The following is a 72,089-nucleotide window of genomic DNA, read 5'->3' as shown; positions in this document are numbered from 1 at the left end:
AGAGAGCTCGTGGGGGTCAAGGCTTAACCTGCCACTATTGCCTTCAAGCACAGCAATTCAATCAGAGCTGCGCTCCTGCCTCTCCTTGCTGTTGAGGAAGACCCTCCTTTCCCAGCAAAAATAGCAAAGGAAGGGGAGGAAGCATGAAGAAGTAAAAAGCAGGACGAAAAGAAGCTAAGGCTTCCAGCTGCTGCATCAGAAGCTGGGTGAAGGGAAGGAAATAGCACCTGGGACAAACACTGCTGCTGCTGTGTTGCTCAGCAGGATTTCCACAGCGTGCTGCAGCACGTGGGGCATGGACGGACCTGGTTTCCCGTATCTCACTGCTTCCTGATGACCAGTCCAGAGCCAGGCCCGAGCACAGACTGATACAGCCTTGCTGAGGGCGCAGCACGGCCGTGGGATCCCAGCCCAGCCAGAGGACTGCCACAGCGTGTTGTGCTCCACGTTTAACCTCCGGGTGCAGGGCTGCAGCTGGGCACCAGAGCCTCCGGTGGGATGGGTGGGCGTGGGTCCTTCTGTCATCCCCAGCAAGTACACAGCCAGACCCATGAGCAGCCACCGACTTCACTGTGTTGCTCTGGGCGGGTAAGAGAGGGCAGCTTTGCTACTGCCCTTGAAGAGGAGTAGAGCAAGGCCCCACTAACTCACAGCTTATGCAGGTGTGAGAGCACCATTTACCTATTGCTCACTGACGTGTTTTGAGCTCTGTCTCCTTCCCACACTTGCTGTTCATCCAAGACAGTTTTCTTCCTAGTGTCCTTTAAGTGAATCAAAAAGCTTAATGTGAAATGGGCAAAACATGAGACATGGCCCTTCGCTAGCACTGTGTAAATGCTTACCGATATTAACAGTTCTGATTAGTATCTATTTAAAACATAAGGGCCATCTGACCCACAGGGGCTGATGACATTTACTCGGGCATCGATGCTTCAGCATCAGATCCTTTGCTTTCTATGACTGTTTTGTTTGTTAGCTCATGAGCTTTCAGGCCCAGTGATAAAACCTTCAAAGCTAAAATCAGCTAATATGGATGTGATCAACCTCACACAGTGTTCATGTACATCCTCCCTGCAGCCCTGCATCCCTCTTCCCCAGCCCCCCCCCCCCTCCGCTCCAAATCGTGAGAAGCAGCTGGAAAAGCTGTAACAAAACTCCCAGCTGCACCTTCACTCACAGCCTTGGGTTTAAACAAAAGGTCAATGTAGTTCTCAAGGGAGAAACTTTAGATTAAAATATAAACAAATGAGTGAAAAATGGTGCCACGCTTGGAGGGATTAGGGGATTCAATGAAAGATGAAACTTCAAAAAGTGGTTGAGCCTGTTTCTTAATCCTTGAATCTCAAAGGCACAGAAAAGTAACCTCTTCATTGTTACGCACCTGTGCATGCCTTTGCCACTGCCTGCAAAGGCAGCTCATGTATGCTTTACTGATCAGAAAGGTGGACATCTCTCAAACACAGAGCTGTACACACTTCCAGTTAAAAAAACTCTTGTGTCCCTGCTTGAGAAACACAAATTTTCTCTTACAAGCACAAAGTCTCTCTTATGCTTTTCTCTTGATGCTAATCTAAACTCATGTTTGTGCCCTGAGGTGCAAGAATCAGAAAGTGGAAATACTCATGATAGCCTTAGCTGGAAAATTTGATTATAAGAATTATTAATTCCTGCAAGACCCTATGCTCTCCTAGAGATTTGCAAATTAATGGGACTAACCAAGGAACTAGTTGGATTTCTACAAAATTTTTGTCATCTTCAGTGATACAACATAAAAGGACAAAATATTCACTAATCTTGATTGAAATTTGGCTGGAGGATACAGACAGGGAAAGAGCAATGGTTCTTCTGCCCAAATTTGGCTTTGTAGATAGTGGGTAAAATAGGTAGGCCTCTTTCCACTGGAAGACTTTCTTCTTTCTAAATACCATTAATATTGCACAGTGGTTTCTTGGCAGAAAATGTTTCAAAAGTCCTCTCAAATGATGGTCCGCTGGACGCTCAGTGGACTACGTAGGTCCTTTGGGACACAGTGAAGAGCAGCTCGAGGTGCAGCCCAGGGAGCACAGAAAGGAGCTAGCAACAAGGACACCTGTGGCTGACGTCTTGCTATGCATTTCTTTGGAGAAATGCACACATTTGACCTTTAGCTTCAATTTTATACTGAAAATAGGGGTAGCAGTAATTCGTGGAAGCACAGTGGGTGTCCATCACTATTTGAAAAGGTCACTTAAGCCTGTTTTAGTGTTTCATTATGTTGAATTTCTCCTTCAAATGACCTTGTAAGCTATCGGTGCAGCAGCCAGCTGAAACCAACTCTTAACTAGGTGGCTTCCAGAAAGAAATGAAAATTTCGGTGTCTGCTGTTTCTCAGGAACGCTGGGAATTAAGCTTAATGCTGCCAAAGCTGTTGGCTCCAAACAATGCATTTGACATTTCAGAAATTAAGCAAGAAGGATTAGCGGATAAATGGCACACTGTTGTGCGTGAAGAACAATCCTTAACCCTTCACACATCCCAAAAGAATACGGGCATGATCTGGATGGACAGTGAAGAGGCACTGGGGAGAGAGCGTTTGGCTTTCCTTTTGTCTTTACAAAGGATTCACATTTGAACTAAGAATTCCAGGGAACTTGGTGGAAAAACTGTAAATGTTAGGGCAGATGAGTGATGGAGGAATGATGAAGGACTGGGCGTGCTGAAAGGTTTTGTGTGCATGACAGGAAAAGGATCAGAGGAAGTGTTAACATGTGCTGAGTTCACATGCTCCAATTTGCAATGGGAAGTGGCTTTCAGGCCACTACTGCAAACAGAGAAACATTCTGGAAAGATTGTCACTGTAGTGCTGCTCAGGATTTTGCAAAAGCAGCAATGGATCCAATCCTTGCCTTAGCTCAGGAGTTCCTCATTAATTCCTCATTAATAAGGCACATCGGCATTGTAAGTGGAGCCTGGGAACTATGTTTCTTGTCAAAGAGGAGAGTTAGAGGACAAGCAAAGGAGCAGATTCTCTGGAGGACAGGTATAGAAGCGTAGGAGTGTAGAAATGAGGAGACATAGGAAAAGGTGATAGTACAGACAGCAAAATTTACCTAGAAATCCCGGGAATGGCTGACCCAGTCCATTCTTCTGTTTTGAGGCAGAACCACCATCTGAGAATTTTTTGTCCAACCTCTTAAAAACCACCAGTGGAGAAGGTTCCTCAGCTTCCCTAAATAGCCCATTACCATACTGTTTCAGACAGCATGGATCCAGGCTGGAAGGTGGCCAGAATACCAGGAACACCTTCACTCCTGAAGAAAGTGGTGTTCAAACTTTAACTATTATAAACAATACAAGTTTTCCATTCACACAAAAAATGAGACCAATGCAGCATCTTCTGTTGTCATGCTCTGGTACTGGGACAGAACTGTTCCACTTGCTGGGTCCACGCCTGCCAACAGCAATAACACTTCTGGTCATGTCCAGTTAGTTATCAGAGTTGACCTGGCCTTGTGTAAGAGCTCTGAAAGGATCACAATGCAAGACTATATGACTACAGCTCTGCAAAAATTGGACGGAAGATAGATTGACAGCTAGACTAAGATAAATTATCCTTGCTAAAAGGAAATTTAAATATCATCTTATTCTCAAGGATTAAGCTACAGTGATTTAAGGCTACATGAGAGCACTGAATTGGAGGTTTAACATGTTTTAGCATATACATATCATCTTCACACACTGAACTAATTCACATCCACTTTCCTGAATAGATAAATGAAGTCAAAGATAAGCCAGGAAGCCAGGGAGCTGAACTGGGAGCTAACAAGTATAATCTTAGTTTTTGCAACCTATGTTTTTCTTTTCATATGAACCTCAACTAGGATTACGACATGTTATACACCTCCTATTACCACTCATTAATTTTGCATTATGCTTGCTTACAGATCACTCCCAAACCAACTTCTAGCGAAGACGTTTAGAAGGCAAGTCCTTACTGCACATCCAATTCCTTTTACAACATTGAAATACTGTCAGGTCTTAACATGCTCAGGCTGTACCAAGGCCAAGTCAAAGAGTAATCAGTTGTCATGCTTTGAGAACGTTTGCTAGTAATATGCTTCTGTACATTTCTGTGAGGGAAGAGCCACAGGTGACATGCCATGGGAGGGCTGAGGCAGGGAGCAGTGGGGAGCTGCTGTCCCGCACGTGTGCGAAACACCTAGAAAATGAGGAAAGTGTCTTTGTTCACTTTTGCTGTTGGGGTTTGCAATGGTGTTTTCAAAGCTTCAGTTTTTCCTTTGGGATATCTCAGAGTCTGCATTAGAACAGCATTAGCTTATGACAAAGCTTATGAGAGTGGGATGCAGTTGTTACCAGATAGTGCTTTTGCAATGAGCTTTACAGCCACAAGGACTACTCATTCTTCTTGCTTCATTTTTTAGTCAGTAGTTCATGCTGTCTCTTTTTTTCATGTAAACCTGGGAACACTATCTTTTGGGAAGGAATCTCTATCATCTTACAGATTTTTAACGGGCATTTCAGTTTTCAAACAGGAACAGTCCTTTTATTTGTATATTGTGCCTGGAAGAAGTTTTTAGTGCTCAAGCTGACTGCAGCCCTCATTCACCTAAGCCCCTGATGAAGTAAATTTTAGAGTGTGATTCCCATTAAGATAACTCATATCCTTTAAGATACATGTGTGTTTAAGTATAGGAAAGTAGGTAGCATCTAAGTGCCTGTCATTGCAATATTATTCTTGAAATTAATACAATACCCATCCGTAACCTATATTTTTTATATGAGAATATGCTGGAAAACCTCAGCAGAAAGCAGGTTTGGATATTATAATTTGCTCACAAGTCCTGTTTAGAATTACCTATAAAACAAGGATAAAATATGGATGAGAACTATCAACGGCAAAGGCTCCTTTCTGCTCATTCAGGATGTTGTTAAGTGTTCTAGAGCTTCAGGAGTTTGAATACACTTCCATTAAAATTCTGTCCACAATTTATATATATGCCAATACTTGTAAGTACTTCACAAAATGGGACTCTGATCTGAAACTTGTTATGCATCTTAATCAGTCAGCTATAAATGGTATCAATTGGCTATCTGCAGTAGCCTTACATGAGATACATAGACTCATTTTGCAACCATCCCTCTTATTAGCTCATTAGGAAAAGAACAAAAAGAAACAAACAGAAGAATAGCAGTGTGATCAAGGAATTATGTCTTGTGGCACTGAGAAAACTCAAACTCACTTCAGACAGACAATTTTCAATACAGCACATCGTTAGAAAGTAGTCTGTATTCATCTAGACCATAACATTGTTACATACAAATCTCACAGTCTTTGTAGTTTTAAACCAAAATTTAGTTGTCTTTACCTTATGAAACCTTTTTGACTGCAGGGTGGAAAAAGTTGGTTGCTTTTTTGAAATCTACTTCCATTAAAAAAACAAAATACAGAAAAAAAAAAAAGAGAAAGACTCTGAAAGGACACATGCATGTCTGGAATCCACAACGATGTGTAAAGGAGCAAGATTACTGTATTAAAGGTACTCGGGCAGGCATGGCTCCCAGGCTGAAACAAGGAGTAGGCTGGACTGATAAAATAGATTCAGCCCTCGAGTCAAATTCTTACTTCTTTAGCATTTGCTCCAGGTCCGAGTTCACTATTCACCCTGGAAATTTCTCTTTGGAATATGCAGTTACTTCTTGGCAGATGTAGTGGAGGCTATGTGGGCAAGCGTAGGGGCCATGTATGTTGCCTTCCCAAGCAAGTAGGAGCTGTCAGTGAGGAATGTAGCTCATGGTCTAACCCCCCTCTTTATGGCTCCTTGCTGAGAAGCAAGATCCAAGTCCCTAGGCAGAGGTTAGGAGATCTTTTTTTCAGATACTAATCATTGCATTTTCTGATGAGTACTCGCACGCAGTGCTGGTGAGGAATCCGCCAGGGCAGCACTTTTTCCACCAGAAAATTCCCTGTTGTCAAAAATTGAAATATTTTGTGAAAATATATGAGCTTCAAGAGAATGTTACTTAAAATAGCATTGGTCAAATTAGTCAGTGAGGAATTTTGATTCAGTCAAGCTACGTGGCAACAGCAGGATGGATACACAGTTTCTTACAACAAAAGATGCCCAAGATTATACTTAAGAGAACACTCCATCCATTGAATTGTGATTTGCCAGTTAAAAAGAAAAAACAGAGGTCTTACTTTGTGAAAGAGTACCTGAGTGCAAAACATTCCTGCAATGAATTAGAGATTTTAAAAGAATGCAGATGTTAGTTGTCAGACCGGTGAAAACACACACACAGCTGTTTGTTTCCTTGTGCAATTGCTAAAATTGTGTAAGTGGCTCCCGGCATGGTAAACAGCGAAGGGGAGACAGTGAGATAAGACAGCTTGGACAAACGTGTATTTATTTGTCAGTGGCATTTTGGTAACTGTAAGGACAAATAGATTTGATACTGTATATCCAGTGCTGGACATTGTTAACAGTTATCAGCAAATTCAATAGTGAGTAGCAGCAGCAGTCCTTTTATCAAAGATAAGCATCAAAAACTCTGTATTTGACTACATATCTTCTATGTGACATTCAATTATTCCTGAAAGAGCATTGTTCTAGTTTTGGCTGGGATAGAGTTAATTTTCTTCCCCGCAGCTCGTATGGGGCTGTGTTTTGGGTTTGTGCTGCAAACAGCGCTGATACCAGAGGGCTGGTTTCGTTACTGCGGAGCCGTGCTTACACAGAGCCAAGGCCTGTCCTGCTCCTCACCCCACCCCACCAGGAGCTGGGAGGGGACACAGCCGGGACAGCTGACCCCGACTGACCCCAGGGGGGTCCCAGCCCATATGGCGTCATGCTCAGCACATAGAGCTGGGGGAGAAGGAGGAAGAGGGGGATGTTGGGAGCGATGGCGTTTGTCTTCCCAAGTCACCGTTAGGTGTGATGGAGCCCGGCTGTGCTGGGGATGGCTGAGCACCTGCCTGCCCCTGGCAAGGGCTGAATGGATTCCTTGGTTTGCTTTGCCTGCCTGCACAGCTTTAGCTTTACCTATTAAACTGTCTTTATCTCAACCCACGAGCTTTCTCATTTCTACCCTTCGATTCCCTCCCCCATCCCACCAGTGGGGAGTGGGCGAGCAGCTGTGCGGGGCTCAGTTGCCAGCTGGGGTTAAACCACCACAAGCATTAATCCTCTCCCTGCAACTGCTGTGCAAGGGCTATAGGATCCATTGCTTACATCTATTCTCTCCCTGATACCTTTTATCTTATTTTTTTAGCAAAGCGAACAAAATAAAATAGCTTGGAAGAAACCACTTTACACAAAGCTGACACTCATCTCCCACTAAATTACACAATACCACACTCGACTTTTGAGATGTCCCATTAGTGCAGGACAGCTAAATGCTCTTAAAATCCAAAGGCAGAGAAGAAACTGTGACCCCATTTGAGGAAACAACTTAAAGACCCAGCACAGTCTGCTGCAAATGTAATTCTCAAAGCTGCTGATTTTGGAGTTTCTGTTCAGGTGTCCCTTGGATCTTCTCTACTGAAGAAACATTAAATGATGATTGCTGACTCAATATTAAACTCTGAAACTACTCCTAGATGTTTTCTCTTTTCCAAATTACAGAATCATTGGAATTGACCTGAATTGTAGGTCATCAGCTTAATTCTGCTCAATGTTGCGCTTAATTCTTCTGAAATCTAATGAATTACTTGTGTATCAAATAGGCGCAGATGCTTGGCATCTTTATGTTGCTCCGTGGTTGTTGCAGAAGTACTCTGAAATCACTAGTCTGAGACCCATTCACTGCAAAACAATCAGATGAGCTAATGGCTCACATTTGGCTTCTTGTCTTTGCAGTCTTGTTTCCTAAGAAAGCTTGTGCATGTGTAAGTTCACGCGCATCTTTCCTTTCTGCCTCCTTGTATCTTTTGAAGCTATTGGCCAATTTTAACTATATTTGACACATGAGTTGCAGTCCCAGGGACATCACAGGTTCAATGGAAATGTTCAGGTGAGGAAAAAGGGGAGACCCTTTACGTCCCTCAGTAAAAAACAACATCTAGGAAGTTCTGCAACACCTACTAGACCGCAGAGAATCCAGACGAGACACACCTGGTTAACAATCCTGCTGTGGGAATCTTTTGGGCACAGCCCACACGGGTTTTAAGAACTGTTCCAGAAGACCCATATTCACAGGCAACCAGGATTTCTTGGTCTCACTGATTATAGTGCTGCTCCATCTGACTTTCCCCTTTTCAGGAAATTCAGTGCTTTAACAAATGAAGATGGGGGACGACTCTGACTGGAGAGAGGAAGAATGCTTAAAAATGTATGAAGACAGAGGCTCAAGGATGCATTTTTCAGAGGAAACACGGAATGTGTATGGGTTGGTCTAGAATTGCAACAGGTTGAATCTAGATAATTTGGATTTTTAGAATTCAAGTAAAACCCTGATTTTTTTTTAAGGCATGTCATACCTGGGTCTGATTCTGCTTGGGAATTTAAATCACCTTATACTCAAAATTTCCCCAGACTCACAGACCTATTTTTATCTTACGTGATGAGTTGCACAGATTACATACATCAAGTGAGACGGATCTGATCTTCTGTGAAGAGTAAGTCAGGGGTTCCCAGAGTTGTGCAAAGTGAGTTAGAGGCAATAGTAACTCCTTCATTCTTTGCAGCGTGATGATTAAAAAGAAAGATGAGGAGAATCACTGCTTTTAATTTTGGCTCGTTGTCCACCAGATGGTGCTCCTTCCCTTGTCCTGAGGTGGTGGTGGTTCAATCCCTATCAGTTAATACCCAGCCATACCAGCCCCTGTGCACCTCTTTATCTGTCTCTGCCCTCACTGTGCCCCTGGATGCATGGCACTGGGTGACCACCTGTGGCCAGCCCCACTTTCACAGGTCTGACCTGCAGCTGTGCATAACTGCTTTACAGAATGTTTGAAGTCTGGTTCTTCAAAACCTTATGCTTCATTGCAAAACTCTGATATTACAACTGAGTCCAATCCCATTGCATCAATACACCCCAATGCTTTGTTACCACCATACATACTCACCTTTATGGCACTGTCTGAGACAAGGAAACCAAGAAATGAGGTATCCCCTGTGCAATTCCATGCACCAGCATGACTGTTAGAGGTCACGATGTATTAATCAAGCATGGGATTATGACCTGAGATGGAATGTGTTAGCTCTTTGGAAATCGTGTATTGGTTTCTCCAGACTGGCTCTGTATTACTGTAAACAAGTGGATGACATGCCAAATTAAAAACAAAGGCTGAGTCAAGCAGGAAACAAATCTGATTTTACAGCGTCTACATCCTGTGATTTCCAGAGCACTTGCTGCACTTGCCTTGACACTGGGCTGTCGGCTCCCTGCTGAGGGCAAGCTCTGATCTTGCATCGACCAGAGCCAAGTCACTTTGGCTCACCCAGAGCAGCTCACCAAAGAGCTCTTGTACTTTTATCTAGTACTAGGAAGACAGCCAGCAAAGGATGTTGTAAAGGCTTCATTATCACTAGTAAAAGCTCTGAAAGTATAAAAAGTTAACACAGTGTCCCATGACATGTTCCCTGTCATTTTAGATGTATGGAGTGACACCGCTCAGAACAGTAAAGGCACTGATCCACAAATAACATTCCTGGGACCTGACAAGCCTCCAGCCACTGGCTGCTTAGGGCGGGCTACAGAGCCAGCTGCAACCCTGTCCTTAGCTCCCAGCATCCTCACAGCTCTCCATAGCCCTCACCTCTGCCTTTTCCACGGATCTCTTCCACTAAGCATATATTTTGCTGTAAGGTTTTCCTTTATTTCTTTCTCCCTCTCTATGTATTTGGCCTTCTGTCAGGTGTGTTGTCCCCCCCACCCCAATTAGTGTATTATTGGTGGTGTTGAAGAGATACACCTGCCAGATGGCTCAATGATTAACCCAGTGTCAGGAAGGGATGGGTGGGGGTTCCAACATCTGATATAAATAGGTGGTGGGCAGTAGGAATTGCTTTTCTGTAGGACTTCTGCACTTTGCTCTGATGATGTAACTGGGCTAGGAAGGAGCTAGGTAAGTTCTAGAGCTAGGCCTCTTTATAGGAAGATCTTAAAGTATTTTATGAGACTGAGAATTATCACTCCCCTGGTCACCTCTTCATGAAATAAGACAGATACTTGCCCGAGGTGCACAGTGAGTCAGTGTGGGCTTTAGCTTGTTATGTTATAATGCATTTTGGGGGCTCTGTGACAACAGCAGATTTAAAAAGGGGAGAAAAATGACTAAAGGAAAGCTTGGTGAGACCAGATGACTGTAGCAAACTTGTAACTGTTGAGTCCTATTCCCTCTTGTTGGAAGCTGCTAATTCACAGAGATCCTTTCATTCATAGATCAAGTGCTATCTTAAAAACAGTTAGGACTTTAGCTGGAAATCTGACCTAAATTCCATTCTTCCTTTTTTTCCCTACCTTTTAAAGGAAAAAAGTTTTTAATTTAAATTTTAACTATTTTCATAACCTGTTTGTCTTATTTATGTGCTATTGTGGATATTTAATTTTAGTAACAAGCATTGTATTTTCCTCACTGATAAGCAGCTGAGTTCTACAAATAGCTTCTTCACCAACTGTCCATGTGCAGGAATGGTCCTTGAGAGCTGCCCCGAGTTTAATTTTCCTTGATGTTTGAATGATGCATCAGATCATGTTATCTGTTAACGTCTGTGCATCCTACTTTTTCAAATGTCTAGATGCTATAACCTTCATGGACAGATCCACTCTTAAGCAAAAATATGCTCCCACAGTTGTGATTATAGTGGTAGAGCCATTGCATGTGTTGGTGCCAAATACTTCAAGGATTAATGACAGCAAATCCCATGGCTCAAGATCTGATGGATTGGAAAGTCTGTTTCAGTTTGGTCGTCTTCTACCTAGAAGTCTGCCCTTGTTTTAGAACCAAATCATAGGAGTGGTCTTCTCATCTTCACTCTCCAACTACCTTAATAGTAAGATGCATTTATAGGGGAAGGAAAATTATTGGAAGAATTTAAGCTCTCATCTGATCCACTACCTGAGAAAAAAAACTTCAGGGTATTTGTGGCTAAGTGGATTCCTTCTTTCCCTGCTTGATTCACCTGTTGCTGGGAATGATTTCTGCCAGATGAACCAACATTACACTGAAGCATGAAAATTTATTTGGAAGTAGTCACAATTCTGATGAAAATGGGACAATAGGGCTGTAGGAAATACTTGCTCATGATGTAGAAATGCAAATTGTACAGTATGCATACAGAAGAGTTAATCCAACAAAAAGTGGTTTTATCTCCAGACAGGCACACAGTTTGAAACTCTGCTGCCCTTCCTTAGACACTTTATTTCCAAGTGGATAGCAATAAGTTAGCATTCAAAACGACAGCAAGCTGATGTAATACTTTGTATCGAGACCAAAGGAATGAATAGCTTTCTCGTTACCAATCTCAGACATGGTCAGGCAAAAGAAAAGGTAATGTTAAGATTTGGGAAGGGTCTAGAGATCCTGGTTCCTCCCCGCACCAGCCAAGCGGGGGTGGTGGAAAGGTCGCTCCATTGCTGGGCCTGGTGCAGTCTCTTTGGACTCTTGATGCTCAGTAGCACTAGCAATAGTTAATAGACTGGAAGCTACCAAGAGACACTGCTTTTTCTGAGTCACAGAGTCACATAATATAATGAAGAAGATAGCCTTGCACTGACAAAGAGGTTGATCTAATGTCTTAGTCTATCTCAGCTCTGAAATTACCAGGCTACAAAAGCTGGTGCTTGGGTGGGGTAAAGCAGGACTCTCAGAGGAAGGAGGGGACTCTGCCTCCCAAAGGTTACCAGAGAGCTGCATGATTCAGAGCTGAAGTGACAAAACAAGCATATGCCTTCCAGAAAGCCTCTGGCTATGCAGCTCAGATGGGCACTGCTCCTGGCACAGAGCCATGGTATCTATTGCTGGGCTAGTGCTATCTGGTGTCCTTGAATTTGATGGCACATGTCTTCTGACTTTGCCCTCTGCATTTAGATTTGGGTGCTGGCTGTTAGAGGGCTTTTTTTTTTTTTTTTTTTTTTCCTCTCCATAGACTCTATGGTAAACACTCTGTTTAAATTACCAGAAAGAAATCAATGTTTAGGCCAAGTTCTCATCCAACACTGAATTCCTCAGGAAGATTTTCAAGGGCAGAGTGAGGAGTACAAGGCACTCTGCAGCACTGGCAATGAGCGTGCCCCTTGGCACCCACTGAGACGTCCTAGCTCCTGTGGCTGATGCACCCTTTTCAGAGGCTGTGAACGTTTCCTGGGGAAATGCATCCAGATGAAGGTGTCTCAGTCATATCCCTTTTTCTCTCTAGGGCATAAGAAGAGCCAACAAAACTGTACTGTATAGGTCCTGCATATTAGCAAACAATGATGAGTTTCTCTGAGTCTTTCTCAAGGGAACCTGGAAGAGTGATTCAAAGAGCTTTGGGAATGTATGTTTTAATAACAACCCTGGACTGTACTTGCTGGTCTTTGCATTTGGCTTGACATTTTGTTTACTATAGTGTTTGTGAAATAGGGACAAGCCATAAACATCCATCTAGCTGCACCTCTGCAATGACATGCTCTGACATGCACGAGTATTTTCAGTGGAAGTGTTCCTGCAGCCATCTTAGATCTTTGTGGATTCTCAAGTCATCCAGTTAGGGAGAAAAACAACCATAACATGTTACTGAGGTCACAGGATGAATAAGACATTATGAATAATCATGCTGGAAACAAAAGCTTTGGTGAATGCTTGGTGAGAACTGTGGGGGTTGACAAAAGTTTGCAGAGCAGTTCAAAATAATGAAGCGCATGGTAAAATGTTAGCTTGTGGATCATTTCCAGGCAAAAAGAGTTTCTGAATAAACTGTTCAATGTGGGGATTTCACTTACCCTTATTTTCATCTGAGCTGTGAATCATCCAGTCATTGTCTTCAAGGTAAATCATTAAGTAAAAAATTGGGAGGGTTGGGGGGAGGGGAAGTCAATGTGTCAGGTTTACCCTATGTCCCAGAGCAGTGAATAATTGCTTTGTGTAGCTGTAGCAACTGATGACTTAGACCCCTAAGCTTAAAATTCTCACCAGTAGTGCCAGATCTTCTGAGTGGGTCATAAATAAATGTGAACGTCTTCATTGCCTCAGAAATTTTGCCAACAGATAAAATACCTTTCTTATGCCCTTCAAAAGAGGGCATATGCTAACATGCCGACATAATGACTCCTCCATTTGTGACAAATCTTTTCTCCATATTGTGTCTTACTGTTCATCCACAATATTTCATCTGGAAGTTTCAATTTAGATGTGTATTTATAAGCTTTTCTCAAATATAGATTGTGAACATACATTAATTCTCCTAACATCTGTGTAAAAGGATACAATGGTATCATTTCAGGTCTGGACCTGAAAGATGAGTATCCTATAACCTGCCTACAGTCTTGCAGAAAATCTATGGTAGAAAGAGAAGTACTCTCCAGATTTCCTAAGATCAAGCCCAAAGCCTTAAATACACAATCATCCAAGCTAAGCGTCAGCTGTGTGATCATGGGTCCAGGCATATCTGCTCCTAATATGATAAATGGCAGAAATATACTGGCACAAAATGATGGGGTGAGGTTGAGCGTTAGAATGTTTACTTTTCTCAGTCTTATGAAATCCTAGCATGTTGACCTGTTTTTCCTTCCTCTGAGGTAGATTTTCAGATTTTTCTGAAGTGATGTATCTCACTTCAAGTTCACTTTGGTCTTTTGGTCACCTATTTCCCCTTTCTTCCACAAAATATAAAGACATTTGCCACCTGTCAGGAGATTTCCAAGGGAAGAACAGAGTTGGTAGCAGCAATCAGCTGAAAGCATGAATGTGCTTATTACACAAAAGTGCATGCTTAGCAATTAAAATATTCTAAAATAACATTGTAGTTGTTTTTGTGCTTTATGTACAGTATTAAAAATAAAATAGTCTACCACAGGTAATTTATGAAAGCAGCTAATAATGAGTTCATTATTGCATAGCAAGCCAGTGTTGCATTCGTGGTTATAGGCCTAGCCAATGTCTTTGATCTTCTGGTTCATTAATGTATAAATGAAAAGACTTTACCTTTCATCTCACATTCATCGGCTAATTATCTCAGTAACTGGTCTCACTCAGGTCTCAGTCAGTTTTTATTCAAGGACTTACCCTTTCATTTTCCAACCTCTATACAGGGAGTGAGTCACCAGAGTCATGATTTATTGTCCTTTCGTATAAGGATTTTCACAGTTCTGTCCAAGGGACTCATCTGTCTATAAAATTTGCAGTTGAAACAATTTGAAAAATACCAGGTGATGTAGCTATTTGCAGTGACACCACTGGATATTAGTTAGGAGGACCTGATTTTAAACAGGAAAATGCAGGACTTAAGAGTTCACCTAACTGCAGGGCTGAACTGAGTATCATCAGAGCACTACGTACTCTTGGACTTCTGCTCCCAGCTCATGGAGACATGAAACCCGTGACTGTGAATAAGATTCAATGTTAAGAGGGCATTTAAAAAAACAGTGAGGTTGAATTCTTGATCTGCTAGCCTGGATGTTAGAGTGCACTGTCAGAAGTGAACAGCAAATAATTTCCTCTTGGAGAACTCTGTATCAGTTTAAAGCTTCCTATCAGCTCTAGGATGTCTACACAAGAACACTGTATAGTTTAAAGCCTTCATTCACTTCCAAATATTGCAAATGGTCACTTCTATTCAGATCAATTTCAGTCAAAATTATAAATATATATAATACTCATATGTATTAATATTTATTCTCAGTTCTAAAGTAATGAAATCTGATCTGAATTATAATTTTACAATTTGGTCTTTGTTTTATATACAGATTGTGGTTTTCACCTTGCATCTCAAAGAATATTAATAGTTACCAAAGGATCCTTGATAGATGATTGCCAGTCTCTCTCTCTCCCCTTCCCTCCCTCTGTATTTTTCATTATTTTAATAATAATAGTAATTCAATGTCAGCAAATAGAAATATTAAGTTCCTGTCTTAGAACTTGCACACCAAATATTTTATGCTAGAATACTAAGACATACATCCTGTGTTTCTTATTACTGTAAACAAAACACATTTCTTGAAGAATTATGTCATTAGAAACTCACATTAAATTCATATGTTATGGTGTTAAGATGATGAATGTTTGGAATGGTAAGACCGCTGACATGCCTGGATGGTTCTAGTATCATTTCTTTCTCATTGTATCTTTCAATGAGTGATGAGTCCGTGTATGAACATATCATGGTTTACCAGCCTTGACTGCCATTGATTTTCCATGGATGAGAGCTGGTGCTAGGAATGGAGCTTGTTCTATGCAACTATTCTATATGGATAATAACGCTGAAGGTGATATTTAGCAATGGTTGGACTCACTTATAATTAACCGTAATTTTCAAGGGAATTTGCTTCTGTAATTTTTTTGCTATATACAGTTGCACATGAACAGACGGCTGCTTTCCTTTAACTAGTAACCTTATGGACACTGGATTTCATGGTGCCTCAGTGCCTCTACGTATACCATTACTGGAGATGTGAAAAGGGATATGATGTACAGTTGAGAAGATGAAGTCACATGGCAAGAGAAATATGACAGTGAATTATAACTGGAGCATATGGCTGAACATAAGCAGGGCAAAACTAAGCCAGATGACTGAGGATAAGCTTCTTGCCAGAATGTGATAAATGATTGCATAGTCTTGTAAAGAAAGAGGTACAAGCACCATCCTTAGGAACATTTAAAACTAGTCTAGTAGATAGACTAGTTATAATAGCAGTTTTAATTCATGGAATACACCTGATTGATCAAGGAACTGATTTAGAGGGACAAATAAAACCCGAAAGCCTACAGCAACCTGGTCTGATCACTTATGACTGTGGTTTGAGCAGGAGGTTAAACTAGAGACCTCCTGAGGTCCCTTCCAATGTGAATTATTCTGTGAAATAAATACATCCAAGCACATGGTGAAGGAAAGAAATGCAGAACGTGACTGTACCATTTCCTCTAGAGTCTGTAAGTTGAAAATCTCCCTTCTGCCTGCTTTCCCCTGTTTTGTTTTTTCTTTCCTTTTCTTCTCCTCTCCTTTTCTTCTTTTGAAAGTCGAGGGCATATTAACACTCTTTCCTGTGTAGCTGTGTTGTGATCCAAGAACATGGTTTTTGTGCACTTTCTGTCCATACAGAATGCTCGGACATAACCGTGTTCTGTCAGTCACCATTTAGATTAGATCATCAAGACCAATAACTAAATTATGTAATGGGTGGTAATGACAGAATATCCAGTTCATTTTAGTAGCAATGGTGCAGTCTCCTAGCAAAGAAATCGACTTACTGTGTCCATTCTTTCCTCCAGATGTGGCTGCTCCATAGGTGCTTCTTTCAGGCATGCTCTTGAGAAGCATTTCTGCAATGTGTGTATGTGTGTGGAGGTGCACGATAAAGCCACTTGTCTGCTTAATCAGCAGCTTGCTTCACTCTTTCGGGGGGATTGAGTCCCACTACTAGGGTGACTGCAGTAGGCATTGCTGCCTGTTAATATGTCCTGGCGCTTAAACAGAATTACTTTCGTACAAAATAAGCTTGCAGAGTTCTCCTGTGGAATGCATGTAAGTGGAAGGATTGCCTGCAGGGCATGAGACCAGCAATGGGGTTTCCTGAAGATCACAACTCCAGCTCCGAGGCTTTCGCTAGCTTACTAGAAGAATAGGGAGCAGCTCAAGGAGAGACTCACTCCTTTGAAATTCAGGGCTGTGATGTTGTGGGTCACTGAGTCTAGTTTGCAAGCCACAGAATGAGTCCTAGTAAAGTCACTACAATTTTTCTCATTCTTCCCTCCCACAGATGCACCATGCCAGCTGCTACAAGCCATTTCAGAAAGAGCATGGGAGAAACCTGGGAAAAGTTTTTTCTTTCTAAATAAATCAAGTAATTAATTCTGAGTAATACAATGTTGCATAGTAACCCTGTACAGGGGTGATGAGGTGCCAGCTTCATGCCAGTGTGCCTCACTGTGGTACCTGCAGCACTGTTCACATGGATTTAACAGCCTGCTTTTAACCTGGTGGGTAAAAGGCAAACGCAGCTCTTCAGTGCTCACTGATAAAACAACCATACAGCTGAATAAAAATGGCCTCTTCTCCTGGCAAAAAGGATGTACACATTCTTTCACCTGGGAACAATGTGCCAAATGTAAGGATTAGAAAAATGAAATCTTTGCAGAGTAGAAGGCATCTGGATAATACAGCTATCAGACACAGAGAGCCAATCTTAAATATTAATGCAGCAGAACTCTAAGGACAAAGGCTGGACTCTGTGCCCTTCAAGTTTAATTAGTGTAATTGGTGCTAGTACAATAGTCCTGTATATGCAAGACCTTCATTTATGGGGTCCCTACTCAACTCTGCAGTCTTTGCATCTAGACATATCCACTGGAAGTCGGAATGTCTCACGAATAGGAATGCATTCATCTTTATAGTGTTACACTGGTTCAAGAAGAGTTACCTCATGAGCATCATAGACTAGGTAGACCTAGAGAGACAAATTGCTGAAAGGCTGTGGCAGAACCCAGAGGAATAACCCAGGCCTCTGAAGTCCCACCTATGTCCTGCTTAGCAAAATTATCTGCTCCACAGTGCAAGTTTGGTAGTGGGAACCAGCTGACTTTCTCTGAGTCAGTGTAAAATATTTGCTTAGTCTATCCTCCATCTCCAGTAGAACAATATTTGCCCTGGTCACACATGCACTGAACATACATATTCCCTGGCAGATAGTGTACTGGTATGTCCAACTAAGGGCTGTGAAGAAAAACCTTGGGACGTATAAGGCTATGGCACATATATCGACTGAAATATTTCTTTTTAACTGCTAGCAAAGTGGAAGTATAGTAAGGAAAGGAGGCATTGTTTCAATTTCATTATACAAACAAATAAAAGTACTTGCAGTTCCATGGAATTTTAACACAGTTAATCATAAACCTGGTATTTGCATCTCATGGGCACTGAGCGTTGTGTAGATATTGGAGTTGGGATAAACTGGTTTGGAAAGGTTTGCCTGCTATAGCAATGTTCAGGGGTTAACCCTCACTCCCCCATTCTGGCAAAGGAAATCCTCTCATAATCACAAAAGTTGGAAGTTAGCCTGTGAATTGTTCACACCTCATGCTATCTTGCAGGTAGCCACTTGCTTTGAGCTGTCCCCAAAAGATCTGTTCTGGTGTGATTCCTAAGGCAGAACCATGAAGGGTTGAGGTTTTAATGTCCTTTGCACCTATGCAGTTCTTAGACCCTTCATTCATTTCTGTGAAGCTATTCCAACTTTACCCTATGGCAGATGCATCCACTCCCTGACTCTAAATGCTGAAATCTTGGAGGCTTTTTTAATAGCTTTTCCCAAATACAGGAATGTACCCATTTGAATGCACTCAGCTCGCATTTATGCACCAAGACAGACATATACATAATGAATTTCTTACTTTATCCCCTCTTCAGTCATTCAGTCATGCAATGCTCACCCACATATGTGCAGACATGCATGAAACTGCACTCATACAGAATCTTATTACTCTTCAATGTCATGAAGAGTGAGAAGCTCATATTGAAGAACTTGGACACCCACATATTCATGCTGCCATGGATCTCTGTTAGATGTGTTCCTACTTGAGCAATCCAGGGGAGCGGCACTGGTGCCATAGATTCTTCATAACTAATCAAATCCATAATCTCCCAGTCAGACACTCTGCAGCCTAACCTGTCTGTCTCTGTGTTCTCAGTTAGGATCTGTGTTGTGCCATCCCGTCCTTGAACTGCTTTTGATCTAAATCTGGACATGGGTATTTGTGTCCAGGGATGCCCTTGACTCCTCATGTCTACTTCATTTTGCCATGCTGTATGGATTACAAGGGTGGCTGCCTTGAAAAGTAGCTGATTATAGTGTGAACAGTTTCCATTTTCACATAACTGGCCCTGCCATCCCTTTTCATTTCCTTTTTATTTGTTCCTTGATCTGTCCTTATGACGTATAACTAGTCCTTTGGCAGCCTGTTGTCCTTACTTTTTAATTTCCTGCTTTCCAAGCACATAAAAGAAACCACGCATGCTCCTTGTAGGTCTCTGCTGGAGATTATCTCAAATCAAATCCTCTCCTCTGAACAGCTTTTAAGTTCGGGAATGTTCAAACCATTTAGATTTCCAAAGACCCCAGCGGTCTCTTAGGGAATCCAACACCCTTAAACTGGGAAAAGTTTAATTTTGTAAGAAACACTGTTAGAATCAGTATTCTGCAGCTGGGAGTCACTTACCCACTTGTAGTTTTCCCAAAAGGTTTGTCGTTATATGCTGTATAAAAATTGCTGTAGTGAAATAGAGATACAGGATCACTGGTGAGGACCTAAGTGCAGGAATGAACTTGAGCGCTTGTCCAGCCAACCTACAGTGCTTATCCTCATTTTTTCTTATATTTGTAGCTCAATAACAAGGTATCCACATGACACAAGACCTCTTCTAAGCTCTATAGCTGCGCTCCAGTTTCTACCTCTGTAAATCAGTGGCACCTGGGGGCTTACACTGTGGTTTGTAGTTATAAATGGTCCCAGCACAAACATACTTCTATACTCACCAGATTTTGGGAGTGAGAGGTGCAACGCTCATAGGAATGGCTGTGCTTCTCCTGGCCCCTGTGGTTTTATCATGTCCTGGTTTATGAATGTAACAGGAAAAGTATTTGAGCCCTGCTAAAAGTTTATCTCACCATATTTGTGCTTCTTTTTTTTTTATCTTTGTGTATTACTTTGAGTTTGCATTCAGTGAAATGCAGTTTTATGTCAAAATCAAAGGTTTTATTTTGTTTTGGTCTTGGCAGCATCAAGGTGTTTGCTAAGAGATTCAAACCACAACAGATAGAAAAGACCCATTAGGTCATTTTGCCCTGCCTGTTTAACACCTACTATTGCATAGGTGTGAAGCTTCTTCTCTGAGAGATCATTACACAGTCAGCATAGCCTCATAGTTTTTCTGACTCCTGAAAAGGCAATATACACTACTATATTGACAAACGTTGTTAGATATACATTGCCAAAAGCTCACAGAAACCCGTGGAACTGCGTCCGTTCATATGGGCAGAAAATAGTCTTATAGTTTCCTATCAATTGGTCCTGTTGACTCCTTACAATTTTTTCATTTTTCTTACGAGAGATGAACATAACTGATGCTGCACTGGATTTAATGGTCTCCTCAGTGCTACATGTCTTTTCATTTGCCACAGCATTATTTATTAATAGTAACCTATCTCTCTCCTTTTCTCATACGTGTTTACTCCCAACAGTTTGAGCAACAATGAAAGCTTTTGCCCAAAGGAGTGGCTGGATGCCACAGCACTGTTACATCGAGTTCGTTTGACCTGCACACTGAGGAGACTAAAGCAAATACATAATTAATAATAAGCCTATATTCTCTCTAGTATTTGCAATTTTTCTTTCAGCGTTTGTGTAAGCAGTTCATGTTTGCCCTGCCTGTTCATTCTAGCCCTTCGTTTACTTTATCTTTTCCATAAAAAAATTAACTTGTCATTTATAATTTTATTTGGTTTCTACCCCATCCCCATTCTGTTTCTCAGTGCAGGTGTCTATGCTTTTTTTTCCACAAAAACCCCATTTTTTCTCTCAGAGCATGAACAGTTTTGCAGTGATCCTTGCAACAATTCCTGCATATTTTTTCCTGCAAGTCCTTAATTTAACAGATGCACACTGGATTTTGCCTTTTCTTTACCTTTGGACTGCCTTGATGAGAGAAACCACTGTGACGTTTTCAAGAAAATGTCCATCCCTTGAGCTGCAAGGTGTGGAAAGAAGACCAAAGGGTCAAGACTGGGGGGGCTCCTCCCCAGGAGCAGGGGAAGTGGTGCTTAAGTGGTACCTTCTGGCTGACAGCTGGCTTTGCTGGGGAAGGAATTTGAAGGGGCTCGGTTTTATCCCTTTGTTCATCAGGTTGTCCAGTAGCCCTTTTGAGGCACATCTGGATTTGCAGGACATCTCCTTTTCATCAAGAGAGCATACAGAACCAAAGCGCTGTGTTACTCAGTTACTTACAGTTCATAGGCTCCAGTTTACAGCAAGTTAGGGTCTGTCTGGTGACTGGGATGTGTGTGAAGAAGCTGAAGAAAGTTAAACCTATATAGAAGAAATATCTAAACCAATAGCTTTAGTGGTTTAGAAACTGAACCTTCATGGAATTGCATGCAACCTGATAGTCTCTTGTGACCATTGCCTAGCTCCTCGTTGTTACTCCCTTATAATTTATCCAAATGGTGACCAGCAGAGCTACGACGGGTTTTTGCTTGAGGCTGAATATGTTTGGAAAAATCCAGAAAAAATGCTTAGGCTATTTTCTAGATTGATGCCACCATTGTTCATATTTTTTTAAAAACTGATCAATTTTTTCCTTCTTTTCTGGGAGAAAAGGAGTCTGATTTACAGAACTCTTAAATGCTACGATGTGAAATGGAAGTGAATGAGAGCTGTGCTTACAATGTTTTACATAACTATAGAATACTAAGTGCTCTAAATACACGGTGCTTAAGCATCTCAGAATGGATACCTTGAATTATTAAACACATTTATCTTGGTCTTTTTAGGATTCCTCATTAAAATAAGGATAATAAATTATTACCTTCTCACCTCACTAGGGCAGCGTAAAGCTAAATAAATGTTTTGGTGCTAATACTGTAATATTAGTACTAATGCATTAATATAATGTAATACACTAATGTACATATATTAAATGTTTATTTACATTATAAATAAATGTGTTACTATAATACCTCAAATACCATGAGGATGAACACTATAAGAAAACTCATGAGGAAATTAATAGAAGTTTTCAGAGCAAGTTTGATTCATGTGCAGCAAATACAGCACAGGGCCACTCCCTGAATGCGTAGTATTGGCTACCTTCTCTCTGAATGAATGCCATCTCGTCTGTGTCTTCGTACAGTACCTCCTAACTTGTCACAATATTAACAATGTTCTTCTAGTTCTGTTTCTTGTGTATGGTTTCTAGGTTTTGCATACGTGATGTGCAAAAATAGGTGTTTCAGCATTTGGTATTCCATGGGTTAAGCCCACAAATGAAACCTTTGGATCCCCTGTACAGACCTCTGCCAGTTTTACTGAGAGTGGCTGCTGGGCCAAATGGGGGACTCGCTGAAAAATTTGCCTTTTCAGGAGGGTGGACGTGCAGGAATAGCCTTTGTTGACTGCTGGGAAAGCCCTGTGAAGCCAGGAAGTGGAGAATGCTCAGTGCAGAGGGAAGCTGCAGAGAATGCGGCTCTTCATCATGGAATCCATTATATGGACTATGTTTGTCAATGACCTTTAAACTCTCTAATTTTGGTTGGATTTTACTGGGAATGTTGTAATCAGTCCTTGCTTCAAACATAAATGTTCCTGAGCTTTCCAAAACAAAGGCAGGAATACTTTTTACTGTGAATAAAAAGAACAGCATTTTTCCCCCTGTCATTTTTAATTTGCTGGAAAAACATACACAATTATGGATGACAATTATTCAAAATTTTGTGCAAAGCAAATGCCCATGATGGAAAATTTCAATTTAGCCAAACAGTTAAGGGCTAGAATTTGGAAAACTGTAAAGAAAACATTGCAAGGTCTTGCAAGCCTAAGTAATGGGCAACCTTAATGGTTGTCTATAACATCGAACACAGTTTGGAAATAGCATCTGTCCTGCTCCTTCTGGATTCTCTAGTGATGTTTTTACAGAAAGTATAATATTTTACAGCAAACTTCATGAATCATTTCTGATTCTGCTGCAATAGAATAAAGGCAGGAACACCATACCCTGAATTCTCTGATTGCTTGGCATGTCTAACCTACATATCATCTTCTTTTGATATTCCACTGGAATTTAACAAATGAAGCAGAGATTAATATTAATGGCAAAGTAGAAATTACCATACATTTGTTCTCTGTTTTCATCAGGTGTCAGACACTACAGTAACAGACGCCAATTTAAGAATCTAGACAGATTTAGATAATTTCCTCGATGCTTGATGGCTATAATTAAATTAATTCTGGGAATCTGCACTGACACTTCTGCCATACTGTGTATGTGGCCTCCTAGCTCCTAATTATAGAGGTTTTCATGTTTTCTCTGCCACCTAAAATTGTGTGGGGACCAAAATGATGTTAATTTTGTGGCTGCAGTGCTGGGAGAAGGATATGCAGAGGGAAAGGTCTGCCTGTCTCCGAAAGCCACCCGTAATCCTCTCTGTGCTGAACCACATGCAAGTGTCAATAAGCATACTTGGGAGCATGGGGGCAGCATAGCTGGCCAGGCAGGGCAGTAAATTTAAGGAGCCACCACCCTGTGTGGCACCCTGCCTTTGAAAATAGCACACTACTAAATAATGCATGCTGGTGTGCCGGCCAAGTTAGCCTCACCTTGCCCAGACCTGTTGGTACAATGTGCTTTTTTGTGTGTCTGGAAGTATTCTGGGTCTTAGCAACCAGAGCTGTCTCTGCCCTTGGGAGCTGAGACAGAAAAGGCTTACAGCCACGCAAACAGAAAGCGACACACCGGTCTAAGTACCATATTTGAACCAAATTTCTGCTGCTTTTGCTGGTGTCCTTTCTATAAGCAGGAAAAGTCTGATTTCCCTAGCTCTGTTGAGATCCAGTGGTCACATCCTCCTGTGGTGCTTCTGCAGCATGCAGGGGAAATGTACTTCAGTGCGACTCTTTAAATCTCCCATGTTCAGCTCAGTGGGATGATGTAAGAGGTGGGTTCCTTGTTAAAGATGTCCTTCCTGGGAAGGGAAGTGCTCTTTATCGTTTTCTCATTCTTTTCTTACTTCTTACCTTTTTCCTGTTCTCCTGCTCTGGATTGATCATTCGTGCTGATACGGTGATAAGACATTATTTTGATGATGACAGCTTTAGTATAAATACTCACCAAGACATGAACTGGTATGCAAATACTTAGACTTGGTGACATAAATGCTTAGAGAAATCTTACAGTTACTAAACCTACTTATGAAAACTCCGAACAGTTGCCTAGCTGTTTCCAGTGACACCCTTAACCGTTGGTGTTGTAACTACAAGACAATACTGCTCTCCAAGATGGATGTTTACAGCCTTCCTTCTTCCTCAAGGACAACTTTCTTTGATAGGTGAGGCTGAAGGTGAGCAGCCATGAAACTTGACTATAACCTGGGTGAAAAACAATGGGATCGTCCTAAGCAACACTCGTGCACAGGTGCACCTTATCTGTGTGAAGGAAAGCAGTTCAGGTTTTAATATAATTGGTGTTAGTGTAGATGATAAGAACAACGGTGACATTCCTTGAGTCTGAGATCCACTATTTATCTTGAAGTCGAGTTCAGCATAAATAACATGTGTGAAATGTTTCCCCTACACTGACAATGAGCCTTGATTAATAATTAATAGTATCTCTGTATGCTGAAGGACAATTCATTCCCTGTGCTTGGTAAATCTAGCACTAAGAATGCTTGTCAGCTTCCGTCAGGACGGAGATTTATGATGAAACCTGGAACCAACAGTGAACAAAGACTGGAAAATTCACTTCACACAGACCACTGAACAGTCACTCTATCATAATATTCAGCACTTCTTCTGTTTTATGCATACAAATTAATGAAACCTCAGAACCTTCCTATGATACTACATTTTTAGCTGTTTTCATGTTAGCTGTCTCTTCTGACTAGTGAAGTAATGAGAGACAGATGAGGGTTCATATTTTCATTTAGGCACCTCATCTCCAGCTCAGGTTCATGATTGCAAGCTGGAGGGATAACTCACACCTCTTAGAACTGTCCTGCAAGCACAGATCTTTCATGAGAAACAGTCTTTCCTTGCTCTTAAGTTGAGAGTTGAACCGATGACTGAGTTAGTAAAAGGCCTCTAATGCAATGCCCTGGCCATGGCTCAGAGGAACAAGCAAAAATATTGTGCCAGACTTCCATGAGCTGTGGAGAAGGAGCCTGAAGAAAAGTTGTAGTTTTCCCCTGCTGATCTTAACCTTCAGAATTAGAAAGGTTAAAAGCAGAGAAATATAAAACTGAGTATTCATCTGCTGATTTTCTGCCCTGCTAACCTGCATGTAGCTGAGCTTTCATACTCAACCCCATATACACATACAGTGATGGGTGATTTCCTCATTTTGTTTTTGCTTTCAGATGCCCAGAGAAGCTGGAAGACCAAGAGACTCCCCTTTCTTCAGACTTAAGCATTTCACAGGATGCTCAAGGTATGAAAAGAAAGAATTGAGCCCACGAGTGGCTCACCCAGTCCACCTCCCTGCCAGCACAGGGTTATTCCATACCGTGCATCTACTAATGTTATTTCCAGACTAATTTTAATTTAGGACATTCCTGCTTTTCACTTCTCCTCATTCTAATTATAATCTCCCTATCTACCTGAAATAACCTCCCTTTAAAAAAAAAAAAAAAAAAAAAAAAAGGGATGGTCTTAAAAAAACAACTACAAAGAAATCAATCCCTCATCCATTACCAGGTTTTTCTTTTGTTCTGGAGCCACGTGTGTAACCCGGTTAGACCTGTTCTCTGAATACTGAGGACTGAGCTGGCCTTATGCAAATGATCCCAACCTCATCTGGGTTGTTGTCGTTGCAGACCCAATCAAACGAACAGGAAGTGACCTAAGGAGTTTCCCTATTGGTTGCCCAAGTGTTCAGCAAAATGTTTTAAAATTAATATCACATCCATTTATCTTCACTCCTGGGAGTCTTTAGGAGACATAACCTAGTACCTGTGTTTACCCAACCTACTGTTCCGTAGACAGTTTTCCCATTGCCTCAGTTAAGGATTTCCACTCCAGAATCTGCAGCTAAATGAGGTAAGGTGTTTGGGTTTTGCTTTTTGGGGGTTGTTTGTTTGTTTGTTTTTAGATATACTTCCTTTAAATTAATACCAGTGAGAATTAAAAAAAAAAAAAAAGAGAGAGAAGTGTCTACTGGGCTCATGGCCACCCCATCGAGCCCCTCCCCTCCCACTTTACAACAGCAGCTAAGCTCATCTGATCAAAAGGCTTTTTAAGGTTCAATAAAGACTTCTGTTTTCCTGTTTTTAACTTGTATCTTACTTCTGTTTAAATATTTCTGTTGTGTTTGTGTCTGATTGGGGCCAGATCTGCTGCCTTTATTTACCCAGAATGTCATTGACTTTGAATTGAGCCAGTGGCTTCGTCAGCATTACTTAAAGTTTCCTGAGGATCCTTTTTCTTAAGATATATGTAATAATATTCTGGGTCCTAAATCTGCTGATTTTGTTCACAGAGTGGTCATCTATTCAGTAAGACGAGGGGCGAGAAAGTGGACCTTGTCAATAGCATTGAGAGTGCTGGTGTCGCAGAACTGGGAGACACTTTACAATGACAGTGTTCTGTTCCTTTTAGTGATGAGGATGTTGATGATGACTGTGCCGATAACAAAAAATCCTAAAGTACATTTATAATTTGGCTCGGTTTTATGCTTAAGGCAATTTCTTGGCAGTTCCTCTGGTGAGGGGGATTCTGCCAATCTTCGTCCCTTCTAAACGAAAGCACGGCACAGACCCAGTTTAAGCACTGGGTAGGTAAATACAGTGTGAATAGAGGCCTGCAGTGTCTTTGCCTGTTTAATTTGTTTCTCTTCCAGTGGTAATTTTATTTGAATAGAACCAGAATTGGCCCCTTAAGGTATGACAGCTGTTTAAGTAATGGTAGAAGTGAATGTAAAGAAGAAGTTGCTCAAAATCTATACTGATTTTATAAAATATGTGTAATGCTTGTAGTGATAAATGTTTGCATTTCACCACATGAGACATTTTAGGCATGTATTCTTGTGTATATGGTTATAAAGTTCTGAATTTTATCAGTAAAGTGTTTTTGGACTGCTTCATCTAAAACTATCATATGTCATATTTGCTTCTGAAGTACATCCAACTGTCCTTTTTTCCCTATTCTTTAGACAATGAAAATGACAGAAATGAGCCTTGAGGTAAAAGTTTCATTTAGTGATTTTATTTGCACTTGTGTCACATAGGACCATGTTAAATATACCTGTCTTGTACCAGTATTTCCTGTAATTTTTGAAAACTTGAGTGGAATAAAAAAAAATTTATTCCTTTAAGCTTTGTTTTGATAGCAGATTTGCAGGTAGCAATCCAAGCCAATTTTCTGATATCTGTTTTGCACTGTAGAAAATACCAGAGCTGGAAAATACAGCAGTTTTATATTTAATGCGAATGAAGAAATCAAAGAAAACACTTGCAAGTAAAACTAGAAAAACAACAAATATCACAGTTAATGACTGTTTAATTCCTGGCCCTTACAGTTTTCAAAACCAGAAGTGATTGTTGTGATAACAACATAGGACTTCCCCCAATTTTTCAGAGTTTAATTAGGTGACTTGAAGCAGAGCTTGTCTTCTAGAAAACTTCCAATCTTGAAAAAACAAGTCTAGCAGTCCAGTGATGGGAAACTCATCACAACTTTCTTAAGTGCTCCAGTAATTAAATACCATTCCTCTAAAAATATTTTATCTCATTTTCAGTCTGGCATGGTCTAGATTCAGCATTCAGACACCTGATTTTGCTGTTTTTTGATGGTTAGTGCAAAGTTTCCCTGGGTAGCAAATTCCTGTTTCTTGTGTAGGTAGACGGGGACAAGTGTGTCTGTAGCCTTGTCTTTGATAATTGTGATAGTCCAAGATCCACAGGCTATTTCTTCTCATGGAAAAACTTACACTACAGTGAACCTGTTTCGCTACAAGCTTTTCCATCCTTTAATCACTTCAATGGTCCCCTCTAATTTTTCAACATCTGCTGTGAAATTTGAATGTCAGAACTGTAGGAACAGCAGTGCCAAGCACAAAGGTAATAGGAGTCAGTATCCTGGGAGTTCAGGATCAGGGGTTTATAAAGTGTGCCCAAGACTGTCTTAGAGCCCTTATCCTCCAGACCCCCTTCTTGCCTTCGAGCATTGGTCCTACGTGTGGAGACAAGGTTAACATTGGTAGAGTTGACGTTGTTTGCTTGCATTTTTTTTCCGTTTTGCTAGTCCTAGTGTCATTTGTAAAGCCTATAAGGGTGGTGAAAAAGTATATTTTTCCCAATTCATAGTGGTAAAGGATCTCATATCAGACCAGATTAATGCTTTGTTTGCCCTCGCACAATTAGGTAGCCCTTCAGAGCAATTTATAGGGTGACAACAATATATATTACCCGAGTCGTGGTGAGATCAAGTAATTGAATGTGATCTGTTTAACATGGGATATTATTGCCTTCACCTGAGAGATGCGCTGTGGTATTCCCATAGTAATTTCATATTACTTCAGATATTCTCAGGGTGTTGTGAGTTTTCAGCAGCGATGGAAACAGACAATAGGACAATTGGACAAAGAAAATGAAATCATTTGGCTTCCACGGAATTTCCTTATTTTTTTTTCATTCCCAATAAATATTATTGTTAACATCAGTACTTTACAAGGTAACAAATTGCAATGGAGAGACATCAAACTAAAAAGGAAAAATCATCCAGAGCCACAGGTGAAAAGAGGTTAGAGAGGAAAAGGAGGATTTCTGTAGGTGCTTCTGTGTCCAGACAGGACTGACATGTTAGCTTGTTGCCTGTCCCACAGCAATTCACACCAAAAAACCCCTGCAAGGATGAAATTCTACAACTGCTGAAGAAGTAAATATTTATATACAGTTCTCACAGAAGAGGATTAATGATTTTATTGCCTCAGTGAACTCAGAGAACTGCCCAAGAACCATGACACCTTTCCAGAATCGACATTTACCTTCCCTCACTTGTTCACCCCTTACACAGTCTTTATAAACATGTCAAACTTAAGTCTCAGGACCAAACCATTCAGCCTTCTCCCAGGCAAACTCTCCACTGATGCAGCGTAGCCGGGTCTATTCTGCAGAGTCTAGAGTTATGTGCTTTCTATTGCTGTGTACTTGCTTAGATTCAGTTCCCACACAAGTGTCTGAGCTCTTTCTGCAATACGATGAATACCATCTCTGTGAACTGGAGCAATGACCTACTGTATGGAGAGACAGGTTGGAAAGTGGGTGCTACAGGGCAGACCTGTCTGGCTTAAAAATTGGTCAGTGTGCCAAGACCAAGCTATGGATAGAGATGAGTGACCTCTTCTTTTTCTGATGGTAATGTGACCACCCTTTATAGGATTTTCTGTGCTCTCTTTCTCATTGGCCTTCCTACAGTTGTAAAGTAGGTATTCTTGTTGAAGACTAGGCGTTCCTGCGGCAAGCAGCACATAAAAAGAAAAGGGTCACAAACTTAATTGTCAGTTGTCATTGCTAATGACACACGATGTTAGGATGTGGTAGAACCAAATATAAAGGCTTTGCTGTACATGAGGAAATGAACAGAAATGTTAATGATTTTTGTAGCTTGCACAGTTTGTGATGTTTAGTGAAGGAGTCTCTGCCCAGTCTCACAGATTGGTTACTATTGAGCTTTCAAACATAAACTCATGGAGTTTTCTTCCTAACAGCAAGTGCCTTGTGAGCACCAGTGAAGTCCAACACCATCTTCAGCAAAGCGTGTGGTTTCAGCTGCTCAGCCAGCCTAGTGTTCAAGGGTGCTTCAAGATCTGTAACCACAAATGTCTGCTTCTCTTTCTCCCTGTCCCTGCTTCAGCACACTCTGCAGATTACAAATCCTTGATGGACCAAGGATTTATTTCAGTGGGTTTTCGAGAAAAGGGTACATTGCAAACTTGGTAAGGGTTAAATTCATAAGTAACACTGCTGATAGAAAGGGTAAGCAAGGAAGGGTTTGTTCACACAGCTGGTATATGGAAAAGTAAGGATTAATTTGGTATCTGTGGAAGTCATCAGGGGTCTTTCTTGGTATGAGAGCTACTTTTAGCTCTACTGGGGATGCAGCTTGCACCAAATCTCTCACTGAATGCCTAAAATACTTGGGACATTTGTTGGTCATTGGTCTATAGACGGGTGAGAATGAGTAAACATGGAGTCATGTAGCCAGTGGAGCAATCAACTGGCATTTGGCATTTTGCGTGTCTCCCTCTGAGGAAGAGCCCTCAGAGGCTTGTTTTCCAAAAGCTGACATTGCGCGTGGTTATCATTACCTATTCCTCTCCTGATCTTGTGAAATGTGCTCCACAGGAAAGAGTGAGAACTAGTAGAGAAAACAGCTAGCTGGGGCTGGATAATCACTGGTTATAGACCAATAAGATGGGGCAATAAAAGAGAATTGTTTTACAGTGGTGAAAAGAAAGTCATTCTACTTAAAGGATCTGCAAACACATAGAATAAAAAAACAAAGTTCCTGCCTATTGTGGAGGAAGGATACAGACATAAACACTTGAGATATTTCCTCAGCTCACAATCAGATGTAGCCAGAATAGTCTCCTGAGCCCCTACAAGTCTGTAAAAATTGAACAACTATGTGTAAAAATATGGTCTAATGTCCAAATTACTAGTGCCATTATCAGAAGAATTGTCTTTGTTTTTTAAAACCGCTCCGGTTTTTCTTTCATCTAGCAGTGAGCAGGTAACTAATTTATATTGCTATATAATTAAAGAACCCATGTAAATCTGCCCAAGATGCTATGGTCAGGAATCAGACTAAGTCCATGATATAATGATTACCCCCAAACTTTTAAAATTATTTTCACTGAAACATGTAATTATTATTATGCAACAGTTTAGAAGCTAACATCTTGATGATGCACTTTCAAAGTATGCTTGGTTAAGTAATTGTCTCATAGATTGGCATGGCTATGGAGGGGCTTTATCAGGGAGTCGAAGTCTGACACATTTAAGGGCACTGTTCTCATCTCTTTTGCAGTTGGATCCAACATACTACACACATAAAACAAACTTTACTTGTCATATTCCCAGGCAGCTGCCCTGACAGAGAAAGATGAAAAAGTTTTAAAAGTTTTAAAAGACTGAATTAATAGGTGATTAGATGAGTAAGATATCCTTACAGACTTATCAAAAGTGGGATGTACAATATGAAATAGATATAATTTTTCCTTCATTTAGTGACTTGTAGGTATCCTTACCCTCCCTAAGACTTTTTTTGATGGAGCTGTAATACTTTGTAAGAACAGGTAGAAACTTCTCTTCCGTCTTTAAAATCTCAAGTGATTAAATGTTTTTGGATGACAGTCAAATTGTAGTCAATCCAGTAAATTTTTCTTAGTCTGCCTGTAGCCACTCCCAGTGTGCATACACTCACATAAGCATACTGCACTAAGTATATGCACATGCTCATCCCTTATCTCCTGCACAGGTTTTCTCGCTTTACTTTTTAAAATAGGAATGCACGTATTTGCCCCAATTTTGTTTGCTAATCTGAATAATTCCTTAATTTAATCCTTTAAAATGCAAAGTGATTTGGTACATGTGTATTTTGTCGGTAGGTACAAAGCAGTGACTCTCATTGTCCCGCAGCGAGCGGGGGCTGCTCGTGCTGAGAACCCTGGCCCAAGCTGTGTGTGACTTCCACGCCTGCTGGTTTGCCTTGTGCTGCAGTAGTTTTTCTTGCAGAAACACATGCACAGCCTGAGAGCTGGTGTGCCCCTCCCGACACCCTGCACTACGAGCAGCTCTAGTACCAGCCCGGCTCTTCTATGCTGGCAGGGATATAATGCAGAGATGTGCAGATGCAAAGGTGTTAGCATAATCAGTGCTACCACACATGTGAACAGCTAAGAGGGCTTTGGGTCATTTAGAACTAAAGTATCAGCCTGCCTTATGCTATGACACATCTTCAGTATTAAAAATCTTACGGAGATTTAATCATTAAAGATAAAAAGAAAAGAAGAAAAAACTCCCCAGCACCTGAAAATAGCTGTTAGAAGGATCTCTGCTAACACTCTCTTCCTCGAACAGTACTAAAGTTGGTGTAATTCACATGGTAATAAATCTCCTTTTGAAGAAAACAGTTGTTTGAAATAGTCTGGAAATATTTTTATTGGTTTTGTTGGTGGAACCTGTTCTAGTTACCTTGGGGACTAAGTGAGATACATAACTGCCCAGGGAAGCAAAAAGAACTGAGGGAAGCGAGCTTTTCCTCCTTTTCTGACTCCTCCAGCCTCCAGCCTAGAGAGCAGCCACAAACTCCGCGGTTGCTGTGAGAGCTGGCACTCCTGTGTCACAGATAGGTAACTGAAGATTACGGTTTTGTCTGTTTTACTGGTTGCAGGCTTATGGTGTTTGAAAGAAGCTTCCTTGGCCAGGTCAGCCAGTCTGACTACGTAAAAGGCAAAAAATGAGAGGAAAAAAATGAAACTAAAAATAAAAAAAGAGAAATAAAAGAAATGACGAAGAGAAGGAATAGAAGTGATCAGCTAAAGAGGAGGAACAGGATTGCAACCTTCACATTCTAGGTAACGTTTGAGACAGTCAAATCTGGTAGTCCACAGAGGCTGAATTTCAGGATTACTGTGGTGCAGTTCTGCAGAGGGTTCCCTGGTGACCATGTGCACAACAGCCATGTTAGGCAAGTTTATTGCTTCCAGCGCAGCTGCTCTGTGGTGACATTACTGCCTGTTTGCAGTAATGTCCTAGCTTAGTATTTGATATTTTCTGTCTTTTATAAACAATTCTACATAACAGACTGAATTGCATTTTGGTTACTTGGACAACTTGGAATAACTACGCTTCCACAGAACAGAAATTTTGAATTTCAGCCAGCTCTGCTTAGGAATTTCTGGCTCATTTTCAGGATCATACATGGGTCAAGGGCAGCTTTTCTGATTTAATACTTCAAGTGTAGATTTAATTGTTTGGCTAACTTAACATTCAAAACTCTACTAGGCACATAAAAGCCATGATGCATAAAAGAATCTTGGTTTCAGTCTGAACAAGTCTCAAAAACCCCACGATCATCCTAATTCATCTGCATGTTGAAATTTTTGCTAGAGACGTGATGCAATGGATAGCAATGGAGCTTGAGCTGGAAGATATGAGTTGGACTGACGTCCATTGACTTGTTATATGACTTAAGCAAATCATTTCAGCTCTGTGTCTCAATTTTCCTATTTGTAATAAGCAGGTAATGCTAGTTCCTTCCTTCATTTCTGTGCTTTGTGCTACTTACTGCCTGCGCTGTCTGTGTGGACTCTTCCTTCTCTGCTCTATTGTTGTCAGTGTTTCAGGAGCAATTCCATCACTGTAGATGCTTTTACAGTAGATGAGCCCTGCAGGCTTAATTTTCAGAAGAACCTAAAAGTAGCCCAGTTCCCAGCTGAGTACATACTTCTCATGGACTTCATTTTTGCTACTTTTTTTTTTTTTTTTTTAAGTAGTAGATTAAGGGTTGTGTGTGTATGTTCATATGTGTGTGTGTATGTTCATATGGGACCGCAAACCCTCCCAGTGCTTCAGGTTTTCTTTCTCTCCCAGGAAAGTTCCTTTACTGCTTACATTTAACTTGTTGCTTTTTCCTGCTAATTTTCGAACCACTGTGTCTCAGCTGATTTTTCTTTATGTATTTTGTATGACACCTCTTCTGACTTAGGTCTTAGAACAGTGTGTTACTTTGACCTGTTGAGGTTTCAGCTGATGGAAAAGTACAGTATTGAGCTCTCCTCTGACACCAGGCTATGCTGTAGCAAAGGACTATTTATGAAGCAGGAGAGAGTTCACGTAAGAATCAAAAGAGTACATTTGTACAAAACCCAAAGGGAAAAGCTCTATTGTCAAACCGGCCCAGGCTGTTGAGGCAGATGCCTGGCTTTGCTCTTTTGTTTATATTCCAACAAATCAAAGCTGACCTGTGTTGTTATCGGAGTAGAGCAGCAGGTGCAAAAAAATAACTCTGCTGCCAACTCAAACGAAAGGGTAAGACTAATACCCTCTGGGAGGTATTGAGAAGATAACAGAGAGCCATGCCAGCAACTGAATTAACGGCTCTATTTACGGTGGGTTTTACTTAATAACCTGCTCCTAACACTGACACATAAATACTCCATTGTATTGTTCAATGCAACCACTGGAGAAATCAATGGAAACAGGATGGGCAGCTCTCATTGTGCCAGACGAGAAGGAGCGACACCATGGAAGTGTTGCTCCTCTAACTGCAGGCAGCAGAGAGAAGGAAGCTGTTCTCGTCTTTTACAAAAGTGAGGAGACATTGTTTCCCACAGCTTCTTGCCTTACCTATAGAAGGCGGTTGCAGAGCAAGGAATCTTCATTCCCTCCATTTTCTGATTGCTTTTAATGAAGCCAGGGAGCATAAATGAGCCCCTGTATATATGTCAGCTACTGTCCCCGTGCCATGTGGCTCTGGGAGGCTCAGGGCTTTCTCAAGTCCTGGGTGCGTGGGGCGAGCAAGCCTGCTGCTACACCCAGGGGTGAAGCTCTTGTGCAGCCAGTGGAGTGGGATGCCAGGGCAGTGGTCTTGCAATCTCTTATTCTTTACACAATAAATACAATATGAAGAAACCTCATGGACATAGCTGGGCTCCAAATAAATGTTTACTAAACACACACAAACATGCAAGCCTGAAAGACAGTCAAAGTAAATGGTCCGACAGCAGGTTTCTGAAACAGTCAGTGAGCCCCATTGAACTATTTCAGTGATAGCTACCCGCTTGGGGACACTTCCCTTTGCAAACAGCTGCCCACCTTGGGATACTTGGCAGTCTAGAGAGGAAGGCAGGGGGAGCAGGCCGGCTGGAGCTATCACACAGGTGGGATCAGCGAGTCCCAACTTGACACGTGGCTGACCCAGGCAGAGGAGTTAAAAGTCAGCCATATGAACCAACCCTGTCGGCCACACAGAAAGATCCTTCCCACCATGAGCCCTGCACTGCCTCTGCAGTGTCTCCTCCTTGAAATACCCTGTTGCTATCATGCCAGCAAAAGAGTGTGATCAGATTGTGGTTATTCAGGCTGTAATAAGGTATAAACACTGCTATTGACTGGGTTAGTCCTCCAGCAAGATGCCTAATTTAGGATAAAACACTTTATGCTCAGCTTCCAGCTTCCCCATCCTAGCTAATTTGTGCTGTGTTCCTCATGTATTTAATGAAGAAACACAATTAGTTTGTTGATTGAATTAATCAATTCATGAAAAAATAGTCCCAATAGGAAAAATCTGCATGTTCCCCAAGACACTTTCCTGGTTTTGGTCTCTATCCCGTGTTCCTTATTCTGTTTAGTTCTCACTCAGAAACCAGTCCCAAAGAGGAAACCTGCAGTTTCCAAGCACCTTTATAAAAACAAAACGTATGAAACAGATTTTACAAAAGGGAAAAGAGAAAAAAAAAGGATCTTTTTATTTTGGAAGTAGGCAAATTACTGGTTGTTACTGTTGAAAACCAGACTAGTCCCATAACAAAAGGGAAGTGCTGGTGGTGATAGTGGTTAAAATAAACTTCTTCATGAAATACTGGCTGCTGCAGCAGCATACATGAGAGTCTCTATATCTGAGTTGCTGTTACGTCAGAAACACTTCAGCACCTAATGAGAGCCAAACACGAATACAAACACAATTATTATTGTTATTATTGTCCTTGCAGTAATAACTGAACAGTCACACACGTTGCATTAACAGTATGGAAAGCAGTTCCCTTGATATGCTGTTAGTCTTTAATGCGATGGAAAGAGAAGCTGTCGTGGAAGGTAGAGGGAAGTGGTTGGAGAACCAGAGCCAAGGGAAAAGGAGAAGGTGTTAGAACACGATGGTAATACTTTGTTAGCTGATGAGGTTCTTGTGTAATTATAGACATGTGGCTTGTCAAGCTACAGGGGCATCTAGAGTGCTTTTTGGCCATTTGTATATTTAGTGTATTGTAAGCAAAAGAAAGGTGTTTAGCAAAAGGAGATTAGGGAGATGAGCTGGCTCCTGGTTGAAGGAAGGATATACCAGAGAGATAGGAAGGACATGAAAGGAGGTGTGGAGTTGTTCCATGAGGTGTGGTATTAAGTGCTGAAACAAGAATAAAGAGCAAAGGCAGTTTTTCCCATTATTGTGTTTTCCAAGACTCTGTATCCCCGAGGCTAGACTGATGAATCTATGGCAAATGACTTCTAAATATTCAGGAAAAATGGCTGACCGAAATTATCATGAACTTGCTGAGGTGGTGCAGACAGTAATGAAAGCAGTGCCATACACCGGTCAAAGCCATGTTTTGCAGCACCAACTCTGAAAAATAAAAAAAGAAAAAAGCCTGCTTTTTTTTTTTTTTTGCCAGTTTTTAGTAAATATATCTACTTGTTCCAAACGTTTTAAGGATATGTTAAGGCAAAACCGACATGAACATTTATCACAAGAAATAAAACTTTTTCGTGATTCAGTTTTGTCTTAGCTCTATGACTAGCAATTTCACCAATAATATACAGATCTGTGCACAGATCTTCTGCAAGAGGAGAATGAGCTTTCTGACAGTAAAATAAATGATTATATTCTTTTTTTCATATTCAAAAACTAGTGGCATGGCAAGAAGAAGCACATCTAGCCTGTGATGTGCCAAGGAAGCATGGATCCCAAACACTGGATCCTTGTTAAGTGGCAGGTTCCGGTTCACTGGTTCCTCTGCTAAGGTAACATAACTATGGATAAAATTTGCAGAAATACCAACCTTTGGCACTTAGCACTGTCAGACACATCTATGCCTTGAGGACTCTCTGTTCACAGTTGGCCTTCTGTTTGCTTCTGATTTAGAAAAACAAACAAACAAAACCTCTTTTAAAATTCTCCATTTTATTTTCATTATACTAATAAGTACCTTGAAAATTGAAGCCAGTTCATATGAAGATTGCTGATTGTGAAAAAAAGGGGTCAGAGAAAAAACAGCCTATGAGCCTTTGCATATCTTCAAGTAAATTTTTTTTTTTTTTTTTTTGCATTCATAAAGTGAACTTTGTTCTCTCTCAAAAAGGAAACTGAACTATGGTTTTGTCTTTAAATTACATCGTTAAAAGAGAGATAAGAACCAAACCCAAACCCTGGAGCGGAGGGATAGCTCAGATAGAGATCTAAATCCTACCTTTTCTACCCAAGCTTCTCTTTAGTTAAAATACATATGCAAGATTTTGAAGCATCCATATGAACATGTTAAAACAACCACCACATATCTCTTACAAATGTAGCCTTGTAGTGAATCATGAAAATCAGATCTTTAGTAATAAAAGATTCCAGTCAAGCTTTATTTGATTTTGTTTATCATGATCCTATCTGTAATGTAGGTAAATGTTAAATGCTTCTTTTCCATTCATCTTCCTTTTTCTGGTCTTTCAGTTTACCTTCATGTATACATTTAATATACAAGGTTCAAAGAAAACAAAAGAATAAACCCAACTCTTCCTTTCCAAGAGCCCACAACAGTAAATGATCAATGTCTCCATGTGGTCTCTGAAAGCTCACCAAGAGTCAGTTTTGCACATGCAAAAGTGGGTTTATGCATATGAACCACAGCTGTATACACCAAAAATATAGAAGCATATGAATGTGCAGAAAGGTGTAGAAGGGAAAAAGATTGGCCCTAAAGCCCCAAACGAGAATACTGAATATAAAGAGTTTGGGAGATTATTTAGAAAATTTTCTTATAAAAATGATTCCTTGAACTTCACACTCACAATGTGATTCAGTAAACACATTTTGTTACTGTGGCCCAAAGGTACATACAATGGACTAAAACGAAATGCATCAAACACTCAGTATGTTACACAACAAATATTGAGTGTGATCATAGTGTCTCTTCATATGAACTTTCTTCAAAGCTTTCAAAGAGTTTCGAAACAAATGTTTATGGGGTATGTTTGCAATGGTGTTAGTGGTGAGTCTTGAGATTTTCATCAGTCAGGCCAAGCTGCACAGGCTGTCATCTGAATGGTACCTTGCAGGTCATAGCAAAGTGGTCCAAAACTGAGCTTTTTGTTGTGAAGTGGATGCCTGCAGGGACTCGGTCTGCAGATGAGTTGTTTCTTTTGTGGCTTCCCTCTGCTTTTTAGGAACTAAAACAAAGGGGTGGAAACAAGGAAGTGTGTGATGGCTACATGTGAATCTACATGGCCAGAAGAGATCCTTACACACTGCAGAAAAGGTCATATCTGAAAGTGAGCTGTGGCGGGGGTTACATCTTATCTGGGAGTTTGGCACAGACACAGAGGATGAACCAGAGACCTTTGCAAAATAGACAGATAGAGATCATAGGGCAATCTCAGGGTCAGCCATAATTGTATGTATAGGTACCCTGGCTCAGAATAAGACCCTGGAGCCCTGGTAGTAATACACAGTAAATGAGAGGGGGAAAAACAAAAACAAAAACAAAACCAAAAAAACAAACCAAAACAACAGAAGACCCAAAGCTTATGGTAACATGCAAAGAGGCTCTCAACATTCATATATTCCATTTGTACCTGCCCTTACCACCACTGGAGATGTAAAATAGGTGGTTGGAATGCAAAGCAGCTAATTGATCATATACATTACAAGTACAATGCATATATCTTTCTGAAGTAACCGTATGTGTAAAGCAGGTCCACCTGCTTTGTTGTACATGTCCTTTGTTTCTGGTGTCTTGAAAACTCGACCCACTTGGTTGTCTTTTGATTTTTCAAGAAAAAGATTAAGATCCAGATTCTGTTCCTCTGCAGCTGCAGTTATTACCCAGTATCATTTATTTTAGATTGTTGTTTAAGTGCTTGACTGTAATCCAAGGTTCAGTAATGATCTAAAATATTTAACATACTCTGTAGATACTTGTTCCATAAACTCGAAGCCTTGAAAAGCAGGGATTGTGTCTTCACTGTGTACATAACATACTTCAAAGAAAATCGGCCCAGGTGAAATCTACATTTGAAGTTCAGCCATGATGGTAAAAGGGGAAAAATGGGGAAGGATCCCATAGGTAAATAAACAAAAAAAGAGATCCACCCTTTTGGACGCGCCAGGAGGAGCTGCACTGAGCTTGTCTCAGCTAGAAGTCACTCTTAGACTTTGCATAGCTTATGGGTGGAGTCATAGTTGAATAGTTTCAGTCAGTTTTGCCTTAGACATCTTTTTTTGTGTTTTGCATAGAGTACATAGCTTTACAGCCAGAAGGCTGTAGGCCCCCTTCCGCTATGGGGTTCACACCCCCTCATATTTGTAATTAATGAGACCCTTAGTTCAGTTCAGTGTTGTAACATAAGCAACTGCACAAATCAATCACTCTGGTTGTAGTACTTTAGGATTCACTCGTTTTCTCTGTACTGCTTATTTGCCTTGCATAGCTGTCTATGAAAGATTCCGGTTCAAAAAAAAGGAGAAACTCATTATGTGGATGTTAAGACTCATTGGGTTGAACATGGAAATGGGGATCAGAGTAATTTATTTTCAGAGTACACCTGTAGTGCAATAAAATTTGCATAGAGTGCACTATACAGTGTTCAAGGTTCAAGGACACGTAAATATGTTTTTCTGCAATGTTGGATTTGCTCCATGGGCAGGCCATGGCTCCTTGCTCCTTCCGTTACCACCGTTTACTCAGGGTGGTCAGGCGGTCAAGGAAGACAAGAAGAACAGAGTAAATGATCTCCTGTTACTGCCAAGCTGCTGAGTTTTAGCCTGGTTAAAGCTCCTCCTGACTCCACTGAGAGCTTTCACTAAGCTCAGGGTTTGGTCTGTGAATACCACCTGATATATTCAATGTAGGCGAAAGATTTTTTTTTTTTTTTTATGCATTCATCCCTTCTCTTCGGACTCTCTCTAGAAAGAAAGTTGCTTGAACACCAGTGCACAACTGTATTTAAATTTGCTGATTGAGTAAAGTGTTATTTGCTTCCTCTCATAACTGTGCTATGTTCCTAGTAGTGTTATAAGATTATACTACAGAGATGGCTCCTCCTCAGTGGAAAAGAACAGAAATGTGTGTACAGATACCTGCAATGAACACACACGGAGGTATATGTGTGTGTATATGTGTATATAAATACCTGTGTGTATATACACATATGATATTTCATGTGTGCTTTCATTTATAATGTACCATGTCTTAGTAGAGAGACAGATCCCAAGATCTTTACATGGTTTTCCAAAATCTCAGCTTAGCTAGAATCCCTTTTTAACGTGGTTTCCTGAGGAAATGAGGCTTCTGTGGTTATTCTGTCTGTGTGTTGGCTTTTGCATTTGGCCTGTAACAATCTTTGAGTCCCATCACTAATTTTAATTAAATTTGATATGGGGTAGAAGTCTCAAAGATATGAAGTTCTTACAGGATTAATGAAAACTGGCTGCCAAGTACAGGAGGAAAATCTATTAATACGCCATCTGAAAGAAAGAGGGAAGCTTGAGCTCACTCCTTTGAGACAATGAGATATTATGAATGCCCCAACCGTGGGAAAAACTTCAATCAGTGCTAACATCTTACTAGACACTAGAGAATCCAACCACAAGATACACATTCATAGGAAACCAGGCTTCATTAGTTCCACCATTCGCTTTGATACATGGCATATGATTAAAAGAAAAGTGAACATATTATATGCCCTTCCCCTTGAGGCTTCACACCCTTTAACCAGGTTTGTCTGTACACAAGGGAGATTTGAGGATTTGGCCCTAAACTAATGAAGAGAACACCCCTTCCAATATCCTGACTCAAAATCCTTCCAAGTATGGAATAAGACACTGTTATAAGCATAAATCTGCCGTGAACTTGTATCAAAGAAAGGCATATACAGGGTAAAATGGAGAAAATTGCAGTTTAGTTTTCATAGGGAAAATATTCTTGCGCATGATGCTGTACACTTCCAAGCGAAGGCGTGGAAGTTACGTTTGTAGGACTTTATACCCACCCTGAACAAGGTGCTAGACTGATTTCCAAATAAGGAACACCCTTGCATTAAGGTAAAAGAGGTGACTTGACAATTTTCAAGTCACGTAAAAAATAGTACCTTGAATAATACACAGAACTTAGGGAATGTTTGTGTTAAAGCTAAATCCAGTGCTGTTGCTGTGATTAACGTCATATTGCAATTTCTTCCTCTCATGTGCAATTGTTCCCACAGGTGGTATTGGAAATTAATTAATTAAGTCATTCTGGTTGAGATAACTTATATATCTTTCAAAAATTGGATGTATTGATTGATTAATTTATAAAGCAACTTCCAGGCGCATTATCTGAAAATATTATTAATGTTATTTAGGGATACTGTGGAGAGCAATTGTCTGCTAGACTGTGATGGGGAAGAAGATTTTAAAGGAAAATAACTGAAATCTGAATCTAGGGAAACAGCTGTCAGAGTGCTGCTTCTCAGATCTCTAACGTGCAATTGGGTTTTGTTACTGCTGGGGTGGAAAAACTATGCAAGACACATGCTGGGATTTATTTAACGATCCATAGCTTCAGCTGCTGAATCTGTGTCATAGGAGCTTTTGGGTTGGAAATTCACCTGCACAGAAGCTTGAACATAAAAATCATTTCAGTTCATATGCACACATTTTCCCAGACGCATTTTTGTTTGCACAAGTATCAGGCATGAAAATCATGCAGAAGTCCAGAAACTGCGGAAGTTGCAGAAGGCAAAACCACGGTACCTGAAGTTTTGAGATGGATTCTGAAAATGTGGCTTCAGATCAATAAGTTGAAACTCAATATTAAGTGCATACTGTGATTTTTTAAAAATACGTGAATTTACCAAACTAAATTCCTAAGAGTACATTGATAATCCTCAAGTTTTATAGTTTTCCCAGAATACCTGGTATTCTACCTCACCTCTATTTGATACTGTAATAAGGTCCTCATCATTAATGCTGCGTTCATTCATACCTAATTTTCTTAAATGATTAAAACCCAAGTTAAATAAATAGCTTGATATACCATCAACCTGTACAATATCGGAAGTGTATGCATTGACTGTCAAACATGCAGTATTGCTTAAAAGTTCTTATATATCAAGTATATGAGATAAATTATATTCATGTTATATGCTGAACGTTTTTATAATCAGTGTAATAAATTTAAATGCCTCCTTATACTTTCTCACAATACAAAGTCACTTGACTTTAACATGGAACTAAAAGATGTCTTCTCTTCAACTGGCATGAATTTACTGACTGTTATGACAGTCAGCTTTTATTTGGCCAGAAGGGGACAATAGGTATCTCTCTCTTGTTTTATACTCCCACATACCTGCTACGAGGAATTAAATTCTCCTTGCTGGTAGCCACCGAGTCACAGATTGTCTAGAATTAAGAGTGGAAAGCAACTGTTGAGACATCCATGGTTTGATGTTGCCATTCTGTATAGCTACAAAAAGAGGCCCCATACCAGGTTATACTGTAAAGCACCATTCCCTGTGATAAACTTCCTAAGGCTCTGGAGTTTTAAGTACTTCCCAGTAATTTCTGTCTCTTCCTCTCCCTCTCTAAATATATATATATATGTGGGGAGGGAAGAGTGAGAGAATTGTAACTTTTAAAAGTTAAAATTTATTTTAAACAACAGAGGAAAATACCAACCCAGGTAATTTTCATGCTGTTCTTTAAAACCGAATCTGTGAGTGTTTCTATTGACTCCTTTTTTTCTACCGAAAAGATTGCTGGTGTGAGCTCACAGGGGGTCAGGCTGTGCTCTCAATGGAAGTTTTCTCATTGGCCTCAGTGGGTAAACAGCCAAGACCAGTGACTTGAACTTTCACGAGTCTATTTTGTATTTCACGGTTTATTTAATTCCAAGGTGAAGTCTAGCTGCATGCACATGCCATCCTGATCTCTAACATTTCATTTTTACAAACTTTGCAGCTTTCAATTTAGAATAATTTTAGACAATGGCTTGTTTTTTTTTTTTCTCTGTATTTATATAAGAATAATAATCTGAAGCCTTTATAATATTTAACAAATTGCTTTTCCAAACTCTTGAGGAATGTCTCTAGTTATAATGTATGTTTTTAAACTTTGCAACTTCAAAACACTGAAAGATAATATCAAGAATACCTGTAATTGGGGAATTTTGTATACCTTCACTGGAATGATTAAGTATGTGATGAATATGTGACATTTTTCTAAAATATATTGTAAGTAGGGGTTTTTTAAAGTATAGTTAAAATAAAGGACAGTTTTATTCATGGTGCTAAGGCTAAGATAAGTAGAAAGAAAAGTCTGTGTCACTTAAAAGAAGGAATGCTCTCTTGGGGGTGGTGTCACTCCAAAATGCTGTTTCTGTTACAGTGACTGTCTCATTTTAAGATCTTTGACCATCTGATTTTTCGGTGGTTTGAAATGTATGATCTGTGATATTTGTTACTGAGAAGTGTTATAGACACTGCTGACGCAGATCAGAGAAGAAACTGGGTCAGATGACAAGATATTCCCTGTAATGTTACCTTCCTGTAGCTTTAACATGTGCGTCCTTCTGTGTGAGGGAGTTTCTGAATATGGGTTGTTGTCAACTGTACAGTTTTCTTTGCAATCATTGAAAAGTATTTTCTCTCTCCTAAAAAAATAAGAAAAGAAAAAAAAAAGGAAAACATGTTTAAACCACATTTCTCTTTAAATCGGGGAAAGGAAAAAAAAAAAAAGTAAAACTATTTAGTATTTCATTTCTCAAAGCTTGGCAGTTTTCCTGTATTGCTCTGTCAGAAGCCTTGTCTTTTCATTCGGCTTCATTTCTGATTACAGATTATTCATTTATGGATGGGCAGCTGTAGAAACTTGCTTCTTGCATATGCAAATCAATCATGGTAATGTTTATCATAAGGAGATTTTGTGGCAGTGAAAAAGGGGTTGTGGCAACATGTTCTTGATTTCAATTGTATCTTCTACAAATGGAATTGGCTTCCTCACTTCACCTTCAGTGGATTTTTTTTTTTTTGCCATTTACCTCTTGGACTAGACACCGCTCACTAAGCAAGCTGTTCGATTCACTTACAGATCATGATTTTGGAAGGAGCTGGCAGGATGAGTATCAATTCCAGCAGCAATCTACTCCACCAGCAACCTTCCTGGACAGACGGATATTCCACATGCAATGGTAGGAGGAATTCAATGGCTCTGAGCCATGTTTTCGGGGGGGAGGCAGAGGGGAAGGGGCTACTACACCTTTAAGCATGCACAAGTATTATTTTTCAGTAATACTGATTTATTGGAGTTTCACTTCTGGTAAGAAAAATTTCTGTTTGTTACTTTATAAAAAGCTGAACTCACAACACTAAGATTCAGAAAGTGACCAGTTTATGGTTCATTTCATTACCAGTTCTTTTTCTCAGAATGAATTTAGTGGCTTTGAAAGTGCCAAAAGTTCCCTCTTCTCTGCCCAGAATTCTTTCTCTCTTACCTTTACCCCACATGCCTTCTCTGAACCAACATTACCCTTCAATGCTAATCACCCCTCTGGCTTTCCAGCGGAATAGCCTTTTTGCTCCTTACTGTATTTGCTTTTTCAGCTCAAATTACTACATAGCTCAGACTGGCATTAGAGCACTAGATAGCTTGTGATCTGAGAACTTTTTTTTTTTCTTACTGTTTTCTGATTATATGGCTGTTTATATAAAAATGTGTTCTCGTATATATTCTCTCAGTATAAATATATATATAAGCATATATATATAGTGTTTGATATAAGATTTAAATTATTTTCATCACTCAGTTAACAGGTAAACCTTAAAATCTAAGCAGACAAACATATACTGCAGTTGCTCTAATCCAAATAATGCTGCAACAAAATTTACAATGAAAGTTCCCACTCAATGAAACTCTTGTTCTTTTTTATGTGTCATTTCTAAATACACATGAATACACATAAATACACATGTATGCACTTAATAAATGTGCTGACCTGTCTGTAACAGATTCATGGGGAAAAAAAATCCTGGCTGAGTTTCACTTTGCACAGGATTTCGTGAAGCAAAATGGTGGGGTCTATTTTCATGCTTCCGGTGTGAAACTCCTCAGGATTCACTTATGTTTTAGAGGGACAGGAAGACTAACGTTCAGACCAGCCTCTACAATCATTCACCACTTCACTTCCTTTTATTTAGCTACTATTTCCTCCCACTGAAGGCTCTCCATTTACATTAGGAGCCTAGTGGCCTCTGAAATTCCCTTGCACTTCTGAAGTGATGGGAATACATATCAACCTAATTTTTAGGGAATACTTGACGGCTCCATCAAACCTTTGTTGTCTGACATATCACACTCCTAATCATTTCCACACTCACTCCCCAAATCTTTCAACAGCAGGATGAGAAACAACCCTGCAAGTCACTAACAGGGCCACTATTGATAAAGAAACCTAAGTACCTGTGGGGCTTTTTTGTTTTTACCTAGAAACTAGCATTGTGTACTGTATTTCAGCTGAAGAGACCTGATGTCTAGTGGGATCTGAGGGGAGGTGATTTCCTAAAATGTGCCAACCCTGCTGCTTGTGGTCCTCTGGCAATATCCATTGTTGTCAGTATTTCTCACAGCTGCGTGGATAACCTTTTCTTGCAGAGACTGAGAATGGACTTGGTGCCACATTCTGGAGTGTGGCTACTGTAGAGCGAATCCATGGCAGTCTTTTCTCCTCCTGTAATTCAACCATCTCTGCAATGTCTCGTTCCTTTATCCTTAAACCCTTCATGCACTTGTGAGCATTTTATCATGCTAACGTCTCTGCCTGGCATACTCCACTGTCCTCCTTTCCCAAGGAATATATTGCACTGAACTCCTTTTGCCAGCCCTTCTGTGAGGGCAGACCAAAGCAGTCCTGCCTTTGCTCTTATCTTACATAATTATCCTATCCCCACATACAATTTCTTTAATTTGCACATGTAAAGTACTGTCGTGCAATGACACACAACTGAGAGCAGTTCAAAAGATTGCCAAGAAAGGATGCAGACATCCTCACAAGAAAATTAGGAAGCTTCCATAACTAAAAATGAGTTTTACAGCTGCATTCAGAAATCACCTTACCTGACTACAGGTATTCATCAGAACTATGTGCATTCATCAGAACACCAGCTCTATCACGAAGCTGTGGGCCACACTGACAGGCTTTTACTGTGGAGCGGTATGAGAGTGGCTTGGCTTTTACCGTTCTTTGATTAAATCCCACATACATATTCAGTCTTTATTAAGTCCTTATTCAAAGAAAATTTCCACGTCACATTATGAGAATTTTGCAAGGCTTTTCCACCTTTTTCTGATGCGCTAAAATGTTTTTCCTCCACAAGGATCAACATACCTTTTCAACAGTCTTTTTTGTAAGGTGTCTTCCATCAAAGAATTTTAGTGTATTTAGCCAACATTAATAAATTAATTCCTACATATTCAATCTGCCAAGAGAGTTTTTAATTGGGAAACTGAGGCAAAAAAATTATAACAACACCTTCTCCAACAGTAGCCACTGAGCTAGCGTTAAGGACTGAGAAAAGGATCTAGACCTGTGGACTTCCAGGGCATGTAATTTAGCTACAGAACTTTCTTGTTGTCGACATAACCCCATAGGACTAACAGAGACAGTAAATACCTAATTTCTTTTCCAGTGTCCAGCAGCTTCTATGGAACCCAGTGGCATGAAATACACCCACAGTACTGGACTAAGTTTCAAGTCTGGGAGTGGCTGCAGCATCTCCTTGATACCAACCAACTGGATGCCAACTGCATACCTTTCCAGGAGTTTGATATCAACGGGGAACATCTGTGCAGTATGAGCCTGCAGGAATTCACTCAGGCAGCTGGAACAGCAGGGCAGCTGCTTTACAGCAACCTTCAGCACCTAAAATGGAACGGTAAATAAATATTAGGCAGAGACGCATGTACAGTGGTCTGAATTCTGGAATCTTCAGAAGTCGCTTACATTCCCCAGAGACCTACCTGGCAGATCTCATTTGCTGTTTGCTATGCTGCTTATACCTCATTCACTGTATTGCTAAATCGCTTAGACATGACGTAAGGCAGAAGTCTGAAGGACCAGGGGAAAGGGTTTGTTTCCCGCTCCAAAATTACCCCTCTGGCTCAGCTGTAGCAGTTGCTGCTTGGAACTAAGACCTTTGATTCTTCTGTGCTTGTTGTCGTATGTCCTATCTGCCATATGCTTTCTTGCAGGCCAGTGTGGAAGTGACATGTATCAATCTCATAATGTCATTGTGAAGACAGAACAGACAGGTGAGTAACAGTTGGGAAGTGTGCCATGCAGAATAAAAGAAGTAACACAAATATCAGTCGATGTCTACTTCTTGATGTTTCAGGCAGCGCCACCATATCTTAGTTTGCATGTGGCCACTGTTCCTGGGAGACCTCTGTAGTATCAGCAGTTTGTACTGATGTTCAGAGTTGGAGTAGTTTGCAGTGCTCAGTGAGTGCAGCTTTGTAGAAGACTTCATTCAGCAGATTTAAAAACAACTATTTTCACAGTATTCTCAGGTTAAAAAATGAGAGAAAACAATTTTTTTTTTTATTGTGAAGTGCTGCTAATGTTTGAAACATGAGGAAATTCCCAAACAAAACAACTTTGAGATAAAAAATTCTTACTTTTCAATTTCTTCACATTTCAATGAAACTGGAATTCATGGTTTGACTGAATCTGCATTTTCCCTGTAGCAGTCTTTTTTTCCAGTGTATTCATAGCTAGATCCTTTTCCTCCCAGGACTTTGTTTCATGAAGAAAAGAACTTCAGCTTGGTTCAATCCTCCTCTTCGGGCACAATTATTTTCCTGGTTCCTTTGCCAGAACACCTTTGTCCATATCCAAATACTCTCTATCCCACTAGTCCCAACCTCTTTGTATAAGGGTGTGTTCATGAGCCACGTTTTAATATCTCCTGGCAGAACAAATACAGGTTCATAGCGTGCGATGTCTCCAACAAATACTGCCAGCCTATTTATTCAGCTAACTCGGAGGAGCCCAGCCTCTCCAGCCAGGGACACTATTCGCCTTCTCCTTGCAGTGGGCAAGCACTGCAATCTGCAATCCACTCCTTGCCTGTGCCTGTGTAGTCCATGCAGCAGCCTTGATGCTTGCCATGTAGGGAGCTACAGTTATCCTTTAAGTCCTGATTTATGAGATCTTGGTGTAATACTAGTTCCTCCTCCCACTAGAGGTACACAGCATAGTGCAAAGTACCTCAGCTGCACATCCTGGAACTGTCAGTGCTCAGGGCTAACTGATGGTTCTTCTAGCTGTGCTCAATCAGGAGTGGCATGGTGGGGCTCTAGCAATGCTCACCACGGGCAGTGGGAGTGGGTTTAGTTTCTCCCTGGGGAGGAGCAGGAGGTGTGGACTGGGGCTGCTGGGGAAGGGACTCCTTGTGAGCCAACAGGGACAGGGCTGGTGGTTTAGAGGGAAAAGCCTGCTTCATCATAGTAGACCATAGCAGTTGCAAAGAGATGGGCACTGAAAAAGGCCCAAATGGGAAGACAAGCTCTCTCCCCATCTTCTGCTAGGTAAGACCTGTTTTCAGAGGCAGCATTAGGCACATCAGGTGTCCAAGCAAGGAAAGGGTGTGTGTTATTGTAGGAACGCAAGCTCTGGGTGCCCAAACATGCAGCTATTACTTAGCATGCCTGCTAAATTCCAATGTCATAAGTGGTAACTCAGCCAAACATGATGATTTAGCTATAACTCATTTTTGGTTTTTTGATTTCATTTATATGAACATGAAAAAAAAAAACCAAACCTAAATTTGAACATTACGTCTCATCCTTTCTGACTTGGATTCAAAAGAAAAAGAGATTTTTAAGGCTTCTGACCTCAAAAGTGCACTGTGAAGAGAGTAATTTCCTGATCAATGTACAGGTCATAAAGACAATACTCTTCTGATTATACTAATCCATCTGACCAGAAGGTCACTAAAAATTATTCCTCTTTAATCATGAAGGTGGTTTTTAGGTTAAGGATGAGGACTTGACATGCCTGGAATAAAATGGCCCTTCATCTAGGATTAGACTTTGATGTTTCTCACTATGTGCTTACACATGAAACTCTGTTTCAGAGGGGACTTTCGAGTTCTACCATTATAGAACTAAACACTCATTATAAGCATCCTCCTGTTTTACTAGATATTTGAGAACACTTTCATCTCTGTGGCACCAAAGCACTGTCATAATCACCAGAGGCTGAGAATTCAGGACTGGCTTGGGTAGAATTAGAGTTGATCTGGCATAGGAAACATCCTTCAAGGGCAGGCATAAATGATATATTAGCCAGAAAAAGGAAGAGCCTACTACATTATGTCTAAAAGTCAGTGATTTGTGTAAGTACATTTGCCTGAGTATGCAAAACCCCATCCATAATTTGAGTGAAAGGAAATAATTTTGTGCGTAGCTAGCCCCTTCCCTTCTTGATTCCCTTCACAGCTCCTGTTTTGTACACTTCTTATTCCCTCAGTGCTCAGTATTCACCTCTCTGCTAAAAGATGTTCTTTTAGTGATGTGATTTTCCTCTTGGTCCTTTACTTTCAGATCCATCATTGATGGTGTCCTGGAAAGAAGAGAACTACCTGTATGACAGTGGCTATGGTAGCACAGTAGGTAACTACCACCACAATACTTCATGCATTTCTGAGATGGTTTTATTGTTGTCTGAGGCTATTACTTTAAATGTCTTCTTTTTAACTCCCAGAACTAATGGACAGTAAAACATTCTGTCGTGCTCAGATTTCCACGATGACACCTAGTCACCAGCCACCTGGTAAGGAACTTGTAATTATATTGTTAATTGTTTGTCACTTGTCCCAGAGCTACCAACATATAATAGTTTCTGTGGTCTTCTGTTGTAGGATTGAATCTGAGCTTCTAATAATTTTAAACCAAGCAATACTGATTCTGACAGCTCTTTTAGCGATCGTTATTACAATACTTGCTTTAAAGAAATGCTTCTCTCTTCTCTCTGTCAAGACAAAGAGATCAAATAATCTGCAATCTCCACATATCTTTTGAAGTGACTGAGTCAAAGGGGAAGGTGTTAGTGTCAGAGAGATGAGACATTCCAGCTCCACCACACTTTTCTGTGGGTATGGACAAATGAGTGCCATGTTCCTCCCCAGAAGGGGCTGTGTTTCCCAAGTGAGCCAGTGGCTCACGCCAAAGGGGTTGCTGGGTTTGGGGCCAAAGCCAAAGGGGTTGCTGGGTTTGGGGCCGGGTTTGGGGCCAGGTTTGGCGCTGGCCCAGGGGAGCTGTAGGGCAGGCACTGAGCCCTCTGCCCAGCTGAGCAGGCAGAAGTGCTGCCCGCTGGAGCCCATCTCAGCTGGCAGCAGGGCAGGCGCTGCGCACCTCTTCACCGCCGCACCCCTGCTTCCAGGAAGCATGTAGATACAATCTGCCTGGTGAAGGGCAGGAGGAAGAGCAAAGCCTGTTTGCCATAGTGCCTGGCCAAAGCGCAGTCCGGGTACATGTGTCGAGGCGCTCTGTGGGCCCCGGGGCAGGCACCAGGGGCGGAGGTGAGAGAGCAAGGTGGTGGGGAAAGAGGAGAGCAGAGATGGCAGGGGAGCAGGAAAGGGGGCAAGAAAAGCCAGGTCCTTCTTGGGATGCTGTTAAGCAAACAGACCTGAGGGAGAAAGCAGTGGAAGTCATGCGAGATGAGAAAGGAGGACGCAATGCTGTAGATGCGGCCTCGCAGGCGCTGTCTGCACGTGGGTGGCAGCCACAGCCTCTGTGCCTGCCTGTTTGCTGCAGCCCCCAGCAGAGCCCGACTGGCCAAGTGGCACACAGTTTAAACTAATGCACTCGGCACTAAATAAATAAAAAAAAAAAAGAAACCCTGACCAGAAGAAGAAACCCACCAAACCCCCCAATCAAGCACTCTGCTTTCTCTGCTGCCCCACCCACTCTCACAAGATGGCTGCAGGATTCTGGAGCTCTCTGGCAGGACTGGGGACCTGTCAAGATCCTGGCATGGTGTGTTTACCCGCTGACTGCTTAAGCCTAGAGCTAGGGTGGCACGCCAAGGGCACAGCCTCCTGTAAAAACTAAATTTGTATATCCTGTAAAAAAATGGCTCATTCCTGAATCATATGCAAATACTGTGCAACCTTTTGTCAAAAGTTTTGCAAGACAGCTTTGTTGAAACTGCATCATAACTCTTTTCATCTGTCAGGCCCCAGCCTCTAACATGGCATGTTTGAAACGTAGGAGCAGAGGCAGAGTGGGAGGCTATTTACACAGCTGAAATCCAGAATAAATCACCAGCTAGGCAGAAGGCAACTGAACTTCCAAGAATAAATTTCCAGCTAAGTGGGGCATAATAAACATTTGCAAGCGAATTGTGGGATTTTAAAATGAGAAGGATTTATATAAGAGGGCAAATAAAGGACTGGGTCCTGCTGTCCTCGCCTGGAGTTCCCACAGACTTTTAATAACATCAGGGGAATCATAATCTGAAGAAAGGCAGTGAAATAAGCCTCATTTTACTTTTTCCCCCAAGCTGAGTGAGGTTCAGGCTAGTTCCTGCTCTTTGAGAGTGGGAAGGCAAAATGACTCAGAGCACATTTTCTGCTTGGGGGTCAAGGACAAAAATTATGTCAGGCTCAGAACAGTGGAGGTTAGGCTTATCCTCACTGACCTGTTCAGTTTTTGCTTCCAGTTATGTATGAATAAAGCAAGTGTGTGAATAGGTTTGCATCTACCTTTTCACATGCAGTTATTGCAGTTGCTTGTGCAAATCCGACAAGGTTCTATGCAAATTAATATTTCCTGTGAGTCATTTTCCCATGCAAATGCCCGGTTTCCATGAAAAGTATGATAATTGTGCATTCATAGAAGCTGGGAAAACATGCGTGGGACCTTAAGCTTTGCTTTATGGAATTCAGGCATGAAGTATGTTGAAAAGCAAACACAGAAGGGGCTCCCTCTCAGGACTATCCCACAGATTTTGTGAGACTTAGTGCAATCAGATGAAAGCTATTCATTAATGACAAGAGGTGGTTTGAGGGCGGGAGGGTTGAACGTGCAGACTGCGAGGTAGGTTACAGTCATGAACAGGCGGAACTTTTCTTTTTCTTCCTTTCTGAAGAAACGTTTGTGCCAGAAACCCTATTCCTTCTCTGGCTGGCTGCAGGTGATAAAGTACCACTGATGAGAAATGGCTTGTTTCTATGGCTCTGAGCCACAGAACAATATACGCACGTCCAGCTGCCAAAAACTCCTACCAGTGCAGCCCTGTTCCCCCACCCTGCCCTCCCAAACAACAATGCTTTGCCAGTTCATTATGTTTTAGTCAGGTAGGTGTTCTGTGCATTGGTACCAGCACATACATTTCACATTAGATCATCTCTTCAGAAACAAATAAGCCCCCAAAGATACATGCTTCTGCAAAGACTAACACATAATGGGACAATTCAGGATTCCTTTTATAGACATGATCATCTTATTTCTCTCTCTCTCACACATAACATGAAGTGAGGTATTTGTTAATCAAATTTAGGTTTCAAAAGCCAAATGTTTACCTCTGCATTCATTCTGTATTCATCAATGGTCTCTTTGTGAAGTGTGCTGATTAACATATAGTACAGAAAACAAAACTCTCCCCCTTCCTCCTCACTTAGATTACCTTCTGAAAAGTGATTATCTTTAAAAGAGATATTAGTTCTTTTTTGTGGTTTTATTTCTTTCAACCTGCTAGTCAATGGAAAGCCTTTAATCAAATTTACAAATAGGCTTCATTTTCCTTCTCTGCAGATTCTTCAGATGTGAAAAAATCACAAGATCATACCCCAAAGTCCCACACCAAGAAGCACAGTAAGTCGACATCCATGTTTTTAATGGTTGGTTGATTGAAGGAAAAGAAAAACATTAAAAGCAAATTCCCTTTGGAAGGGAAAAGGAAGCATTTTGAAAGCAAAACTGGTTGGATCATTACTGTGATTGAAGCTTCCAAGGATCTGACTGTTTCTAGTACTGTTTGCTTACGTTATTTTTGACTCGGTCTTGTTATACTTTTCAAATTATTTTTACCAGTGAGGGCTTATGGGGAAGCAACCAGAAACCAGTTGCCTCTGCCCTATGTTGTGATGGGCTCGTGGACTGGAGTAAAGGAATGATGAAGGAGACCCAGGAATAAATCAGGAAGGTCTGTGCTTGGGCATGGCCATGCTCGTGCCTGTGCCTGCTGGGTGCAGCACCCACCAGAGACCCTGCTTAGCATCTCCTTGCAGAACTTCTCACGCACGGTGTTATGAGCAAGCGCCTGCCCCTCAGTCCTGCCACCTTCTTCTCTGATGTAACAGTCTTTCTACTCCCCTCATCTGCTTTTTCTGCTAGTTTTTATTCAGCCTTACTCTGAACACAGGTTACTATAATTGCGATTTCTGGACATAGTTCCATTAATGTACTTTACTGAGAATTTTATGCTGCAAATATCTTGTGTATGTCTTTTGCATCCTGTGTCATTCCCTATTTATAATAGAAAACCTTAATACTGGTCCTTCACTGCATTCTGTAGTATTTGATGTCATCCTGTTTCAATATGGTCTCCAGATTATCTGTCTCTTCCTGTCTCCTCTTCTTGCCCTACTCTGTGACTGCCCGACCAGAATTCCTGAACTTTTTATCTGCACACAAATATTTTGTTTCTTTTTTTTGTGTGTGTATCAAGGTTGCTAATGAAAGGATTAGATAGGATTGGTCTGAAGACAGACCTGTGAAGAACTGAGGTCACTTTGTTTGTTCAGCTTGGAGAAAGCTGAAGGGTGACCTCATCACAGTCTACAACTTCCTCAAGAAAGGCAGTGGAGGGGGAGGTGTTAATCTCCTCTCTCTGGTGACCAGAGATAGGACACAAGGAAATGGAATGAAGCTGCACCAGGGGAAGTTCAGGTTGGATGTTAGGAAAAGGTTCTTCACTGAGAGGGTGGTCTGTCGCTGGAACAAACTCCCCAGGGAAGTGATCACAGCATCAAGCCTGTCAGAGTTCAAGGAGCATCTGTACCTAAGATATGACATCTTAGTCATATGGTTTAGTTTTAGGTAGTCCTGCGAGGAGCAGGGAGTTGGACTTGATGATCCTTATGGCTTGAGATATAATGATTTTTAAAACTCAGTTACAGCCTTGGCATATAGAAAAGGTCACCTTGTCATGCTGGGCTAATCCCCTACATTTCCAGTTTCTTCAATACTGCTCTGTATCATGACCTACTGAATATGTTACTGATGTCCAGATAGACTAAGTCCACCACATTTTGTTCATTCTAGAAAACAATTATTATAACGAAGAAAAATATTGGATTGAACTGAAATCTACTAATGTTGCACTGTATACCATTTTCTATTTACTGTCACATCTTTGACTAGCTTGTTTCCTGCTTAATCTGGTCTAAACCCTTGCATGCTTTTGAAGTCAGACCAAAGGACTGCTACCTTTCTGGCCCAACCTGTCATTTTGTTTGTTATTCTTCATTCATAAACTACTACATCTGACACGTTGGATTTATTTAGTCTTTTTGTCTTTTTGACCTGGGGTTTCTGGTGCCATCTCTAGAGTAACTGTGGGATGGATTTGTGCTTAAACTGGGAGTTCTACCTGTTGAACTTGTAGATCTGTTTTTGTCTTTTCTGATATCATGGTCAAACTTTTTTATACCCTTTTCACATACAATTTTGGCTAGTCAGTTTTGTCACTATCCCTCTATCCACCCTACACCTTCTTACATCTTTTACTTATGAGACCTGGGACAAAATACTCATTGATGCGGAAAGGCATTTCACCTCCTTTGCCTTCTGTTTGTCTTTTAAATGTGTGGAGATTCAGTGTCTGCTTCACAATTACCTTGGCTGTTTCACCTACTGCGCGATAATATCAGGTTACATGCCATGCTGTAGAAGAGTATCAGGAAAAATGGGCAAATGAGATGAGGGGAAGATTTAATGTGTTATCTTCAGGGCAGAAACAGTGCCAAAGGCAGAAGGAAGCGGTGGGTGGTTTGGCCTCTGCTTCCCCTGGTTGCTGGGGCTCCTAGCTGCCTGTCACGGGGCTCAGACTGCCAAAGGCTGACACTCACCCCTGGCCCCGGTGTAAAAGCTGTCAGCGTTTTTTGACTATGTATCTCCAAGGTGGGGGTCCTGTGCTCCGGGAACAGTGGCCTGTCCCTACCAAGTGGTCGCTATCTGTAGATGACACACTGTAAGAACACAACATAAAAATGCAAGCATAGCCCAGAGAGCTCTTTAGACACTCCTTCCTCCTGCTCCCTTTCCTCTTTCAGACCCTCGAGGAACTCATCTTTGGGAATTTATTCGAGATATTCTTCTTAATCCTGAGAAAAACCCAGGATTAATCAAGTGGGAAGACCGGTCAGAAGGTGTCTTCAGATTTTTAAAATCCGAAGCTGTGGCTCAGCTCTGGGGAAAGAAGAAAAACAACAGCAGCATGACTTATGAGAAACTCAGCCGAGCTATGAGGTAAGCTGAGATGTTGCTGTAGAAGACTGGGGCACGTTAAAGAGGCTACCTGAATGGAAAGTCTGGTTGATTTAGAAAAATGAATTGTCAGCAGCAGCAGTTGTTTGCTTTGACAGCTGAGTCTCTCCACTAATTTTGAGATTGTAGCATGTTCTTCTTTGTCTTTTCTTTCCCCTTCTGTTTCTGTATACTATAATATATATAATATATATAATATACATGTGTTCTATATATAATATACATTCTGTTGCTATCTATGCAAACAACCAATGTAAGAAGGAAACATGATTTAGCAAGCTGAAAGTTCATGTGCTACTGAACTGGGTAGGCTTAAATGGCCCAGTAATGGCCAGAAACCTTGCTGTTTCCAGCAATGTTCACAAACTAGACATACCCCCACCCGTTATCTTAAAACAGGTTTACAAATTCTGTGTGAAGATTTTCTTTGCTCTTTGCTTTAACATTTTGAACATTTTTCCATAATCTATGAGAGTTCAAAATGTATTTTTAAATGGAAGCTGAGATTCGTTCCTGGTCTGATTTCAGATCCTGGTTTATCTGGAAAAAACCCCCATGAAATCTCATAAGAGTTGTGATAAATATGGCAATATTCTATGACCTGAAATATCATGAAAGTCAAACTCAGAAGATAATATAAAGTAAAAAGCAGACATCAATTATTTCTTCTCTGTCTTTCATTTATAATAATCTTAGGTGTTTTATATATATATATCAGTAGAAAATAAAGACTTTTCACTAAGCTGAGGGATTGCCTAGTTGGCAGTGGCCTTTTATGATTGTAGGTGAATTTAATCTTAAATCTTTTTCTACATTTTTATTTTACCAGATATTATTATAAAAGAGAAATCCTGGAGCGTGTGGATGGTCGGAGATTAGTATACAAATTTGGGAAGAATGCCCGTGGCTGGAGAGAAAATGAGAATTAAATATGTCAAGAAATAACATTTAAAACACCTGGATGTAAATATTCAAAGACTATTTTCTTATATTTATGTACCAAACTGGGGTGAAAAACCAATTCCACTTCTGTTGGGAAGAAGGAACATTATCATTATTGGTGTTAAAATTATTTTATTTGAAGTATGTCCTGTATGGGGAAAAAATGTACACAGTTTTCTGTGATATAAGATAACATTATAGAATTATGATTATTTTTCCCTTCTTGTGAAGTTTTTCTCTTTTTTTTAAAATCATACAGGCATAATGTGATTTATGAGTCATTCAAAGAAAGGGAAGGAGTGAAATACTAGGGCATTTAGGGAGTATGATAATCCACTTTGGAAGGCAACAATAAGTGGAGGAAACAGTAAAGCATCTCTGAGCCAAGTAGTCTCCTTCCATAGTCAGCTGGTTTACAGCTTTCATTGGCCAATATAACTTGTTCCTTCCCTCCTCTGTTTTCTGAGAGTTTTATCACTTTGCTGGCTTCCTCTTCAGTTAGCTTATCCCAGCCACAGAGAGCAGTGGCTCTGCAAGGTGGCTGTAAGCATTTATTTGGAGAACCCATACTACCTCCACCGCTGGGACCTTCATTTGTAGGCAGAAGTTTAGGACCTGACCTTACCTGGTACTGAGTATCTTCCCTAATCTCCAAAGGGTATTCAGCTCATCCCAGGAAAAGGCTATTTGTTTTTACCTAACATCTTTGAGGTAAACTGCAGGAATAGAGTCAATCTCAGGGACCAAAAGCTATTGAAGGAAGATGATTGTTTTCTGACTGGGCAAACTTACTAAAAGGCACCAGTTTCCCAGCAGAAATATTAATACTCTTCCCACCCCCTTATATTTCTAATTAAACCATTCAAATCCATGCCATAAGAAGCAGTGAGGAGGTGGGCAAGCAGAACATATATTAATTCCATGGCATGAGAGAGCAGTCTCCCTGGTTCCTTCAAGTCGTATGGTCCTCCTGGCAGGTCAAGCCTCACTTGGACAGATACTTTCAAAAAACCGTTGAAAAATACAACGCTTCATTGCATCTAAAATACTAGTTCCCTTTGTTTTTCTCAAGTCCAACTCTATATCGTATTTGTATTTGTCAACTGTGCTTGGGATTCTTAGTTGGCAAAAAGCCCACCGACATAAAGAGATTTTGAGGGACATTCAGATCTGGGTCAGTATTTTGGGCTCATCTCTAACAGTGCCCTGTGGAGACTGAATGTTCATTGGCAGGTTTTTCTTTCTCCAAGTCACAAATGCTTCCTGCTGGCACCAAGCACGTGCAGAACATGGGGAAATAAAAACTAGAGGAGGCAGCACTTCACCAGGTCACTGAGGATGTGAGGTGTGGGAGTTGAGAAACAGGATTTTCTTGGTGATGTTAACAGAGGTGAAACAAAGATCGATTCCAACTCACTTTTTCAGGGATGGGGAATTTGGAAAACAATAACAGGGGCTGAGAAGTCCAGGACAAAAAAAAAAAAAAAAAAAAAAAGAAAATTAAGAATATTTAATGCATCTAATATCCATTTCCTCAGGTGTCCCCTGGATTTGAATTTGTATTATCTTGAAATGCAACAAGGTGCAGCTGGAGGTTGTAGGATATTCTATTTTTTGTTTGTCTTGAAAGGAAATAGAGATGAAACCAAGAGACAACAGAAGTATCAATATAAAGTGTATCAAATGTGCTTAGCAACAATTTGTAGGCAAACATGAGAGCCTAACTTGTTATCTACACATGTAGGCTATGTCAAACAACACCACCACCTCCTACACTGTGTATGCCAGAGCTGTCACCATCAATTACCCATACATGACAATTTTTACTTTTCATAACCTGGGTGGAGAGAGGTTCATCTTATTTACAAATCAAATAATAAGCCTCTGTACTTCAAAGCATTTTTTTTCTCTCAGTTTATCTCTCTTTTTTTTTTTTGACTGACTGTGCTAGCCTTGCTTGCTTTTGCGCAATTCAATAATTTCCTTTTTTAAGCTTGATTAGCTACATTCCACTTCCTTTACCATCATTTTGTAGTTCGTATAACAAGAACCAGGCCACCAGATGAGGAGAGCACCTTCACTTTGCTCCGCAGACTGACTGTTCCTTCCCCCCACCCCACGGTTATTTGCAGCCCTTTGCTCCATGCTTTTTACCATCCTCCCCCCCGCCCCCCCCGCCCCCCCCCAATCCACACCTTGGGTGAAAATTTGAAATCAGTGAAATCATCACAAATCCACAGTACTGTTGTATCTTACCTCAGGTTAACATACATCTTGCAGCAACTGATTGTAATACCTTCATAAAGTTGCTTTCTACAGATCTCTCACCAAACTTCTTGAGAGAGAAAATGAACTTGTGATATACAGGTGTCATCACCTGGTTACTGAGCAGCAGCTAAACCTGCTTTTAAAAGTTTGGAAAGATAAAGCTTTATTTAGAATTATACCGTATGAATCTAGAGAGTGATTTACGCTGGGGTGCAGTATAAATGCCAGACTTTCACTGTCACGTCTTTCAGCCCATGGAAAACGTGCAAGTTTCTATTCCCACTCTGCAGAACTTTTCAGACTAGGTACTTGTCATTCAGCATTACAATAGCATAAAGCTGCAATAGAAGCCAGCCAACATTTACGCTGCTTTACAAATATATTAATCTTTGCCTAAGACAAACACAAAGGACTGTTTAAAACTACAGTTCTTGCCAAGGACAGATGCAACCAACCAACTAGACCTAAGCAAATGGAGAAAATGAAGAGATGAATGTTTATGTAAATTACTATTTAAACAAAAAGCATTTCTGATTGCTCTTTTATTTTATATTTCAGAGGCTGAGCAATCATATTTTTAGATGTATCCTTTAAGTTAGCAGCTGCTGAACTGGTAGCACCATGTGTATAGATTTTTATTGTACCATAATTTTTCATATGTATAAAGCTCTGGATAGGAAAGTATATTATATTTATATAGTTACATGCAAATCACAATGTCAAAGGTGTTGGCATGAGCACTCTCAAACTATATTTTCTGCACAAAATTAGAGCAACTTACTCTAAAAACATCCTGAGAAACTGTATGTAGGCTGGTGAACTACACAGACATTAAAATGTCTAGTTACATTTTCATCTTTCTTTCTGCAGCACATTGCATAATTCCTGCTTGCTTCTCACAGCATCATCTTCAATGTATATGTGTGGAAACAAATCCATGTTAGATATTTCACTATTGCCATTGTAAATCTCAGCTTGGAGACTATGTATCACAAAATGGTTCTAAAGACCATTTCTATTTTTGTGGATACGATATAAATTCAAATAAAACACTCATGAAAGAAATTTTCCGATGAATGTTTATCTTAACATTTTTATGTCTTGAGATTGGAAGTGATTAACATGAGTTCTTTCAATATCGGAGAATATTTCAATACTGGTGAAAGGACTGATGTAACCACCACAAAATCCAACAGCTTGAATTTACTATTATGCTGAATAGCCCATCTATTGTGAAAATACTGGATTTCCAAACCTGTTTTATATCTCACAGGCCTCACTGGAATACTCGATTATGTCGACACAGCTAGATTGCCTTTCTTGTTTGACTGCTAAACTTTACAAAGGTCTTACTTCAGCACTGATTTTAACTTCAAGGTATTTTGAAGTGTGTGCTAGGGCTAGGCTGATTAACGTTGCCATTACTCACACTGAGCATTTCCTTTACTGAATCAAAGCAGCTAAAACTATGAAATCCTGTCCTCTGTGTTATTTTCCCATCTAAGTGGTAGCTGCAAAAACACTCAATGAACAAACAGAACATCTCTCCTGATTTGGTCTGCAGCTTGAGGAAAAAAAGGGAAAACCCCTGCAATTAACAGTAAAAAATGGGCCCATATGGCATTCAGACTCTGTGGGGATCTGCGGTCATGTCAGTATGGTGCGAGGGTGAAGTGGATGGACCTGCACAGAGCCAGCCTGCGGCCCCCGCCGCTGCCTCGCCGGGTGGCCAACCTGGATGGCAGCGTGGGCCACCATGGTGGTGCTGGGCGGCGTGCCCACACAGCCCATGTGTCTGGAGCCAGGCTTGAACCTCAAACCAGGAGCTTCACTGCCGTGGGACAAATCACACGTCAGGCTCTATGTTCTGCAAATGTGCTGATTTTTAAGGAAGCAAGTGGTTCCACTGCATTGGAAATCATGTGCATGGATGTTTGAGGATGGTGGCTCTGCAAGTGTTCAGTCTGTATTGAATCAGCCTATATTCAAACCCAGAATTTCAAGGAGCTCCAACATTAGGTACATATCTCCTTAGTGGGAGAATATGTTTGAATTTGAAACACAGGTACAAACCCCATGTTTAGCATGCAAAACCAGGCCAGTTCCCCAAAAGGATTGTCATAGTTTGAGAACTTGGGAGTCCCAAGTCAGGTTTCAAAAAGATTTGGAACTAGATTTCAAGCAAGTTCAGACTGAACTTTAAATAAGCACACAGCTGTTTCAGTGAATGGTTGGGCCTTTTGTTTCAAGCAAGCTGAGGCCAATAACTGAGACAAAGACAAATGAGAATATTGTTGGAAAACATGCAAATAAATGCACACTTAAAAACCCCCCAAAACTCTTCTTTGGTTGTGACTTAAAATCAAGCAAAACTTCAGCTTTCAGCTGCATACTAAGGCTAAATGAAATAAAAATTCAAGGCAAAATTCAAAGTTTTCAAATCCTACATGAGTTGAGAACAAGCAAGAGGACTTCTGTAAACAGAGCTACCAAGCTACATCTATGATACAAATTTGTGGGCACGTCTGCATCATGGATGAGTGAGAATTGATTCAGGTAAGTGAAACCTGATACCGCAGAAAGATGAGCAATTAAGAGTTACCAATACTAATAACTTTCAAGAAGTGAGGATAACTGTAAGAATTTGAAAGATAGACTACCTGTCTGGGTTTTCAGCATTTGCTTCCTTGCTGATAGAGCTTTGCACAATGTGGTGTAAGGCCTGAGTTTTGTGCCAGCCAAGAATTTCCTCTGACAGCCACTCATGTTGCCTTTCCCCAGACATTTAGCTCCTTCAGTCATCTGACTCTGTTTCAACACATGAAGATGTTAGAGAAAATAATAAGGGAAAAAAAACCAACAACAAACAGGAGAAAGAGACCGAGTAGATGGCCAGGTGTTACTGCACCAAGGAGTCCTGTGGGGAAATACAAAGGCTGTATGCACAAAAAGAATAGATTTCATCCAAGCCAGGCTATTTATAGTCTTTCCATCAGAGGTTGGCTGCAAAAATTAAACATAAATTAGTGTTTACAAGTGTAACTATAACTGTAAGGAGGACAAGAAATTAGAGCAATATGCCTATGTGCACTGCATAATCTCATGAGCGTAAACAAATATTTAATTATGAAAATAAAATGACTGGAGCACTATTTCTGCTGAAGAATATCCTGAGTCTGTCTTCACGGTGATATTCTCCTTTGCTTTCGTCTTGTTTTGTTTTGAATTTTCAAGAGTAAGTTTCAGTCTCAACACAGGGAATGAAGAGGGAGAAGGATGATCTGTAATATCGCAGCAGGTATTGCAAAACAAATAGGCAAACTATAGCTTCTTCTCCCTAAGCTTTTTGGTTCCTATTCAGCATTTATACTGTTCCTGGAAACAAGGTGCCTTGTGTGAGGTTGGGGATAAATTTAGTCTAAATATGTGATGTCACTAAAATGAAAAATAAGATTAATTTTAAGATTGAAAATTCTTCTTTTTCTATAACTGAGCTTCTAGTGCATCTGCCCCAATCAGTTACTACACCACGTAGTATTATTTGTCTTGAGACGAGACAACTTGAATAGCTAAATCTAGTTTAAAAGGGCTGATTATTTCTGTAAGAAATGTGAAACACGCTCAAGTATTTACATTTAAATTTAAGTAACGCTGCATTGTTTCTGCAGGAAAAACCTAACACCAAGATATATTTTACAGGAGTATTTTCATCTTCGAAAGCTCTCATTGGCAAATTTTGTTAGTGAAAACCAAACAGATTTCCGATATATCAGGAAAACAAACAACACAAAGTAAAGCAGATTTTTTTTTGCCATTTTATTTTTAACTTTTGAGAAAAGTAACCTTCCTTTTACCATTTTGTTTCAGCCTTTTACATTAGAGTTGTTCGCTTCAGCAGTCAATCTGATTTAATGCATGGAGTCACCCGTTAAAAAATACTTTGTAGATTCTATATCCTATCGAGCAGATGAAAACACAGGGAACTTTTAGTTACTGATGGCACCTGTTGAATATCTTTCTCTGTAAAGCAGGCACATAGATTTGGGACATATGCATGCTGACATACCCTGGATGGGATGTTCCCACAGGAACTGGCTTGACTAAATGTCTTAAAGAAACTGTTACATTAAATGATTCAACTAAAGATCTGTTAAGCAAACCATTCAGCAAGGATAATGTAAATTCAAACCTGGTGAGAAGCCCCCAAAACAGACAGACTGTCAAAGGAAGCTCCAAGAGGAGTGCTGGTGATGCTTTTGGACTTCTCCAGTGACTCACCAGTTTTTAGAAGTTACAGAAATAGAGTTGTGAGCAACTTTAATCACAAAGCTCGAGACTGTACGAGAATCCCGTGCTCACTACGATGGCATCAGTAGCTCAGCTTCAGCTGCCCCTCACTGGACAGTTTGTTCTGGTTTGAGGTTTTTCTAGGGGAACTCTCCTGAAAATTTCTGGGTAAAAATCAACTGCACTTGTCAGTTGGAATTATATTTTGCTTAAAGTATTATGGTTCACAGCAGATCTGACTTAAGCAATTATATTTTTTCATTAAACGAATTAAGGATCCGGCCCATGAACTTTACATCTTGATGGGTCATCGCTGCTTACCTTTCTTTCTACAACAGGAACTCCATCACATTTCACTGTCGTCCCCAATGCATGCCCCTAATATCTATTTGACACAGAGTATTTGGTCTAAAGTGTTCCTTTGAATGCTAGATGAAAAGTGGGAAAATCTGGATGCAACCTACAAAAACCTCAGCACTGCAAATTTTTTTGCCTCTCAAATCTGTCTGAGGAACAGAGAGACAGGCTGCACCAGAAGTGCAGTTTCTGTTCCTAGAACCGGCCTGCAAGGCTCACTCAAGAGCAACACAAAATACTCTTTTGCCTCATGCCTTTACAAACAAGACTGATGCATATGCAATATGTCTTGGCCCTGGGGAAGTAGGAATGCTTCATACATATTTGTCAACTGTTGTTATACATTTTATGTAGGTCTTGTACTTGATTTTTCATTTGTATCTGAGTCTGCAGTTTTATGCCGCTCTAGATGTTGAGATAGATTCTTCTTCTAGTCATTTAAGTGATTTCTTAAGTCAACCAGATCACAAAATGAGATTAGTAGGTGGACTATTTATTGCAAATATCACTCATCATTAAAAATCACTTTATTTCCATTGGCAGATGTTTCTTGACAGATCCCAGATTTTTACATAAGTATATGATATGCGCTAGGATTTCCTTGTTTCAGGCTATGGGTATTTCAGTGAGGAGTGAATGCCTTTTTAAGCAATGATTTCAGTATCAGTGACACATCTTGTGAATTTTACAGAGGAGCCTCCCCCCCTCTCCTCTAAGAGCAGTAAAGAGCCCATCATAGCACAAAGATTCTCTGAAGGCCTCCTTCTTGGAACTGAGGGTGTTCAGGGGCTGAACACGATACCTTATAAGCTGCTTTTTAAGCTCCTTTCTGAATCTTGAAAACTCCAGGCTATAATGTGACCTGCAGCACTGTGTGGCAAGACCATTGTGCTTCACAGCTCTTTAGGGAAGGCTGCAGGATGGCTCCATAGCAACCTATGGTGAGGAGAAGCGCTGCGCTTATCCAGGTTGCAGCCCCTGGAGACGGTAAGATTCACTGTGTACTGAGGTTTAGTGCCACTGTGCACCCTCATCTCCCAGGCTGCATGTCTTGCATTTCTCAGATGTGCTGGGCAGACATAGGCCGAAGATTTTTAATATTCTTGGAGAAGCACCCCAAATACATGACTATGAGCACTGCAGAAAGGTCAGGAGATTGATGGGACTGTTGAAGCTGCTGAAGGTGATGCTGCCATGAGGATGCTGAGACACAACCCTCCGCTGGAGATCATGATGTGCTCACACAGTTGGCTGTGAACTTCCCAAGTCAGGGAAATTTAAAAGTGCAACCCAAATCTGTGACCAGGCGCTCTCTTACTGTGGTTTGGTGAAAACGGAGGATCACACCACAGGTCTGATGTTGCCCGGCTTCCTGTGGACTATGGTACTTCTCTTCAACACAGTCATCCCACCAAGCCTGTGCCTGAACATTGATAGGAGGAGAAACAACATTCACCACCAAAGACTCACAGTCTCCAGTCTTATGCTGTCTAAGATCCCTGTATTTTCAAAGAAACCTTAAATAAACAGACAATTAATTAAAAAAAAAAAAAGGGGGGGGGGGGGGGGGAAATGCCATGAATTTCAGCCTTCTCATGGCAGATACAATCATACTGTCTCAGGTAATTAGCTTTGCCTGAGATGATGATCACTCATTTTAACAGTATATAAAATCTATGAGTTGTGATGTGAAGCAACCTGCAAGTCTCCATGCATCCTTCTAGAATTCCCTCTGTACTCTTGTATCTCTCTCTAAATCGTGCCTCCTCTCCTGGGGGAAGGCTCACCAAAGCTTATCAGATTCAGTTACTGCTGTTTCATATCGATGTTCTCATGTGAAACCAGAATACAAATAAGCCAAGACTACCTCCATATCCCCAAATAATTACAAATGCCGATGATTCACCAGTTATTCATGCCAAAAAAATATTTTTCAGTATTTTATAGTTCACGAGTGAAACATTTCAGCGTGTTCAGACTGAAATCATTGGCATGCCAGGAAGCATCTAATGGAGAAGGGCACTCTGCATGGGGACACATGGCGTATTCAGCAGCTGTCACGCAATCACATACAGCTTCACTTTTCCGGTAGGTTTGGGGTGAGGGGATAATAAAAGTTATATTTACTTTCAAGGAAGTTTAGAGTTAGATGATAAAGCTAATCTATTACCTTGCTGCCACTGGAAAAGGGACACACTTCACCCTTCCACCTCCCCAGAATTATACCTGGCGCAGCTTTGTTCCTGCCCACTGCTGTGACCCCCGCCCAGCCGTGCTGGTCCTCACAGCTCAGCTCAGAGGTTGCCCTGCAAGCTGATGTGCCTCTGCAGGGCTCTGAGCGAGCTGGTGCAGGTGAGGGAGAAAACCCCACATTGTGTCAGGCCCCCTCATACCTGCCACTGTCAGCGGCTGCAGGGGACTGGCAGCAAGTCAGATGGAGCAGTTCTTGAATTTTGCTATAAAAGCAGAGATCAGGGTTGGCAGTGCTGAAAATGTGAAGGATTGGAGGACTGCAATAAATTTTGAGGCTGACAATCACTCTTTGGCTCCCTAAAACCTGAGCTCACTACTTCACTGCAGGAAAGTAATTCACACACGGGGCTGTGTGCTCATACTGATGAGGAGCAACCCAGTACAGTCAAATTTAAGCAGGCACAATGCGAAGACCCATAGTCAGTGTCCCAGGATCTGAGCAAGCACCATCTTATCCCAAGTATGTTCTGTTGCCATGAAGTCTGGTCTCTGTGAACAGTTGTAATGACACCTGCCCTTTATCTTGGTTTCCATCAGATGTGACTTTTCAATACACATACAATGAAAAGTTATGTGCTGGAGTTTAAACCCCTTTTTTCTGGTGTGTAGAAATAATTTAATTCACTACGCATGGATAACTCATTTGTTTATACCCAAGTTAAGAACAAAGCCAGCTAATAAGCTTTGCTGTCACCTTTAATAAATGGTTTCACAAGATAATAACAACATGTGGCTACACCCAAGAGCCATCAGCATTTTTAAAGCCTCTTTGCATTTCAAGAAAAAGTCACACTGTAACAGCCAGCAACACTGGGAGAAATTTTACAAACCAATATTTTGGCCAGACATCAAGGTTATGAGTTATAGGGGACCTGTGGGTAGAGAACCTTTAGGCCTGACCCCAAAAAGGATGCACACCAGCAAGCCTTTCCTCAGCTTGGAGGAGAGGAAGGCTGGCAGTGGGGCCTTATCAGAAGCATACTTCCCAGCTCAGCCACCATGTAAAACACCTTGAGCTTGATTGCAGATTAATTTAGTCATAGCCTGTTTAAGCTGACGTGAGATGCCTGCTGAAAGGGCAGCTCTGGCTCCCTTGTCTTGTTGCTCTGTGCCTGTTTTTGCCTGGTGTTGGCACCGGCACTGCTGCATGGGCTGGCCCCAGTCACTGATGCGTTCCAAAATTAGTCTGAAATGGAAAAGGGCAAGTTTTTTGGCTGGTTCTGCACATCCTGAGGTCACAGGATCATCAGTCACAACTCAAGGTAGAAGGTAGAAACCTGCAGTCAGAGGAGCAGGAGAGGAAGATGAATTCCTACCCCTTTAGCAGCCATTTTTTTAGTTAGATCAACGTAAGTAAACTTGCGAAACCTCACATGATCACCTGCTTCATGGAGAGGACCAGGGGAGGCCTAGCAGGTGCATTGTGCTTTGATAAATATAGCAACACCTTTCCTTAAATTTTCTATGGTAATGAAATAATTTTGTCTTTTACATTTGTCATGATATTTCTCTGGCCTTAAGAGAGCTTTTGTACGCCTAGCAAAGCACGAGTCTCCAGAGACTGGTGAGATTGGGGTGTGAAACTGGGCAACTGCCCCCTGCCCCCCCACCTCATCATTTAACACAAAATGTGGGAATCAGGACAATTGCAAGCCTCCTCTGCTAAGTGGCAAGGTTGAGTTTGCTGAGGAGCTAGTAACACAGGGTGTTAGTTTGGGAAAGATACCTCCCACCAGAGAGTGTCATCACAGGATGGTGAGGAGGTCATATGAGTCACAGGGATCTCTGAAACTTTGACATCCATTCCACCTGGGAGGGTATGTATGGCCCATGTTGCTCAGAGAGTAAGGGAAGAAAGGGGATCAAAACCACTGGTAAATGTGTTTGGGTTCTTTTGGGGGGTGGGAGTGTACATCACCAAGATGAAGAGATGTGTTGTAAGTGGTGGAATATAATTAAGAAAAGGAGAAACTGTGAAGATGGGTTTTGGGAATAACTTCTCAGCTTGTCCTTCTGAAGGGCTGGCTGTGGAGCTGGAGGTGCTTGGGCTGCAAAGCTGTGCTGTGCTCACTGTGCTGTAGCGCGCGATCAGAATTAGAAACCATTATAACTGTAATGACTGAAATTGCAGCGTGATGCATCTAGTCCTTTTGAACTCTGGATGCTGCATTTGCATATTAATATCTGAGAACAATTACCTCATGTCTCCTAAGGGAAGTGGTTAAGGCCCCATCACTGAGCACCAGTAGGGCCTGATTTTCAGAGGTAGTGAGCAATCATCTATCCCATGAAAAACCAAGATGGAAAATAAACTGCAGATAACAATCTGGTACTGGCAGAGGGATCGGATAGGTGTGACCTATTATGTTTTTTTCATCTCAAACTTTTATGATTTAGCTGTATGTGTTCACCTGATATGCTAGTTAAAATAATAAAATAAAAAAAAATAGTGTGTGATCAACCCACACAGCTCCATTCCTCCGTCAGTTCCCACACCTTCATTCCCCAGCCCATTCAAAGGGATTGGCTGAAAAAAAAACCTGAAAAAAACCACAAGTGAAGTGGATCATCACAACACTGCAAAGCCTTGGTTAGAGACAATTAATTTCTTTGGGCTAGATTATTCCCTGGGTTTACACACCTGTCCAAAGGAGTGAGGCAGAATAAAAACATCTCCCACCTAATGCTGAGCAGCGACTGCATGTTTGGGTTCAGGTGTGATGCCCAGGTCAGGCATCTGTTGTGCACGTGCCTTCCCAAGGGCAAGGGCACACAGGTCAGGTGGAATCCTAGCGATGCTTCTCTGGCTCAGGTGGCAGAAAAGGGGAGATAGGAACTGCTCTGTGAGGAGCAGAAGACACTACTTGCTTCCAGAAAAAGTCAGGAAAGAAAATATGACTCTCGCTGAATAAATCTGAGGGGTTTTTTGAAGGAAGATAGCTACGAGTATCCTTTCAATCTAGCCCTGCATAAGGACCTCAAGGTAGTAAGAGGTCTATGGTCCAAATGTTTGGTTAGCAGAAAGTGAACCTCTTTATAGCTAGGGAGGCCGAGATACTGCAGTAACAGTGTTCACCCTGCTCTGCCTGCCAGGTTCTAGTGAAAAAGCAGGCAAGTGCATGGAGGGTGCCTTGCAATGGAAAGGGATGGCATTGAAAGAGTTAAAGTTTTACTATTTTAAGATGTTCCTGAGCTTTTTACCTACCAAATGCAATAAAGCATAAATCATAAATATGACCTGGATCATTACCTGTATGTGAAAACGTACCCATGTGATCATACACGAGTGGTTTCCCAGAAAAAGCCAATTATCTTAACCATGAAGTCCAAACTTGTTAATCACTCCAGCATGCGTCCTCTCATTTTCTCATCAGCAATGTCTGAGTCTGATTCTCCAGCTGTTTTCTTAAAACAATGGTGCTGGAGGTTTCATTCTTTTTTCCTTTAGTGTAACTGTAAATGTGTTTCTCCTAAATAGATCTCGCTTTTGATAGACGGGGTGGTAGGCTCGTACCCCTGTAGAGCGCTGTGTGGTTACTTACAGGTCTTATGTGCGTGAGAACATAAAATGTGCTGTACTGGTTTTGATCACTTGGAGGGATCTTGCAGCACACGTTATCAACCATCTCAGAGAGACGCTCTCCTCTTTATCCCTGTGCCTTGCTGTATTCCAGACACGAATCTTTCCCAATGCCTCAAGTGATTGCAGCCGAAGCACCGCGGGCAGAAAGTTGACTTATGACAAATGTGTATGTGTGAGATGTGACAGATCTAGCTGCAACACCTAGCATCACTAAATTATTTCTGCAGTATGATATGTTTGAAAAGATTATTTCTGCAATGCCCTGAAACTAGACTAGATTAATGTTTTTCTGTTTTATTATACACCTTTATTTTCTGCACTGCTATGGAGAAAGCAATAGTTTGCCAAAGGGAACCACTATAATCCACCGATGAGACAGCTCAGGTGCTGGTCTCTGGAGTTGTTTGCTCATAAACCTCTAACTCTACTTTGAGCCTGTCAGTTTTATTTCACCATGTAGAAATCATAGCCTGGATACCAAGTACCAACGGCATAGAACACAGCTTTTAAATCCTGATACATGGTGAGGAAGAGGAAAATTGCTGCTAGTAAGTTTTCCTTGACGTGTGTCCCAGGGAAAAACGGAAAAGAAACACTGATCTTCTTAAATTAATCACAACAATTTTTTTGTTTGTTTTTTAAGAAGGCGTGTTACAAATAAGCAAATGCAACCATGACTTATAACTTCTAAGATTTTAACATATTTTTTTTATTCTCTTGAAAGTTTTTTTAAATGTTATTTTTCAGTTTAGAATAATTTGTTTTCTTTTTCCTTTTTTCACTGTCCCCTTCTGACTAGTGAGAGCATTTTGAACTTTTAAAACTTTCCCACTGGAAACTTGGTTGCATTTCTGATCAGCATGCCCACATAAATTAACATCAGCAAAGAAAGAAATGAGACTTCAGACTGGAAAAGTAAAAGAATATGAGTTAGATGTTTCGCATCAGCTGGTCTTTTCAAAATCCGTTCAAAACTGCTTAGAAAGGTGGCTGAGGCAATCTTTGAGTTTTTAACGATGACGTTCAACAAAACAAAAGCAGAGATCTGGTAAACAGAAAAATGTGAATACAGAAACTATAATTTAAAAGGAGGTGGTGAGGAGAAGATGACCAAGGCAAATATAGGTCAGTTGTAACTTCAGCTTCTCCAAAACTATTGTTACAAATAATCAATCTCTTTGCAAAACACCTACAAAAGCCACAATGGATTTCCAAGCACCATTTCAACCAATTTTATTCCATGATAGCATGACAGGCTGACATTTCTTTAGGAACAGGAGAGAGAATGTACTAGGTTCAATGTGCTAGGCTTTCGACTTAACACTGCTTCATAGGATACTTTCATAAACAAGGTATGGAAACATGGTCTGGATGAAATTACTCCAAACTGTGTTCAAACTGGTTGTAAAATTGTACTCCAAGAGTGGTTATTAATGATTCACTGTCAAACTAAGTTGGATTTAATGTGTCTCCACTGTGATCTGTCATGGGCCAACATTTTCATTAATGACTTTGCTCATGAAAAAAGAGAGGCAATTTACTGAGTTTGTAGGTCATGCCAGCTGGGAGATGCAGTAAGCCCTTTGAAAGAAAGGCTGAAAATTCAAAGTTATGATGACACACTACAGAAGTGATCTGAAATAAGTAATTCCAGGCAGACAGAAGCAAGATCAATGGCTCAATATGTTGCACAAATATGTAACATTTGCACGAATACAAGATGGCAAATGACTTATTGGACGGTTGTTTTGTAGAAAAAAGGAATGTAACATTGCAGTGGATCACAGGTTAAACATGAGTTGGCAGTGCCATGCTGTTGTGAAAAAATAGATGAGAACATATAAATAGGTGTGATGACTGTGAGATAAAAACACTGCCCTTCCAGTCTACTCGGCAGCAGTGGGACTAGCTTTAGCTACAATGTCATGACCAGCTTTGGACACTGTACTTCAACAAAAAAATCCAAAACAAAGCCAGGAGCCTGGTAGTGTAGCAAGAAGGGCTAGAGACCTAGCATACAAGTTTTATGAGGAAAGATTAGAAAATCAGGGTTATTTTACAGAAAGATGGTAACAGTCTGCAAACATGTAAAAAGTTGACAGAAAGGAGATAAACCGTTCCCCATTTCCAGTGAGACAAAACGAGAAATAACAAGCCTAAACCATAGCAAACTAAATTCAGGTTAGATGTACGTAAGAGATTTGTGATGGTATGGATAGGAATCCCAACAATAGACTTTTATAAGAACAGGTTAGACCAACATCTTCGGAGAATTACATAAGTGCAGCTGATCTTTCCTGTGGGTGAGAGATGGACTGGCACGATCTGAAATCTCTTCCAGCTTGGCTTTTTATGACTCTGCAATATGTCTTTGCAAGTCATGTAGTCTTTGATGAAACAAGAATGTGTCTGTATTTTTTCAAGATCTTTTGACCAAGCCACATGCATTGCCAGTTCATAAAGCTGCCTTTTGCTAGGATTTCACTGTTGTATTCAGTCACTTGTTCTAAATATTCTGCAAGAAATTATAGGTGTTTCTGGACAGAACAGCAGCATATGGACATAGCATTTAAATTAGAATATCTGAAAAAATTCAGACTGTCTGCAGAGGACAAGGGGGTGTTCAGATCACAATGACCTACTCTGAGTTATGTTTGAGCCTCACCTATCTAACCTGTTAGGTGATTGTTTACTGTGTACTGTTTCCCTGCAGGTGAGTGATAAAGCAAGTTCAAGTTTTAAAGGGAATTAAGAGAGGCTGTTGACGTCATTAGATTGTGGGGAGCATTAACCTAGATTGATCTATACTTCTACACTGGCAGCATCATGTGCTGCAAATAACTGCCCTTCTGTCTACAAAAAGATAAGACAAAAATTTTCCTGTACGCATATAACACTTTTATCCTGGTGTGGTATCCTAAAACACCTTTCAATACTGTCCTTGAAATATTGCTATCAGAAACAGAAGTACAATTATCTTATTTTTACAAACCA

At 40.8% G+C, this 72,089-nt stretch overlaps 1 protein-coding gene across 2 annotated transcripts; it reads left to right on the top strand.

Annotated features, from left to right (window-relative positions):
* Positions 1-25,812: 25,812 nt before the first annotated feature.
* Positions 25,813-59,680, top strand: EHF (ETS homologous factor). Of its 2 annotated transcripts, none has more exons than XM_074852543.1 (9): positions 25,813-25,936; positions 43,946-44,045; positions 46,540-46,785; positions 47,102-47,161; positions 49,457-49,525; positions 49,617-49,685; positions 52,670-52,729; positions 55,192-55,387; positions 56,235-59,680. In XM_074852543.1, the coding sequence occupies exons 2-9, from the start codon at positions 43,949-43,951 to the stop codon at positions 56,332-56,334; spliced, it is 897 nt and encodes a 298-aa protein (XP_074708644.1). In that variant the 5' UTR covers positions 25,813-25,936; positions 43,946-43,948; the 3' UTR covers positions 56,335-59,680. The 2 variants fall into 2 exon arrangements, with proteins under 2 accessions (XP_074708644.1, XP_074708645.1); XM_074852544.1 differs by lacking the exon at positions 25,813-25,936 and adding an exon at positions 36,532-36,636.
* The last annotated feature ends 12,409 nt before the right edge of the window (positions 59,681-72,089 follow it).

Source organism: Strix uralensis, chromosome 29 (genome assembly GCF_047716275.1).
Source record: "Strix uralensis isolate ZFMK-TIS-50842 chromosome 29, bStrUra1, whole genome shotgun sequence".
NCBI lineage: Eukaryota > Metazoa > Chordata > Aves > Strigiformes > Strigidae > Strix > Strix uralensis.
Note: the sequence above shows the minus strand (reverse complement) of the source record. Positions and strands in the feature narration are given on the sequence as shown.

Excerpts from the sequence above, each read along its gene's own strand:
- EHF (XM_074852543.1), top strand. The coding sequence starts at position 43,949 with ATGATTTTGGAAGGAGCTGGCAGGATGAGTATCAATTCCAGCAGCAAT. Across the intron at positions 44,046-46,539 it reads CGGATATTCCACATGCAATG|TGTCCAGCAGCTTCTATGGA; the intron begins GTAGGAGGAATT and ends TTTCTTTTCCAG. Across the intron at positions 55,388-56,234 it reads AAACTCAGCCGAGCTATGAG|ATATTATTATAAAAGAGAAA; the intron begins GTAAGCTGAGAT and ends TTATTTTACCAG.